Source organism: Erigeron canadensis, chromosome 7 (assembly GCF_010389155.1).
Source record: "Erigeron canadensis isolate Cc75 chromosome 7, C_canadensis_v1, whole genome shotgun sequence".
NCBI lineage: Eukaryota > Viridiplantae > Streptophyta > Magnoliopsida > Asterales > Asteraceae > Erigeron > Erigeron canadensis.
The window spans coordinates 687,853-759,941 of NC_057767.1; the positions used below are offsets into that span (position 1 = coordinate 687,853).

At 33.3% G+C, this 72,089-nt stretch overlaps 4 protein-coding genes across 4 annotated transcripts; 2 read left to right on the forward strand and 2 right to left on the reverse strand.

The window, feature by feature from the left end:
• Positions 1-17,007: 17,007 nt before the first annotated feature.
• Positions 17,008-20,419, reverse strand: LOC122608662 (CASP-like protein 3A1). Its single transcript, XM_043781751.1, has 3 exons — positions 20,007-20,419; positions 18,640-18,775; positions 17,008-17,346 (listed from the first exon to the last, which is right to left on the reverse strand). The coding sequence occupies exons 1-3, from the start codon at positions 20,321-20,323 to the stop codon at positions 17,134-17,136; spliced, it is 666 nt and encodes a 221-aa protein (XP_043637686.1). The 5' UTR covers positions 20,324-20,419; the 3' UTR covers positions 17,008-17,133.
• Positions 20,420-32,421: 12,002 nt separating this feature from the next.
• LOC122608293 (GATA transcription factor 9-like) lies at positions 32,422-33,956 on the reverse strand. The gene is made up of 2 exons (XM_043781383.1): positions 33,604-33,956; positions 32,422-33,292 (listed from the first exon to the last, which is right to left on the reverse strand). The coding sequence occupies exons 1-2, from the start codon at positions 33,868-33,870 to the stop codon at positions 32,627-32,629; spliced, it is 933 nt and encodes a 310-aa protein (XP_043637318.1). The 5' UTR covers positions 33,871-33,956; the 3' UTR covers positions 32,422-32,626.
• A 13,191-nt stretch (positions 33,957-47,147) lies between these two features.
• LOC122606763 (homeobox-leucine zipper protein ATHB-15-like) lies at positions 47,148-57,569 on the forward strand. The gene is made up of 17 exons (XM_043779618.1): positions 47,148-47,707; positions 48,835-48,994; positions 49,640-49,740; positions 49,835-49,925; positions 51,495-51,590; positions 51,677-51,790; positions 52,284-52,367; positions 52,459-52,614; positions 53,431-53,505; positions 53,580-53,882; positions 54,458-54,643; positions 54,805-54,885; positions 54,994-55,128; positions 55,737-56,059; positions 56,243-56,348; positions 56,427-56,576; positions 57,096-57,569. Exons 1-17 carry the CDS (start codon positions 47,499-47,501, stop codon positions 57,240-57,242), a joined length of 2,517 nt encoding a protein of 838 aa, XP_043635553.1. The 5' UTR covers positions 47,148-47,498; the 3' UTR covers positions 57,243-57,569.
• An 8,794-nt stretch (positions 57,570-66,363) lies between these two features.
• On the forward strand, positions 66,364-69,818 carry LOC122607081 (F-box protein At5g03100-like). Its single transcript, XM_043780000.1, has 4 exons — positions 66,364-66,616; positions 66,702-68,626; positions 68,768-69,068; positions 69,530-69,818. Exons 1-2 carry the CDS (start codon positions 66,364-66,366, stop codon positions 67,973-67,975), a joined length of 1,527 nt encoding a protein of 508 aa, XP_043635935.1. The 3' UTR covers positions 67,976-68,626; positions 68,768-69,068; positions 69,530-69,818.
• The last annotated feature ends 2,271 nt before the right edge of the window (positions 69,819-72,089 follow it).

Genomic DNA, 72,089 nt, shown 5'->3' on the forward strand with positions numbered 1-72,089 from the left:
AATAATTACGACTATAAATGATATGATAGAATACTCTTTGTTCCCTGTCCTGGATTAGATTGTATGTTTCTTTGTATTAACAAGTTTTTGTTAATCATTCTTTTTTTAATAATAATTTGTTTAAAAAAAACATTTTCAATTAAACTTTTCAGAAATCAGAATCTTACATCGACACCCCAAATTAATATCCATGAATATCGAAACAAATTTGTCATGTGTATTTGGAAACTCATGTTTATTGTTACACTTTTTTTTTGTTCGTCCTTGTTTCATACATATGCTTGTTTTGTAGTCCATGATGCAACACATGTTTCACACTTTCAGAATCTATTGTTGCATCATGTGCGTGTGTTTATTCAGGAGATCAATATAAGGTACAAATAATTAAACTTTAGGATATCATTGAAAGAACATAATTTTGTGGTTCAGTTATAAATTAAAATTAATATAAACAAGTTAACTACATAGTTGCTTACTTATAAGACAATAATTGTTTTTTGCTGGGATAGAAAAAAGAATTAATAGCCGGAGTCCATATATAATGTTTCGAGGATTTTAAGGTTTGTCTAAGATGAAATAGTTTTTTTTTTTTTTTTTTTACAAGTACAAATCAAATATCACAATGGGGTCTAGACTATGTTATCTTTATTAGGTACGCGCTAAAGCTTATTCTCACCCAATACCTGATGGAAAACCTATTATTAATTCGTTAACTAATAAAACAGTTATGTTTATATTTTCCAAAATAGAATACTACTCGTAATTATTACTTATGTTTCGTGGGATAAGGAAGTACAAAAGTTGTGACTATAAGATTTCACCCATAAAAATGATGCGACAAAAGGGTCATAAGCTGGGGGCATATAAGCTAATTTATATTTGTATTCTAATCAGTGCTGTTAGTGTTATTTCATAAATGTGAATTAAATAAAAAGGTGCAATTTTGAATCGTTTATGTATATGACACTTTAGCTTATATTATACGAGTATTCTACTATTACTTCACCAAATTAATACAGCTAAAAAACTTAATTAGAAAAAGAAGAAGAATGACATAATATATAGTCGTAATGAGTATCAAGTGTTTATGATGTCTGTTTAATTTTGAGCTTTGTCTCAATGGTTAAAAAGTCATCTCCTTGTATACGGTTTTGTGTTCAAGCTTAATTTGTGTATTACATAAGAATTAAGTCTTCTTATGAGGGCTTAACTTTGGTATAATCAGGTTCAAGTCTGTGAGTGCAGGGTTTATCTCAATTAATCAGCGTGCCTTCGGGCGTATTAGTAAGGGTCCCTCCTATCGGGACAAAATAGCTATTGCTCATAACCATCATGTTTAATGATATCATTACAATTGTGAATTGTATAAATTGTATAACTCTAGCCTTGTATTTGTGCAAATTAATCATAAAGACTACTTTTTTTTATGATCTTTAGCAAGAAGTGTTTGCTATTTTTAGCGGTTTTAAGTGTTTATGATACTTTTCCACTTTTTATATTTTCTTCAGTCGCACAATATGATTTTTTGAGTTTTTTTTTTAAGAAAATCTTTCAAAAGTTTATAATAATAACCTTAATCGTTATTCTATAATTTTTTGATCTGTAGCATGATGTGTGTTTTTATTTTGTCTTTAAATTGATAAATGTTGTACAAGTAACTATCTTAAACCACACACTTTTACGAGCAGAGAACCCGGTCAATGTAGTATAGTCTAGTGATAAGCTACAAGATAATTCGCAGGGACACGTTGCTTTACCTAATCTAGTAATTAGTGTAATTCTAGCCGTTGTGGGGTTGTCATGATTTCATATTATACTAATGCAATAAAAGTAAATAAAAGCCGCAACCGCTTATCCAGCGAAAGACTCAGTCTGAAAATAGTTTGAAAAAACAAATAACAGTAATTAAATTAAAATACTTGTTTGTATCTCCGATCTCATGGTACGACCAACTATTATCTTACTGGTTTGCTAAATTGTTGGAAACTTAATCACGGCTTAGATTCTCGTTAGATTCACTTCGCCTAATTATATAGTTTTGTCGTTAAACTCACACTACCCTATAAACAAATTCTCACTAGATTCATTGTTTAAGCATTAATGACTTAAAGTTTGTGTTACTAATTCACCTTTTAATTACCCGGCTCTTAAGCCATGACCAAATATAATTATCTCCGGTGACCACAGTGCTCGTTTCCAAGTCAAAGGATCGCGTCTAACATTGTTAAGCATCATGTTCAATTCATCCTAATAATTATGGTTCTGGATCCCTCGGTTACAAGTTAATCACTTTTTACTTCTAGTTATAGACTGGCTAGTCGTTTTTCTGTCCTAGCATATTAGTCCTAGTGTATGATCATAGATGACCATCAAAATTAAACTAATATGTTCAGATATAGAACCGATAACAATATGAATTACTAATAAACATGGATCTACGATAAACAGTAAAACACATTCCAACAGATTCTAACAAACAGAGTAAAACAATAAACGTCTACATGATCACATTGATCCAAACAAGTATTCAGCCTACTAGGCTAGCATTATTAAAGGAATAATAAAGTCTGAGAAGATAAAAGACATTGTTCAACAAAGAAAGATAAATAAAAGATAAAGATCTAGATCATGGATGAAGATCGGAAGGCGTTAGAAGCTCCAAAACCTTCTGGAAAACTGCAAAGTCGATCGAGGGTTGATAATGGGCGGCTAGGGCTGCTGAATCGGCTCTCTCTTAGGGTTTTGAGGGCTAGTTCGACTTAAATAGGTGTTTAAGTCGGTTTCTGATCTGGGCCGACCAGCGGCGCTAGTTCTGGGCTTTATAGGGCCAGCGGCGCTAGTTCTGGCATGATTGTCAGCGACGCTGGTGGTTGCTATTTGATCTTGTACTTCTTTGTTCGGCTCCCGAATCACTTTCTTATGTCTTGTAACTTCATAGGCTTCCTTATTGAGTTTCTTGATGTCATTTACCCTCTCTTGCATCTGCCGTGAACCTGCATAAACATACAATTCCATTAAGTACCAATAGTTTTGGAATAAAAACTCATTTAGACATAGAAATGAAGCGTTTCGATAAGGGTTTTTATCCTCATCATATCATCAATTAAAAACACAAACTTTTTTTAAAAATATTACACTGCATGTATGCGGTTGTAGCGCGCATTACTTTTACCTTCAATGTAATTATATCATGTTTAAAATTTTGATTTATCGTTGTCTCTCAATTCATTGTGGTTGACATGGTAAAACGTATGTGAGAGTTAATAACTCGTGTATGTGTTTCATTTTTATTGATTACGTACCCCTCAAGTGGAACGAAGACTTACCATGAAGACACGAAACCTATGTCACGAATAATCATTGGACCTCCCTTACAAAGCGCAATTATTCAAGGCTTGGATTTACCCCTAATAAAACGGGTTTCAACACTTTTTGGAATGAGAATGGCTAAAATGAGGCCATATCTTTTCAGCATCAACCTACTCAAGATAATCATGGAAAGGAGTAAAACAAAAACTCTTCAAGACTAATGGAAGCTTGGGGGGGGGGGGGGGGGGGGGGGGGTAATTTGGCCTCATGTTAATAACCTCTATAAAAGAAGGATCCCGCGGTTTCAAGAACACGTTCAGGTGACACCCCAATATTTTAAGGTAAATGAAAATTAACCCTTTTCATAGTTTTGATATTAAATTAATTTTCTTGTATTTTGTTTTGAGTTAAGAAGTTAATTTAGTTGGAACTCTAGTGGTTAGCGGATATTATACCCACGAAATTAGATATGGGAGGTGGCAGGGGGAGAAATGTCCAGCCAAACTTCAAGTGATGATTCATAACATCACTAAGTCTTATTCTCAAAAACTTCCTTTTCTCTCAAATCCATCAAAGAACCTCATGCAAATTCACCCTCCTAGAACAAATTAAATCAAATTCAATCTTGTAATTTATCAAAGAATTCTTCTAGCAGGTAATAATAATAACAATATTCTATAAGCAAAATCCAAAAGTTAGGGTTTGTGTGTGTGGTAGGTGGTGGCCAAAAATTAAGAAAGAAAAAGGGGGAAGAGGAATTTTTTATTCTAGTATAGTTTCTTGAACTCTTGAGGTATTAACTTTCTTAACCTAGTTTAATCTCTTTATATAATTTGGGTTCTTAACCTTAGAAATTTGGGGATTTTGTTACTAGAGATTTTTAAGCAAAGACCCTAATTGATTTGATTGAGAAATTTATAGTTGTTTGACAAAAAGTACTTTGTTAATGAAGAACCCCATATTTTTGTGGTGTTTGGCTAGAAAATATGTTATGAAGTATTATTATGAGAATTTGATTATTGGAAAAGCTTTGGGTATCCAAACAACATAATGTTAGAATTGATGAATGCAAGTAGATATTTGTAAAGGATTTGAGTCATAGAACTCATAGATGTTTTGTGTTGGATTATGTATAGGTGGTGAAGAATAATTTGTATAGCCTATTAGCCTTATAGTGTCAAGTAGCCAAGTTTGAGGTGAGTATATATGCATATAATCATGTTCTTGTTAAGAGGTCATAGGTGGGTAAATTCCTATGACCCATTTGTTTGATTGATTGTGAGAACTAGTAGGTGGGTAAATTCCTACTAGTCAAATTGTTGGTAAGAGCTAGTAGGTGGGTAAATCCCTACTAGCCAAATTGTCCATGGCCATCTTGAAAATGAAATTGTGATGAATGTTATGCTTGTGTTTGTTATGAATGAAATGACTATCTTGGATAGGCTATATATGGTGCTTAATGCACATTGTTGCGTAACATGATTATGATTATATGAGTATGTATTCACTAAGCGTTGCTTATGTTTTAGTTGATTAACCCTTTTATAGGAGTTGGTAGCAGCAAGAGCAAGGAAGTGATCGAGTGAAGTTCAAGTTGGAGGTTTTAGCCATCTCAAAGGTTGACATTTTGGGTAATTTGGGTAGATAATCCCTTTTGTACATCTTGGCTCTTGATACTAGTCCTATTGGTTAACTTATTTTTGGTAAACTTCTGGAAAATTGGTGGTTGTGGTGGAAATGTAAGTTTTTGAAAGAAGTTGTGAATATCTTGATAATTATCCAAGTTGGGTAATTGACCCACTTGTTAGACAATGAAGTTGTAAATTATGTATAGATGGTAAATCTTAATGTAATGGTGTTTTTATATGTCTTAAAAGTCTTGGTTTAGTTTTTTTGAAAGGTTTAGAAATGAAATGATGTTTTGATGTATGTAAGTGAAGTCTAAAGTGAAGGAAATTGGTTGTTGAATAAGAGGTCTTGTGCAGTAAGTACTCACTGCGCCGCAGTGGGAGTTTTTCAGGCTCACTGCGCCGCAGTGGGCTTTTGATCACTTTGGTTCGAGAATTCCCACTGCGCCACAGTGGGTGTGTTTTGCCTCACTGCGCCGCAGTGGGGTCCTGTAAAAAAAATAAAAAAATTTGGTTTTCAAGTAAAGGGTTTGGGTCCTTACATCAGGCAACCAAAAAACATAAACAACCATAATACCAAGGCATAAAACGCTTAACCTTAAAAATTGTAAATCGTTAGTGAAGTATCCCACAACCATTCATTCCACATTGAAATAAGCCCTAGTAGAGTCTTTACCCTAGTCGGGATTTAGTGCGCAATCAATTATCAAAATCCATATTATAGAAACATATAATATATAATAACTCTTGTGTCTATAATTACCTGCAAAATCAAATAAATATAATTCTTTATGTCTAAACTAGTATAAATAGTCGTATGTAAACCACTTATATAACAATCCATTTTAAATTATAAAATTTAATAACACCGAGTATTTTATCTATAGTGAAATGGGGCCAAATTTTGGATGTATGAAATGTATACATATGTTATAAACTTCGCGAGTTTTGTTCATTTGAGGCTTAATATTTCCTTGGAAACTAGGGGACAAATCTTGGCCATTGGATTATCCCTTCAAAAATAAATCCCTACCCTTGATTTCCCTCCCTTCCCCTTCCTCTCGTCTCTTTCCCCCCACCAAGCACACACACACACATACAATCTGATCCCCCGTTTTTCCGACGACATTTTTCCGGCGACGGGATCTTGAACCACCGCGATCTCCACCTTTATCTCTGACCGGCGACGGCGACCAACTCCTCCTCCTTCTTCTCCGGCGATACAACCGCCGGAAAACGCAACAACTTCGCCGGAAACCTTCAAACACCGATAAAACCTTCGTTCCTTCGAATTAGAACATCACACTTACACCAAAACACTCACAATCACACCGCGAACAAACCCTGACCAGAAATTAATCCGATCTATACTCGCCGGAAAACTTGAAAAACTCACCGGAAAAATTAAAAAAACACTATAGCTTTGTTGTTTTTTCGAATTAATACATGAAACTTGTACCAAGTCACTCAGAAACACATTCTGCACAAACCCTAGCCAATAAACACTGTTTTTGAGCTCGCCGGAAAAATCACAGGTCGCCGGAAAAATCACAATCCACCATCTCTTGGATCACCGCCCATCAAATCCATTCCATTCCCATATGCGTCCCTTTACGGTCAGTTTAGAACGGATAAGCGCCTCTGGCCCGTTCCGTATCCGCCCGAAAACGAAATTGATTAGCCGGAGAAGTCGCCAGAGAAGATTCGACGGCGTCAGTGTCTTAGTGATTACCAATCAAGCGTGATTTGGCTTGACCAATCAAAGATGATTAGAAAATGTCGCCGGAGTAACCAATCAAGCTTGATTGGCTTGACCAATCAAAGATGATTAGAAAATGTCGCCGGAGTAACCAATTAAGCTTGATTGGCTTGACCAATCAAATATGATTGCACAGTCGTCGGAGTAACTCACCGGAGTAACCAATCATGTTTGATTGGATTTTGATGATGGTTGATCCAAGGGATTAGATTAGTCCCTTGGTTTCCACCATTGTTTAAAGATCCATATGAATACAACCCTAAACTTCGTATGTATTGTTAACTTTGGAATTAATAGCTAGTTTTGGATGTATGAAATGTATACAAATTGAGCCATATTTTGGATGTATGAAATGTATAAGTAGTTGTATATAAACGATCTTGTGTCTATAATTACTTGCAAAATCATATGAATATAACTCTTATGTCTAAACTAGTATAAATATTGTATATAAACCACTTATATAATAAATAATTCTAAATTATAAAATTTAATAAAAACCGAGTAGTAGTGAAATGGGGCCAAATTTTGGATGTATGAATGTATACAAATGTGATAAACTTCGTATGTATTACAAGTATTAACTTATCAAGGAATTATATGTGAAGGGGTGGGTTATTTTGAGAACCATAAAAAAAAAAGAACGCGAGAACCAATCTGGGTCACACATCTCATCTTCTTTTTTCTCTCTCATCACTTTCATCCAAATTTTTCAAAACGTTTTATCTCACAAACCGTGCATCGTTAGACGAAAAAAAAACCATGGGTAGTCTTAAAATTTCGTCCTCTTTCATTAGAGATGCAACTTGATATACTTTTGACAAACTTTTAAATTTCGAAATTTTTTTTTTTTTTTGATTTTTTTTTTTACCTGCACATGTGTAGGACATACCTACACATGTGTAGGATGTATAACCTACACATGTGTAGGATGTGTATGATGTATACCCTACACATGTCCTGCACATGTGTAGGATTATCGCTAAAAAAAAAATCGAAATTTAAAAGTTTGTCAAAAGTATATCAAGTCGCATCTCTAATGAAAGAGCACGAAATTTTAAGACTACCCATGCTTTTTTTTTCGTTTAACGATGTACGGTTTGTGAGATAAAACCATTTGAATGAATTGGGTGAAAATGAGAAGAGAGAAAATTAAATATCATCAAGATCAAAATCAATGGTCAGGATTGGTTCTCGCGTTCTTTTTTTTAAGGGTTCTCAAACTAACTTTCCCCTATATGTGAAACTAGAAGTCACCTACTTAATACTTATCAGATAAGATTCATATGAGAAACGATTATTATAAAGATTACAAATTAAAAGGATATTAATTAAATATAGAGATTAATTATTGGATGACTAACGTACTTTTTCTTTTATACATGGTTGTCCATTAAACTAAAATATTGATTAATTGATATGTATTACCAACAAACTTTTTAAATTTGTACATGGTTGATCAAATATTCATGTATTCTTCAAATCTGCTTCTCTCACATGCTTATATATTCATATTTACTCATCTCTCCTCATAGAAAATCCAGTTCTTCAAAAAAAAAAACTCAGTTCTTTGAAAAAAATCCATTCACTTTTCTAACAAATCACAAAATTTAATCTTCTTCCTAAAAACAGATCATAAAAACCCATTTTTTTTCATAAAATGGGCAATATCTATTACAGCTTAAAACCAAAGGATATGAATTTGTTTGTCATATAATTTTTAGAAAAATATAGCAGGTAAATAAACTTCTTTATTTCTTATACACAACAAAAACACGTGCACATTACAAACTAGTTTATACTATGTTTATTAGAAAAAAAAGAAAAAAAAACCCAAAGGAAGGGGTTGTTGTCAAAGCTAACGAAAGAACAAGAGCAGAAGCAGGAGCAACATAGATGGTAAATTGTATTCGTGGAGGAGGTCAAGAGGACTTGTTACATAGCGTCCCAATGGTCGAGGTGACACTCTTACAAAACTAATTGGGTCTTGTGATTTATTAGAAAACTATTTAGGATTTTTCTTTGAAGATCTGGGTTTTCCATGATGAGAGAAAAACAAATATGAATATATAATAAGTATGTAGGGCCTCTCCCTAAGGAGCCCGTCGATGGCTCTTCGACCAAGACTCCATAGGGAGTGAGCTCGTCGACAGCTTGTTCATTCAAAGTTGTTCGATCCATCGATGCATGAAGACGAGGAGCGTTGTGGGCCTCGTTAACCCATATTCTCAAGCGTATTACAATCAAATTGGTTACAATCCAATTATGGGTCAAAATTGGACCGAGTCTCAACGTTTGGCGTTAGTCCAAGCTCAAATGCAACTCAAATGGCGTTTGACTTTCACCAACAACAACAAAGACCAAGAATGTCACAACCGCCATTAAGGCTGGCATAACAGATCACATGAAACCTGTTAAGACACGAACCTGTTAAGGGTATACACGAACACGACCTGTTTAGAAATCGTGTCATTTTTTCTGGACACGAACACGACACAAAACTTAACAGGTGCACCTGTTAAGGACATGTTAACACTAATCCTGCATAATTCACTAAAAAAAAGGGGTAAACTTGCAGCATCAAAGTCCTTACGGTTATGATTTTCATGTGAAGATAGCCAAAAACACCACAATACTTTTAACATAATGAAATACAAAAAGTTCATGTGAATCTTAATTAATGCATTACATAATCATCCAAAAGCATAAGCCCAATTCCGGCAACCTTGTTTGCTTGCTCATATATCTTCAGATTTAAACAAATCAATCAAACCTGAAAAGTCAAAGAGTAAATCTTAGAAAAAGGATGATTGATGAGTTGATGATTCGAGATGAAGATCGATTAATGATTCGAGTTGATGATCGATGATTCGAGTTAATGGTTGAAAATCGGTTGATAGTTGAAGATCGATTAGAAAAAGTGCAGCCACGTGAAGGGAGCAGGGTGGGTAGGGTCTGGAAGTGTGAAGTGGAGGCGAATTTAGTAAAGAATTTTTAGGGTTTCATTTTTTTAGTAGGTATATATATATATATATATATATATAATTTATATATCTATAATATCTTATAAAGCAAACTGGATTCCTCCCTTAACTTAATTAAGAACCTGATAAGACAAAAATGCCCTTAAATAATCTTCCATGCTAAGCACCCTCTCACGTGATATACCAACTATGCCCTTCAACCGTTTCGTCTCTAGCAAAGTAAAACCCTATCAATGCCACCACCAGATTGTCTTCCCCACCACCGCCGCATTGCGCGGGTACGATGCTCGTATATATATATATATATATATATATAAATTAACAAGTCTTTAACAGCTCTAACAGGTCCGGACCTGTTAAGACACAAAAATATTTCGTGTCTTAACAGGTCCGGATCTGTTAAGACACGAAACCTGTTAAGCCCAGACACGAAACCTGTTAAGAACAGGTCGTGTCGTGTTGTGTTAACAAGTTTCGTGTCAAAATTGTCATCCTTAACCGCCATTGATTATCAATGAAAATGTCCCCGACAAAGATAGTGTCGCATCTGCCGATGATGAAGATAAAGATGAAGTTGTGGAAGTGGGTCGTGGGAAGAGACGCGTCACAAAATCGAGAGAGAAAAGGAACTGGGAGAATGATGATACACTTTTGCTGGCACGGTGTTGGGTGCATTGGTCGCAGGACCCGATGGTGGGTAATAGTCAGACGGAGGGTGTTTTTTGGAAAAAAAGTGGTGGAGATATTCAACAGCAAAACGGCATACGGACCACGTACCAAGAGCCAAATACATGGCAAATGGAACAAGATTAAAAAGTGTGTTAAGGAATTTGGTGCGGCGTTGAAGAAGGTTAGCGAGCAAGGCTGACAAAGTGGGGCGGATGAGCGACAGGTGACTAACGCGGCTGTGAAACTATACAAGAAACAAACAGGGGAGAAATATTGGCATTACCAGAATTGTTATGACCTTCTTAAAACCTTGTCCAACTTTTGGAATGAAAACGAGGCCACGAGTAGTCGACAAGCTCCGACAGTAGATTTGACCGCCGATGATGTTCCATTAGGCAGGACCCCCATTCCGACTCCCATTCCCACCCCCACCTCGACCCCATTTGAGGCCTTATTTGGGTCAGACCCCATTAGGCCACCACCGGGTCGTAACGTTAGCCGTAAGTTGTCTAGTTCATCCGATGCCACATCAGGTCGATCTTCAGGTTCTGAAACGGCTCAACAGATTAGTTCTTATCTTCAAGAACAAAAAGATGCTTTGCGACAGGCCGAGATTAGAGATGCCATGAAGTTTTTGGCGAGACCAATTCCGACGGGCTTGTCGCAAAATGACTTTGAAGCGCATATGAGATATCGTCAATACTTGCAAGAGAACTTCAGTAGCTCGTTTTATGCACCAGTGGCACCGGCGCCACCGCCGGCTCCTAGCCATGACTTGGAGGAGGACGAGGACGAGGACAACCAGACCGCCGCCGACAAGTAGTTTATTTTTTAATAATCGTAATGTTTTATTTTTCCTTGTAAGGTTTTATTTTTAAGTGTGTTATGTGTTTTATTTTTAGTGGTAATGTTTTTTTAATGTAGTTGTAATGTTTTATTATTAATAAAATTAAGTTTAGTTTTAAAATTGTGTAAATATAAAATAAAAAAAATAAAAAGTGTGGAAGAGGTGTGGAAGAAGGGTTATAGGGAGTGATTGTGGAAGAGGTTGATGAAGAGAGAGAAAAGCTGACGTGGTAGTGTGGAAGAGGGTGTTCATCCTTAGGGGGAGGCCTAAGGGTGATAGCAACACCCACGTGGAACAAGCGTTGAAGCCCCGACTACCCGTGGAACACCGCCGCCGACGTTTTTCCACCCACGAGTGGTGGATTTTGGGTGGAAGGTGAGTGCTTGTGACCGTTGGAGGGGGTAACGTCTAGATTCCTTGGTTTTTGTTTTTTTTTCTATTTTCCTTTTAACATTCTGTAAGTATAGATATAAGATATATGTATGTGACGGCTGTGCAGGGTTAAAGGAAGAAAATGACCATTATTGACTATTTTCATTTTCAACCCTCAAGTTTGAGATATATTTCCAAACTACCCCAAAATAAATAAGTTATAGTTACTAGGATTATTATTACTTTTATTATTTATTATTTATTTTCATTATTTATTATTATTATTATTGTTATTATTATTAATTATTCAGATTATTATTTGTAGTTTCTAGTTAATGTAATTTAAAATAAAATTTTATTTTTAATGAAACTTAGTTTTAAAATAAAAAATAAAATTGTAGTGAGTGGTGAGTGAGTAGTTCCAATGCCAACAAAATTGGGTGAGTGGTAAATTTGAGATGGCATAATATGATTGGTTGGAATTGAGTGGTGAGTGGTGGTGATGTCATCACCCTAAGAGAAGCATATTTGATGAACATATATATGAATATTTGGTTAACAATGTACAAATTTAAAAAGTTTGTTGATGATATATATCAATATTTTAGTTTAATGGGTAATCATATACAAAAGAGAAAGTACATTAGTTATCTAGTGATTAATATAGTACATGATATACATAAAGGACAAGGACGTAGTTGTGTTCAATTCATTTGGGCCCTTTTGCCTACCATTGATGAGAGCTTGTCCCATTTACTAATTTAAATATGTACTATTCATTTTTTTTTCTTTTCTTCTTTATTTAATAAATTTATTTATTTAGAAACAAGAAAATCATACATTATTTAAATGACCTTCAACTAGTAATGAAGTTCCAATTTATAACAATGAAGCTAAAAGATCTTGTTAATACATAATTAACATTTTTTGTATAATGTATAAAACGATACATGATCATGCGTTTGACAAAATAGTTGAATCATACACCTTACTACAATGCGACAACAACGGCACTCTAATATGAGAGGTTAATGACGATGGTTGATTGTGATGGTATAGTTGCAGGATTCAATATTTTAGGTGATAAATGTGGGTATTTTAAGGAATTGGGTGATAGAATAGTTATAGATGAGAAGAGTAAAATAAGTACATTTAAAAAGGAATTTTTTAAAAAATAAAAGAAACGTGAATGCTTTATAATGTATAATAGACACTATAAAATAACATAAGTGAGCAAACATACCATTCTTAGGGGTTTAAATATAGGTGAGTTGGAATAATATAGAGTATTTTAGTTAAACAAAGTGTCCTCCAAACAATGATTTTAGCTTAAACTTTTTTGAAAAGTTAACTCAAGCTAAAATAAGTTCTTATAAGCTCTCGTCTAATTGTCCAAACATACCTAAAGATATATGTGTAGATATAATTTGTTTTCTAGTAGTATAGATATATATTTTTATATACGTTATGATGAACTTTTGGGAGATAAATCAAGGTATTAGAAAATATTACTTGTAATACATAGAAATATAGAAGATAATGAAGATATAGTATATGGAGAGACATCAGAGATTGATCGATTACACGATTACTATACAATAGAGAGTACATGCAGAGGAGGCCCAGAAAATGGACAAACCCAATTCCCGAATGGGGCACATTATCGAAAAAGGCATAAAATTTGAGTTGTTTTTAAGATATATTTTAATTATAATGTATAATATGTCATATATTTATAACTCTTATAAAAAAAAAAGTAGTTAATCAAGCTTTTTAAAGTCCTCTTGCAATCTAAAACTATCGTTTCTTTATATATAAAGTGTATTATATAGTTTTTTATACAGCTCGCGCATCGCGCGGGTCAAGAACCTAGTGTATAAATAAATATGTATCCGATTCTATTTAACTAATAAATACTATGATTTTGTTATATATATAAATTATTGTCACAACTTCGATTATTATTTATGAAAAAGATTTGTTTATATATTTAAATTTGCTGGGAGTTAGAGGCATTTTTTCTTAACTCGGTTTGGGCACTTCAATTTTTAGGGTCGCCACTGATTGAGTACATGTTATTATATACTATACAAATAGTGGGCATTTATAAACTCGGGTTCAAATCTCATTGTAATTAATCAGTAATTAACTTGAGTTACCAAAAGATTTTTGGTAAGTTTGATAATTAGTTGGTTGGGTCACATGTTGGAATAAACATGATTCGATTCAAGTGATAAAACATCCCCAATCGTACTGTGGAATCTATAAGAGCATAAAACATAATTGCTATTGATTTCGGGTTTTCATAACAAGGTAATTGAGTAATAATGTGATGAGTAATTCGGCTGTAACTTGATGCACTAATTTAGAGAGGAGAGACACACGAAAATTAGGGTATTATATGTGTAGGGATTAACCTTAACTTAGGGTCAATGACTCTTTATATATAAGGAGAATATTTACACTTTGAACCCCTTTGGTGTTTAATATGTGCACCATTAGTCCTCTCAGTTACAATCACCCAATGGGAAACCCTATACTACGTCTCTAAGAGTAAATAAACATATTATATATTTTCTAGGCATAGAGATTTCAGTTATCGTCAATTATCATATCAGGAATGATAGATGATCAATGACGGTCACACTAACGTTGTTCCAACATCACAATCTAACGAGTCATGCTATATGTGAGCTTTATTTATCTGACGTAACCCGGACGAGCATGAACCCGCTGGTTGATATATAAGCAAAGTTATATATGCTCTTTCAAAGCATGTTGTGGTCATTAATTTACTATCTAGCTAGTCAATGTACTCTTGCTTATATAAGTTAACGGGACATGAAGTAGACTATAAGCAAAGTTTTTCTAAGGGTGGTCAAACTAATCTGTCACTAAAACAGTCCAATACAAATCGTTTTCTATAACTATATATATCGTGGTCATTTCAGGCCAACCTGATAGCCCATGAAGTACAAGAGTCGTCGATGGTGGTTTTCACAAACTTATGACACTCTCTAATCATAGGTTCGTAAGTAAGCCAAATGAAGCAATGAAGTTAATTTTGTCGGAATGTTTTTGACCCGTACATGCAACCTATAAGAATAAGAAATTAAGATATGAAAGCTAACCTAATGATTTGATTATCAAATCACTAATTAAGTTGTTAATGTTTCAAGTCAAGTAGTATACATATAATACGCCATATACTTTTGAGAATCCAATGGCTATTAATCATCTTTCACTAGTGTTTTAAACGCTTAATTAAAAGTTGATGTAAGAAATCGACTAAATGCTGGATATATTCTTTGTTTTTACCTTATATATAAAAGCAAATTAGTAAATTTTTTATTTTAAGAAAAAAAAAATTTCGCTTTAAATGATTATCTAAAAAGTGTCTCAAAAAATGTCGTATCAAAAGGCTTTTTTAACTTTTCTTTTTGCTGTTTTGAATGGCAAAATTAGCTTTTAACATATTAACTTTTCTCTAACAAGAGAGAGACACACTTTGGGTTGAAAATGTTAAAAGTCTACATTTTTAATCATTCCTTTGTTTTTGGCTGATTGACATCTGGCTTATTTTGATTTTTCAAAAGTTTTTAGTATCGAGTAACTAGAGCTGGCCTATGCCATATCGCATCAATTACATGAGGGATAAATCAAGCTTACATAACAGTATCTACCTTAACTCTTATAATGATTAATTATTTCCATAATACTTGTCAAATGATTATATCTCCACCAACCTGTTTTCATATTAAAAGGGACGATGGGGTTTGTTTTCTTCGAGTGACGTCTTGAGTTTAAACCTTATTTTAAAAAGGGAAATTTTTAATATTTTTTAAAACTAAAAATATATATGCCTAATAGGAAAACAGTGATGCATAGCAAAATTAATGGGATAGATTGGGAAAGAGAAAAGGGATTATGACATCGAAATGTAACCAAATATGACTCAATAGTTATGTAATGTAGTGACTTTTCAAATTGGTTATATGATGTAAGTGCCTTCCATTTTTGTTCTTTTAATGTATCCTACCGGGTAACATCCTATTTGTAACCGGTAATGCCACGTTGGATGTAAAAATGAATAGGGATTAAGGCACCAGAGTGTAACCAACTATGAGTGAATGGTTATATAATGTAATAACCTACGAAAATGTTAAAATTGATGTAAGAACCTCTCTGTTTTGTTCACTCGATATATCCTACCGGGTTACTCCGACGACTTTATACTCTAGTCATCTTCTCCGGCTAATTTCTGGCACTATCTTCAGGAACAACAATTTTTTCCGGAGAGCAAATGTGAAACTGTAACTAAATGTCTAACTGCAATCCCGAACACAAATCAACACTAGATATAGATAGATGCATATATACATTTATTGATTTCAGAACACGATTCAATAATAATCATACTCAAACCCTAATCCCCAAATCGGATTGTGTGATGATCACCCCACCATCGTTAAGTATAAAGATCCGGTCATCTCATACCCACCACAATCAAGATCCAGCAACTTTGGTTTACAATGGGGTAAAAGGGGAGATTTTAACAGAGAATGAAGACGGTGGTTGTCTGGTTGGCGGCTGACATTTGTTTATTTTATTGGTGGCAATCAGCGGTGGCACGTGTCCGGATGTGGAGACAGTGGAGAGATGGCCGCACCTCTTAAATGGAAGGAAAAAATGAGACCGAGACCACCCACTATAACCTCGTCAGAGTCTAAGACCATCCACCATCCATTTCGCCGGAGTTCATAACCCACAACCGTAACCATGACCGTACAACAGGTCAACCGGTACATGAAAAGTACAAAAATGAGAGGTTCTTACATCAGATAGCTGGTTTTAAAGATAACTACATAACATAACCATTCAGTCATAGTTGGTTACACTCTAGTGCCATAATCCCAAAGTAAAACTAACATTGTTACAGGCTACCGATACAACAGGTCAACCGATACATTAAAAGAACAAAATTGAAAGGTACTTACATCAGATAGCCAATTGTAAGGTCACTACATTATATAACCATTGAGTCATAGTTGGTTACACTCCAATGCCATAATCCCTAAAGAAAATATAGAATCTATGTGTCAAAAATTGAATGAATTAGATATATCTTTAAGCTCATTTGTTAGGCATATTTATTATTATTCTTTTAAAAAATGTCCTCCTCATGGTAACTTTGAGGGTTTCCGTAAAGGTGGTAACGAGTACAATATGTGAAGTGTGGGTTAATTAGTTCAAGGTCCGGATACTGTCTGTTTGTATTTCACTATGGATTCTCGAGTCATCTTAAAACTAACTTGCCGTTAAAAAACGATCATATCTCTAGAACACATTTAAGGCTCTATAATTTTTGCAAATTTATTTTGGTCTATTATGAACCATGTTATAGTAAAGGCATAGTTAAAAACTACATATATTAATATGTATTTTAATTTAACTAGATAGATCTCCATTAATTTCATCATATCCGCAATAGATAAGAAAACTAGCCAAACATAACACCCGTTTTGAGAACCCGATACAAAGCAGCCTCTAATTGCTGTTTAGTAGTTAATTAGATAGCCAAATTATATCAAGAACGGCACAAATGGCAAGCAAGAAGCAGTTGAAGAATGCAAAAGCGATTGAAACCCCAACACGATCACAAAAGCTACGCAACGGCTTACAAAAGTTGGGTAGAGCTGCGTGTTTGATCCCGGTATGGTTCAGGTTTGTCACACCTGTTGCAGCTGATCCGGCACTCATCATAACATACGCAAACACCTTCATGTATTTAAAATACAATAGTGTTACATTCATTAAAAAAAAAAAAAACTAAGAAATTTTCCAGTGAATAGATAATGGGTAAAACAGGAATAAAGATTAAATTGTGAATTTAATCTTCTAAATGCATACAACCTACTAAATCGTTCTATTCACTCCAACAACAAAAAAAATTGTGAATTTTGTTCTCATATTCATATAGTGTTAAAATTTAGATATATAAACGATGGACTATCGGGTCTTCACAATTTAGCTATCCTATTTCGTTGATCTAGTACAAAAACTTTCTTTACCCCTTTCGAAATGTTATCTTAGTTACCCATTTTGCTATATGTATATCTAGAAACCACCATGGAACATGTCTATGATCATTAATCATGCCCAATTGGCTTTCTTGGCCAACTTTATGTCACTAACAATGTTGGATTTAAAAATACAACATTTCATGTTAAAAAGATCAAGTAGACTTTTAAAGTAAAAAAAACTGGTGAAAATAATAGTACATTACTACTTTGATTTTATTATCAATGATAAATTGGTGGAGTGGTTTGGAGTTCTCCTGGTGACCTATAGGTCTTAGGTTTGAATCTCCATTCCACCAACTTTGAGATATATGTGGTATTTTGTGAGGGTTTGACTTGGATATACACAGGTCGTCGTGCCTTCAAGCGGATGAGTAGAGGGTTTTCCCCCATTGGGTATTTGAAATAGGCATTTCTAATTCGAGATAACTCTCTAACATGGACCCGGTTAATACAACGTATGCTAGACCACACGAAGTTTTCAAGCGAAATTCACCTTTAAAAATTAAAAAAAAAAAGTACTTTGATTTTATTTTAATTTTTGAACATAATCGACTTGATTAACCTCCAACCAAACTTGAAAGCCATGATAATTTGATGATAGGCTATTGGGCCTTAACTTTGGGTCACTATCTCGGCTGATAAAAACTATATCCCTTCTATCAAACAGACAACAGTGGATGTTTAGCCCATTGGTTACTAATGGGCTTTTAGAGAAAACATTTAGCTGCTAATTAACATACAGTATGTGGGATTGTGGGGTGCGGAAGACTGTCATTTGTAGCCCAAAGTTAACATGATATTTTTACTAGCCCACATAAACCAACTAAAAATTCATAAACCAACTAAAAATTCATACTTAACGTTAGCCAGTTAGGACTTGCATACTCGTAATTCTCAAGTGTTGCGGGATGGGATATATGTTACAAAATAATATTAGTATAGAGCATATAACCAAAATATAAGTATGATTGCGAAAAAATAAATATACCTGGTCCGCGGCAAAAATCAGCCACGCATGGTTCCTAGATGAAAAGATCGACGACTTCCTCAGCATTCTTGGCGCGGTCATCACAAGTTGAAGAAGAGAGTGGACTCCTACGACTACCGATACTCCAACCAAATACCTAAGAATCAATTCGAGTTCTTTGGTCAACACCAACACACTAAAATGCATGATCACCCGATAAAACATGAATTTAAGCAAGTTAATCCCACACGCATTTGCCCTCTTATCATCCCAAAACTTTCATTCCAATTGTATGTTTCACATTTTTGGTTCACAATAATCGTATATATTCTAACCAATTCTAAGTAGGTCACTACATATAATGCAAATTAAACGAGTGACAGAGCCAGAAAATGCATGATTTTGTACAAAATAATCAAATTGCTTATAACATATGTTGTGGTACATCTAAAACAATGAAAGTTGGATTATATACTTGTATGAATAATTATTATAAGGAATGTATTCATGTGATTTCTATCTAGAGAGGCATAACCGGACAAATGTGTCATTGTCCATTGAGATACCAAAACACAAGAATATAGGAATCACGGGCAGGTATAATAAAGCTCATGTACCGCTAATTCAAAACTTTGTCTCTTACCATGAAATTGGAAAATAAATAAATTAAGTTACATAAAGATACATCATTGACCAAAACGAGACTTTATTAAACTTCTAAAACAATATAAATATAATCATATGTGTGTAATTTCTTTTTCACAAATAATAAGTCCTCTTGAGTTATTTTCAAAACTTTTCAAAAAATTAAGATTTCTTTGTGGAGGGAAATGATATTCCTACAACAAAAATTAGACATCTACAACAATACCTGTATTATTCAATTGTATTATGTGCTTTATAATTTATACGTTTATTGTAGATGGCTAAATTATGTTGTATGAATATTAATTCATGTAGTATTATCTTATGGGTAGTAGGATGATGGTGTATATATGGATTACAATACATAGAGTGTTTTTGAGGCGATTATAATATAAGTTAAGATTATGTAAAAATTAATTATGTACTTCTTTAAGAAAAAAAAAAAAAACATTATTGCACATTGTAACCTAAAAAGAAACAACCTATCATGAACCTCTTTAAAAGAAGTTACATATTCGAATTTTGTCACATATAATTTTGGGATAGCACGAGAAAGTTAATTAAACTGCATATATACATCTAAATAAGAACACTTCACATAAAGGAAGTGATATTCATACTACATACATTTCTTTTAAAAAAAATCATTTAGATCATAATTCGTATTTACAAATTTTGAAACCTTTGTACGATCGATCGCATATATATATATATATAAATAAACTTGAAGAAACATGACTTACTGAAATGATCCAGAAAAGGACCACTTAGAGTAAAGAGGAAGATCAAATCCATAAATTGATATACTCGACTTCTCTTTAGCAGTAGTCATTACAATAACCGAAACCAAAGAAGCCAATAAGCAAGCAACCCGTAAAACGATATGCATTACTACGTAGTTTCGTGGAAGCTTTTTAGTAGAGTTATTTGAGATCACCAAAGTCCCATTTTCAGCCTCATCTGCCACTTTTGTAGTAGTAGTATTAGTAGTAGTAGTTGTTGTGTTGAGTTCAGGCAGCTGTATCGCGGTTTCGGGCTGTGTTTTGTGGTCATTTGACATTTTTTTTTTTTTTTTTTTTGTATGTGACTTGAAAAAGTTGATCAAGAAGGGGATGTAGAAGTGTATAAAAATTGTGGAATTAAGGAAGAAATGGAGGTATATAAAAATAGTGTGGAAGGCAAGGAAAAAGGTGACAAGTGTAGGAAATGAATAAGACCCGTGAATGAATAGAGAATTGAAATGTGTGTTTTGTTTTGTTTGTATTTTATGCTTCTTACTACATGATTTGATATTTTTTGTATATATCTTGTAGGAATATGATTATTGTTGGTATTGGGTTGGGTTGGGTTACACCAGACCAAACCGGCCCGTAACAAAAATATATTGAACTTAGTATGTTACCAAAAGTATAAGTGTTGTAAATTATAATTAGCAAATCTGTACGTTTTCTTTCAACTAGCTTAATTGTATCATAATATGTCTTAATTTGTATCACAAGTGATCTTAAAAGAGAGCATAAACTCCTACGTATAAAGGATAAAAGTAATGTCGAAACATAAAACAAACTAAATCGATTTAAACTTGGGTGAATAACAATTCATGAGTTATAATACATCATACTAGAAAGCCAGGGGAATGCTCACGAGAGAAAATTTTCTGTTTTATAAGAACAATTAATAAGCTAAAACTTTTAAATTATGTATTGCTTGCATGTAAATTCATTCACATGTAAAATATAATTAATTAAATTTCACCTGAGAAACTTCTTTTAAAACAAAAAAATATATAAAATTACATAGTCGGGTTTTATAGTTTTTTTATCATTAGTTTTCTTAATTATATATAAAATTACACTTTACATCTTACATATAAAATTCTAGGGTGTCTCAAGGAGGACAAGAGGGGTTAATGTAATTTTGGAAATTCATATATTGTTATGAAATTAAATTTTTTTTTATTCTTTAGTACGAGTATATCAAAATTATTCATCCTCCATTTTTAGAAAATTTAAGAAAAAAATTAACTACGAATTAACCAAATTACCCTTAATAAATATTCCCTTTGGAAAGAGTTATACGTATTACCCAATCTACTTTTAATGAAGTAATTTATATCATAAACCCTTATTTTACTAATTTACACTTTAAACTCTTATACTCTAAGATATTTTCACTGTCACCTTTACAACAATTACATTTTTTACGTCAATTTATACCACTCGACACGTACAGCCATCAGCCTATCGCCGTCAGCGTCAACGCCGCACCATTGCGTGAGTATCGTGCAAATAGATTCTTAAGTTTTCCTTTTAATTTGTAATTTTAAATTTGGTTTTTTTATAATTAAAAAAAAAATTCTCTTTAATTTGTAATGTTGTCTTGATGTATTTTGTGGTAACTGAACAACTATTCATATCAGTATCAAAACAACAAGTTAAATGACTACACTAGTGTTTTTGTTACTGGCTTGCTACGTATCGAATATAAATTAAAATCACTAGTAATTGAAAGAGAAATAAACCCATTTGCACCTCATTTGTACAAACAAATTCCATTTATTCGAAAAGCTGTTGAACATTGCAACTTCACTTTGACTGTAGTTTTCAAGTTCAATTTGCCTTTATAAAAGTTGTTTTGGTTCGATAGTTACTCTCAGCAAAATGAATGGAAGTCTTTTAGATATTCCTTTTTTTTTTCATTTTAGTTATATGGAGGTAAAACGCCTTTCTCGTATATACGTGTGGAAGACGAAAATGAATACTTTTTGATTTTTCTAAACCAACATTGTATATGAAAATTGAAATGTATATACCAGTTTTCAGGCTCGTCCGATGGACGGTTGGTTTCAAAACATATGTTTTATAAACTTTGTTTCAATATTTCGAGATTTTATGATTTTTTTAGGGCTAAATGCATAAAAAGTAACTTGTTTTCTTAAAATTTCTAAAAAGGGTAACATATTTATGTTTTGATTATTAAAGGGACTACGTTTTCAATTTTTAAGCAATAAAGGTAACATCGTTAGTTTTTTAACGTTAGCTAAATGATATCTGATGGATGGAAATGACGATTTTGTTGTGTTAACTGTTTAGATCGACCATTTTCTTTGATGACATTGCCATATATTTTTATTAATGTGGCATGTTACATTGACACTTAATGAATGATTAACGTTAAAAACTAACGACGTTACATTTATTGCATATAATTTGAAAATAGAGTCCCTTTAATAATCAAAACATAAATACATTACCTTTTTTAGAAATTTTAAGAAATTAGGTTACATTTTTATGTATTTAACCCATTTTTTATGATAAGTTACAGAACTTCGTTTAACTATAAAAATTTGTGTTGAAAAGTTATATATAATTAGAGTATTTAAAAAGGAAAAAAAAACAGTATAATCATATTGGAACTTAAATGTTTATACATCTCGATCCACTACCATTCGAAGTCCTCATTTGTATTTGTGTATGTAATATATTGCTAAGGGTTGGGTTTTTTAGTCATTAAGTGCTGAATGTATTAAGTAATTGAATGTATAAGTAATGTCTGAATGTAAAAAATAAAAATAGGTAATTGACGGGTTTTTTTTGTTTATTAAGTCAAAAATAGAACATGAAATTTGACTGAATGTATTAAGTTCTTAATAATTAAGTCTATTAAGTAAAAAAAGAACGAGAGAGTTGTGTTATGTATGTATGTCACTTTTTTTTTTCTAAGTTGAGTCTCTCAAACATTGAAATTTAAACAGAAAATAAACGCCGATTTAATTGGTTCCCGAGAGTGTATATAAAGGGTGTTGTGGCTAGAAAATTTGGTTGAGATTAGAATAAGACATGCAACAAGGTAAACTAGCAATAAGGTAAGACACGTTCTGCCCTTTCTTTGGACTATGAAGCTTTCTAACTTCTTTTACCATTGATGCCCAAAAGTTAAGTTTAGGTAGGAAATATTCTAGGTATGTAATGAAGCGTTAAAGACTAAATTTCCACTGTTGTTTAAACTTGAAAAAAATAAAAAGGTCATAGTGGTTGAAAGATTCAATCTGGAATCGGGCAGTTTTAATGGGGCATGGCAGTGGGCTAGACCACTTTCTGGGCCAGAGGAGTTGAGTGAACTAGACGCTATAATAAGCATTCTTAATGGGGTCACGATTGAAGAGAAACAAGACAGGTGGACGTGGCTCGGAGGGGCAGACAGTAGCATGACGGTTAGTAATGTGAAAGAGTTCTTAATTAGTGACAGGGATTTCAGTGACAGATATATATTTGAATGGGTCAATTAGGTACCCAAGAAATGTAATATTTTTATGTGGAGAGTGGCAATGGACCGGATACCTACGATGATGGCACTAAGGTCTCGAAACTGCTTTGTTGCGGATCCTATTTGCGTGTTGTGTGGGGAAGAGGAGGAAACCGTGGAACATCTTTTTTGTTGTTGTAGGATGGCTGCTCGTGTTTGGCATTTTATTAGCAGGTGGTGCAGGACTGCGCTATTCTTCATTTTTGACATAAAAGACCTTCTGGAGCTGTACAAATTTTCGAAGAAGACCAAGGAAGAGAATGTTGCTTTGAAGGGCATTATTTTGATCGGCTGCTGGTGCATATGGAAGGCGAGAAACGAGATAAAATTCGAGAATGCTAGAGTAGTTTTGACGGGGATCATTCAAAATATTCGATCTCTTAGTTTTTTGTGGTTTAAGAATAGAACAAAGCATAAGAGTATTTCATGGGCTAATTGGTGTAACTTTATTCTCTTGTAAATATTTGTATTCTTATACCGCCGGTGCCTTACCGGGGTAAATATATTTATAAAAGTTAACTTTCAAAAAAAAAAGGTAGGAAATATTCTTTACTTCGAAACAAATAAGTGATGAAAAGATTTATAATTATTACGAGTATAACCATATTTTATCTTAATCTTATCTTAATATATACTAAAAGGCAACTGACCTAACCTCAATTGACCAATCACAGTTTTCAAATTTTCAAATTTAATTAAATTTACGCATATCCAAATCACAACTATCAATTTCTCAAATTTATTTATCAACACATGTTTAAATTAATTTACATTTCTTGATCTTAATATATACTAAAAGGCAACTGACCTAACCTCAATTGACCAATCACAGCTTTTAATTTTTGAAATTTAATTAAATCAACACATGTCCCAATCACAGCTATCGATTTTTCAAATTTATTTAAATCTAACACATGTCTAAATTAATTTATACTTTTTTGTTTCCATCATTAATCTACAGTTTTAACCCAATTTAAAAATACTTAATACTTTATTGGATAATGTCTATCTAATAATAAAATATAGCAAAAAGTTTAGAAGGTTACATATTTATATTAATATTATATTCTATATTATTAACTGTAATCAAATTAATTATAATTTTGTTGTTATTAGTAATTGTAATCAGAATATAATTTAGATAATCATTGTTGTTATTAGTAATTAAAATCAGATTATATTTAGGATATATATTTTTTTTTATATCAACTAAAACTTACAAATAAAATCACAACACACAAAATTATTGAAAACTCAATAAACTAGCGCTGCTATTTTTATTCTTCTTAATAATCATGACTAACGAGAATAAAATTAATCTTTTGCAAGACATCAACGAGAACTTGGTCAATTTTATTTAATCAAAGTAAAGATATATTGCTTCTTTCTTTTTTTTGAACAACAAGTTAGTAGTTAGTAATTATAAGTTAGCATTCGAGACACAAAAGTGACATCCAATTGGGTAATATGCGAAGCTCGAATAAAAGAAACCATGATATAACATCCAAACTTGATATGATTTATCATTCAGTATTTACATTTGAATATCTTAATTCCTTTATATTTTTAAATTTAACGTATAAGTAAACCCGTGTATATGACACGGTCTAAAATCTAGTTAACTAAATTATATCCCACGTAATACGCGGATAGACATATATAACTAATAAAATACTTATTTTTATGATATCGTAAATTCTAAATAAAAAGTGTTGAAAAACAATAACATTATATTTGCTTACATATAATTAACTGAATTTAATATAGAAAAAGAATTGGCACACTATAAATAAATATAAAAAAAAAAGATTTTGCTGATCAATTTTCCATATATGTAGTTCATATGCCACCGGATCTACGAGATTAAGTATCTAATGTATAAGTGCAGAAACTCTTATACAATAACAATCAACAATATGTAAGATAATGAAACGAATAACACAGATATGAATATAAACCGAAACTGTATATTACTTCAGTAAATGCAATTACAAGTAACACACTACGTTCGAATACGAAAATATGAGAAACAATACGAATGAGAGGTTAACCCTTAAACATAAGGTTTAACTTATATTCATACTAAACTAAAGGATCAATCGACTTTCAAGGTCCATGGGTCGAACCCAACTCGTCTAGCCTTCCCAGCTCGGACCATGCGAGGTCATATGGAGCATGCTAGCTCAGATCATCAGAGCTCGTATGGGTCAATACGAGGTTGACCAATATGAGGTTGACCAATCCTAGCTTGACTTATTGCATGCAAGAACTTAATGTTTGACTTTATTACATAATTAAAAGACTCAAAACTATATTTCTCGACCGTTGTTGTAATTAGGAAATGCATCAACAAACTCCCCTTCACATCAGCATCTTGAAATCTTCAATAGTCTTCAGAATCTTTAGCAGTGCCCATAATCTTCAGCAATCTTCAGTATCTAGCATAAATCTTATGTTTCAACAAATGTTTCACCATATATTTATATTGTCAAACTACTCTTGAATAACAACCAGTGGATATCATCTCAGTACTGTTTAACTTTACAAGGTCTTTTTTTGCACAAATTAGCCAAATGAAGAGGTTCATATACTCTGGGAAGCTCTTTCAAATTACCATCTTGAATCACATCTTCAAATGATTTGACATCCATCCTCCAATACTTCATATTCAACAACATATTCGGCTTCAAGTTTTTCATTGGAACTTCTTTCAAACATTGAATTTCATTACAAACCATCCGTCCTTTAGGCTTTTTAGTAAGCGGGTCAACTTCATTTGGTTTAATCAATAATTGACCCCTCTGGGGACCAAAATGTTTATAAAATCCATCATTTGCCTCCATTTTCATCAATTCAACAAGATGATTAGCATATGGACTATTACCATAATTGTTATAGTATCTACAAAATCTTTTTTTGGCAAAATACTCAATGCTATCTTACTTGATGGAAAAAACATAACACCAGAAGTTCTCTTTTTGGCAAACACATGTAGTTCATTATACCAAAACAAGTTCAAAATTTGTCCATCTACACTTGGTAATGTTAAATCTTTCACTTTGCTTAAATAGACAATCTTAGAAGATTTTTTAATCTTGCTTCCAAGACAGTCTTTTGCCTCTTCATCTGTAATTCTTTTTCGAAAAGCTCGCTTTCGTATCTTTCTAATATTAGAATCTTGAGAGACGCTCTTCTTTAAAGGAACCTCAACAAGTACAACCTTCTGATAGACAACATCCACAACTTCAGCCTTAACATCTTTACCAACAATGAACACATCATTAGAAATGATTTGATCTAAGTCATCTTCTTGATCAATTAGAAGGTTTTCAGCATTTAAAGTCTTAGTCAGAGCATCCATAGAAGTAGATACATTCTCAATTTCTTTCGCTTCAGCACTCTGCACTTTCTCAGAATCTCGAGCACTTTTAGAAGCATGAGACTCCTCGTGAATTGTTACTACACCTTGAGCTTGATATGTCATAGGAAATGGCATCTCACGACTCCCAGGTGCATTGGGATCATTGTCTCCGTCTCAATGATGAACATTTTTTAGAAGATTACCTTTGCATGTCTTAGCTGAAATGTTATCCCCCATAGATGTCAATTTCGAAGACAACTCAGCAATAATCTTATCTTGATCATCAACCCTCTTCAACAAAGTGTCAACCAAGCTCTCTAAGCGAAGAATCCGTTGAGAATCAATCATCTTAGTCACAATAGGCAAAGAGGAAGATCTCGGAGGCAAAGAACCAGTTATAGGCTCAGTAAAAGGCACAAAAGAAACAACAGTGGATTCCACAGCAACAGGAGAAACAACTGCATGAATAGAAACAGAAGTAGAAACGACAGTAGTAGTAGTAATCACAGAAGAAATAACAGCAGTAGGAGTCACAGAAGAAACAACTGGTTCGCGAATAACCACCGCACTAGGCTCACGCAACACATCTTGCTTCTGACGCTTTCGAAGAACCAACTTTGCTTTTCCTTTCTCAGAAGGCTTATTAGCCAAAGCATGTTCATCCCACCTTAGATCATAGTCTGCATCTTCATTTTCGGAATTCTTGCGCTTGCATTTCCCTACTGGTGACACAGAATAAAATCTTCCACATACATACCCCGGAGGAGTATCATCATCACTCAAAAGAGAAGTCGAAGGGGAATACGGAACTAGACAAGGACGGGAAGCAGAAGGTCCAATAACAGATGGTCTAATACGATCAAAAGGTGCAATAGAAGCAGAAGCCCCAACACTCGTACCACCAAGACCATCAGAAGGTGTACTAATGTTAAAGAGATCACCGTAAGGTATTGATAACTGTGACAAATCAGGAAGCGATCTATCATCATCCATCATACCATTAAGCACTTCTTCTAAGGTAGGCTCTTGGTGCAATGGTTGTTGAATATTCGCTACAACTTCAGGAAGAACAACATCAAGATCCGGTATATTAATCTGAGGATTAACAACATCAGGACCCGGTACATTATCCTGAGGAATAACAAAAGCATCATCCTCCCAGCCATCATCAAAAGGCGCGACATAATGCTCATTTATCAAGTGACCAAACAAAGGCACCCGCAGTTCGGCATCAGTTTTATTAGACTTATTCTCACTCATGGTACGAAAAATACGTCGCCTAATGATATTAACCTGTAACAACGTGCCAATAGGCTCCAATCCCGGCAATCGATCATTAATGATGGCAGTGACAAATCTTGGATACATCAAAAATCTACTCGAAAGTTCGGTAGAAATATACGATCTAAGATTCTCCCACAAAAATTTACCAAAACTGAACGGCTTGTTATAAGTAAGAGCTACCATCATGGAAACCTCTCGTCCATTCAGAGCATCAAAAGTAGCCTTTTTCTGACCAAAACATGCAACAACAATATGAGCCAAAAATCGCCATTGTTCAAAGAAACCTCCCTTTTTGATATTCTTAGTAGCGTCAAAAAGATATCCCATCCTCTCACAAGCCCTAGCCTTCAAATCAATAGGAAAATCTATGCGTTCATTTATCTGGGCAACATCTCCAAGCTTTAATGCATCACACATCTGTCTCATAGTAAAAGTCATATCTCGACCATTTACAATCGCTTGAATGTGTGCTGGATTACCATCTCGAGAAACATGATACGAAACACTAGTCCAGAAATCCGTAACATAACGCTCACAGACAACTGGATTCATAGTCATCAAATAATGTATACGAGAACGAAGAAGAAACCGCATCAATGGATGATAAGCAACAGTAGCTTGATCTTCCAGATTAGGAATATACACACTATTATGAAGATTTGCAAACCAAAAGAGTCACTGCAAAATAACACAAGACAAACAAAAATGCAACAAGACAAAAATATAAGAATTAAAATTACTAAATAGTTCTTTAAAAACACAAAGTGTCACAAAAGAATTAAAAACCAAGTAAACCGAAAATGAACAACCGAGAAGCAAATATACGATTAATGACTATCACAGTCTAGTCTTTAACTCATTGAACATATCCAAATCATATACTTGATTAACCAACAATAGCATACTAATAACATCAAATAATAACATATCACTGCAAAAACCTAGTTTAGATAAAGTGAACCGAAAGTAGCAAGTCAGGACCAAAAACTATTTAAGTCTACAAATCTGAAACTTGATTGACCTAATTCAAACCAAAACTCAAATGAGTTTTCAAGTTCAAAGTCAGTACAAGTTCAAACCCAAACTTAAATAATTTTACAAGTTCCTTACTAATAACTAAAACTTGATTGACATAATTCGAACCAAAACTCCAATGAGTTTTCAAGTTCAAAATTAATACAAGTATAGACCTAGACTTAAACCATTTTAGAAGTTCTATAAGATTCAGATCAAAAACAAAACTTTTATGCAAACCACAAACTAGTATTTTTAGGACAAAACAATGTCAACATTAAGCACCTTCAAATACAATTAAACATAGTAACTATCTAGAAAATACTTAATCAGTTGAAACACATGCTAGTCACTAATTTAAATTCACATACCATAAGTGCAACTGACACAATTTATAAGTATGAAAAAGTATAATTACGAGACTCAAATAAGATCAAATTCCAAAATGGAGTTTATTATTCCACAACCAACTTCCACATATAACATAACGATAGATGTAATCAGAGGACAAACTATAAACAAAGTCAGCAGCATTGTAGCTCGAGTGAGGTCGAGTTCAAAACTCATCAGACCTCGAATTAAACAACTCGTATAGGTCAACTCGAATGAGTCAAACTTGGTCAAAATCGAACACATACCACAAGACATTCCAGCTTGTATGGACTCAAACTCGTGACGAATTCAACAAAAACATGGAACATACATTCAAGACAAATTCGACATTCAAAAACCCAAGTCATTCGAACTCGTACGGAGTTGACCTGGAATTGGGTAAAACATGAATGGTTTCATAAAAAACACGATTTTTCAACAAGAAACATGAATTTAAGAGTACTTACTTGTTGGAGAATCGAAAAGAAGACAAAAACAAAGCAATTCCAAATCGTGTAAATCAAACCCGCTCCAAGCAAGTTCAAACCCCAAAACCCTTTCCTTCTATCTCAGATGTATGTGTCGAATGTGTGTGTGTGTGTGTGTGTGTGTACGAGGTAGAGAGACAGTGAGTGTAAAAAGTGAAAAGTGATTAAGGGAGGTAAAATCTTAAGTTTTTCTTCATGATATGGTCAAAGTAGGTGGACTTAGACTAAACCGGTCCATTCGAGCCCAACCGAGCTCGTATGATGGAGTCATGAAGTAGGCTTTTCAATTGAGGCCCATATAACCTGGGCCACATAGGCTGAAACTATTTTTTTTGTTGTTAGGAAGTTCTAAAAAAGTCAAAAGAATAAATAATTTATGCTGCTAGTCAAAAATAATAATAATTCGTTATCCACTTACAACTACAAACTTAAAAATACAGTATAGATTAATACGCAAATCAGACAAAACCATGTTGTTTTGTAACCCAAATCAATATTCCATTAACAAATAGATTGGTATATATTCAATACTAGTTGATTTCTTTTATAACCTTACAACCGTTTGTCATTTCATAAATTAATAAATGACTGAAAATCGAAAAAAATACCACGAAGATAAGGATTATTTTAAGGCAAGAATATATGTGTCTCCACGCCCATATTGTATTTATTTCAAAAGACAGAGAAAGAATGGAGTCAAAGTGATGGAGACGGAGTGAAATCAAGAATATTATTAGTAACATGCCAAGATCCAAAAACATACACACCAAAGCATGGTCATACATGTAGGGCTTCACTTCTTAATTTGGACATCTATTGTTTCTTAATATGTATCTCCCAATATATGAACCAAGTCACACAATGACACGAGTCTATCATAATACCACATGCTACACAAGTAACATGCTAATCAAAGCATGTGTGTTACTTTTTATTAAGAAAAATGTGAAGTGTAGCCCTTACGATTATACTTAACATGCATAAATTAATTATATTTTTTATATTAAAAGTTCATCCCTTGAATTTTATGATAAGTATGCAATTATTGAATACATCTTAATTACAAATCCAGAAGTTACGTTTAACAAAACCCATTTATTAATCTTAATTTTTATGAAAGTTTTCAAACTACTTGAGTTCTACTATATTGGAGCTAGCTTACATTACATTATTATTGACCAGGCATGTACTGATTATAGAAAGAAACAATTTGTAGGTTATATAAAATTTATAATCTACATTAAATTTTTTATTTTGTTTTTAGAACGACAATATATTAAAATAAAGGTCACTAACAAAATACTAGATTCTCATAAAGTACAAAGACGGAATCAAATACATCAATTAAAACTTCATCATCTCGATCAAAACAAATCAACACGATCAAAACTTTTTGAGGCTTGAACTGTGACGATTCACTCCACAGTGTTTTTGATATAATCCCATATAAGCCTCAAGGAAATCATGAAACAAAACTAGGGAACAGAGGACATTTGAGCCAATGATCCAACCATGAGATAATCTACATTTAATTGGCGTTCAAAAATGGTTATCGTCCACAATTAATCAAAGCTAGCAGCCATCACACAAACGAATACTATTTGAATTTAAAATATTTATGAACATACCGAAGGAAAACGCGATTAATGCTTTCTAACTTCATTCTTAGGCGAAATGTTTAATAAAAACATGTCTATTACTTTGAATAATAAAATGCACTTACATAAGTGTATTCATCTACTTGTAATTACATGATTTGGGATCTTTTAATAATCGTGTAAGCAATAATCATTGAGATTTGATCTTGAACAGAATGATTATAAGCCATGAGTCTATGGGGCATGCCGGGTCCTTAAGTTCGCACACCATCTTTATTATATGTAAGGTGTACCATTTGCTTGATGATCATAATTCCCACTTTACTTTGTTCATAAGTCTTACTATATTTCTTTTCTCTTTTTGTTTGTTTTTTTTTTTAATCAAGAAAAATTTCTTTGTTATCAAAAACAGGAAATAGTAATAAGAAAGATAAATACATCATTTTACTTCATTTTCTACGTGTTTGTATGTAAATATAGAGTTTCCCAAATGGTAACTAAGTATACGTGTACATTGTTACAATTGTCACTGCAATATGCTCAATAAGCGGATGTGTAATGCTAGACAAAGTTTTCAAATTAAAACTTTACCACTATGTCTATTTTCTGTTATTGGCGCAATTCACTTATTGTGCATCGATTAGGAAATAGACAACGTGGATCACACATCGGTTTAGTCTCACATATTATAACTCTCATCGATCCATTCTAACAAACTAAGAAATTGGAAAAGATAGAGAAAAAAAAGTTAGAAAAATTATAATCTGATTACATAAAATGAAAAAATTACTTAATTCGTACCAATCTATCAAAGGCTAAAACTGAATTTTATCCCTCATTCAAAAACTAATTTAAAATTTTAATGCTAATTTGGTAAATTGCTTCTTAATAATAAAATAAGAATAAAAGGACTCCATACTATTTTCCTGCTCCTTCTTTTACTAAATCATTTGAACAAAACCGGGTCCACTTTGACAATCCATCAAGCAACCATCACCCAAAATGGAGCCCCGATAAACCAACCCACGGTCTGCATTTCGGGCCTCTTTTTGTCTTCGGATTTCCATTACTTTCCTATGAGAATTCGAATGTTTTGCCGACACAAATGTTGGACTAGCAGCGGGTCGGTATTCAGGTACTAACCGACCCGACTTATACCGAACCCCACATGCATTACATAATGTTTTGGGTCCCATGGGACCTGTTCTCCATTGTGGTGTCTTATCAGACCCACAATGCAAACATCTTATAACTGAATTTTCAAAAACTTCACGTCTCTTTATTATAATGATTTTGTTTTGTTTGATCTTTGAGACGGATTCCTTAACATGTAACACGCGTGAGGTCCAATCGTATGGGGCGGTTCTTGGTCGTTTGCTACGAGGTTTGCTCGGGACAAAAGTGTTTGCTTCGAAAATATGAAAGTTTGTTCTGTTTGCCAATGCCGGCTTTGACCGGAAATTCGGTGTCGTGTCCGACCATGACGTGTCTGTTGCCGGAGTACTCTTGTTAGTCGTTGAATTGGTATGCAAACTTTGAAGATCAACAGTTGTGAATGATTCTTCTTTGAAACTTGACAACCATTCGAGTTCCGCCACATTGTCATACTGTATATTTTAGTATAGATAAATTAATTTATTACTGTATAACACTTGATCCAACGTAAAACTAAATACTCGTATAATATAAGTTATAAAATAATAAAAATTACTTGTAAGTTTGATTCATAATTTTATATATCCAACCATTACCAGAAAATCAAAATTAGGCACATTTTCACTTATTTTAGCTAGTGAAAATTACAACAATCCCGTCAAAATGTACGTATTAGAAGATAGAATGATGACAGTAATTAATAAATCTACATGTTACATATTAAGGAATTGTGACAATATATATACATATATAGATAAATTACCGGTAGACAAAATTCAACGCCTGAAAATTGTGAATCCGAGAAGCTACCAGAGCTAAAGTTGCTAGAAAACGGGGCTTCGCTACTAGAAATAGATGAATTGCAACTATCAAGAGGGTTCATATTCGACGAATCAACTGAATTACCAATCACATTGTCAAAAAATGCATCATTCAATACAACGTCGTCATGGTTGGGAAAATCGACAAGTAAATCGTCAATTATGAACGGATTGTTGTTGTTCATGATGAAGAAATTTGGTTCCTCCATTTTTGGCAATGTGGAAAGGCAGAGAGATCAAGAGGGAGAGATTGTGTTTGAAGAAGACAGGTTGACAAAAAAAAAAGTGAATGAAATGAGGGGTTTTAAGAGGAGATGAGAATGAATGGGATGTAAATGTAAACTTATAAAAGAAAGTGTCAAATTGAAAGAATCTACTAACCTGCTTAAAATTATTTTTTAAAAAGGTAGAAAATGATAATTTAATCACACATCACTTGCTACTTCTGTAAAGTTGTTCCCTCTTTTTACATTTAAATTTTCCTTTACTTTGAACAAAATCTATGGTTGAATAATGTGACTAATCATCACATAAATTTAACTACTCGTATTTAGTTTTGTTTTTGTTTTTTTTAATAATATGAGAAATGCTGTAGTTTTTTGAATTTTGATGTACGTACCCCAAAGTTTTGAGTTCTTTTAACTTGTAAACAAGCATCATATGCAATTGTTTTATTCTCCTTTGATCATGTATAATTGTATATGTCATGGCGTAGCAAACAAATAGAATTGTAATGAGTTCGGTAATTGTCAAGCAAAACTATCTTTGGAACTACTTTGGGCCCAAGTCGGGGTTTCAATCGTACTTAATCTTTCAGGTAGCCTAATTTTCACGTAAATAACATTTTTTGTATCAAAAACAAAACCAGTGTAAATCGTAGTTGATCACTTGATCATGTCAAACAACTTTTTATATCACTTATGTAATTGTTTACATTTTTGGTTAGATGCTAGTATGTTAATACCACACGATCCTAAAATTCACTATGTTATATGACTTTCAAATTTTCAATGACTCTACTAAATGATGTCCTTTGTCAATGTCAATACATTTTCAATTCCACAAATAAAACTTCAAAAGTTAAATGTACTTTTGTTGTAAAGTCTTGTTGTAATTTAAAAAAAAAGAAAGAAAGAAAGAAAGAAGGTAATAATTGAAATAGATGGATAGTCAATTAAAGGTTAGCATAAGAAAAGGGCAAAGCATCCACCAAAAGACCCACCCAACCCAACACCCATAGCTTTAGGTGTAAATGTAATGCCCGCCATTCTTCAAAAACCAGCAATTTTATATCCTTTAAACTTTACCATTTTACACCCTTCATTAATACTCGTATAAACCTTTCATATTAGTTTGTAAAATGAGTAAGTGGTTGCTAAACAGAATTATATTTCACTTTACCGTGCATTAACTTAATAATATAACTAGAATAAATGATTGGACTTAAAAATAATAATTATGACGGATATGGAAAAGTGGTAAGTTAAAAATAACCAACTTTTTGCATTATGTGCCTAGTTGAATACTCGTACGATGTATTGTAGTTACATATATTGTATTATAAAGAAATTCAAATATGCATCATACATGATTTGTAAGTATGAAATAAATTGTAGTTTAAGTAAACCGATGATCGAAGCTAATTAATAATAAACAGTAACAATATATATTATATATGTTTAGTTAGAGATTTGAATTTACCTTAAATTTTTACAATCAAATCAAAGTTAAAACTTGTAAACATAGTGGATGACAGCAAATAGCCTTGTGATATCGAATCGTAAACTCAAATAACTTATTATAAGTAATATAAGTAATAGGGTTAAAGAGTTATTTTCTTAACGAGATCACGATCAATCAAATAAGGTCATAATGTGTTTTGTATCTATAACCAAGAGTTGGTGTTTAATTCTAAGTCTAATAAGGAATTTGAATCTATATACAATTAAAAAAGATGAATTAATCAAATAAATAAATTAAAATGACACGTGTCGATCAAGGATTACGTCATGTGTCGTTTCAAGAATATATCAATCCTGTTTTAGTTTATCGGTAGATTTCGTAATTTTTATAAATCTGTTTAATATAGTACAATAGATAATAGGGATAAGTATCTGAGAATGTAATGAACTATGCACGAATGTTTATGTTGTGTAATTAACTACTTGGATATTTATTGTATGTAATGAACTTTCAAATCCAGGTTATTGAATGTATCTGACCAATCAAAAACTTATAAGTGGCAGCTTGTATGGTTGCCACATATACCCGGCTGTATCCAATAAATAGGATTTAAAAGTTCATTACATATAATAAACATCTAAGTAGTTCATTACATAACATAAACATTCCTGCATAACATTCCCAGATACTTATCCCTAGATAATAAACGGGTAAATAAATAAAGTTTTAATATTCATTCATTTAGAAAAGATGACTTTTTTTAACTCAGATGTATAAACACTGAAAAAATTTGTTGCCGACTGTAGTTGCCATTTTCGACCGGTCCTTATTGCATATCGTCCTCTTCCAGAAATAACCACTACAAATCACGTCAATCATTAGTTTGTCGTGATCATTCATTGTCATTGTTCCCGACAACGAAAATAAGATTTTAGTTATGGCACAGGGTATCTCAGGCCCCTACCTCTTCCCATTGCTTGTTGCATATCACGATTTCCCTACTTGTGAGCCATTATATGTTAAAATAGGCACTTGTATATGTCAGTTATTATAAAAAAAAAAGAGACATACATGTGTCCACTAAATAAAATGACACTCTTATTTTAGCTATGTTACGATCATTTTTATTTTTTATTTATTTTCTTGAAAGTACATATCGATCTAAATATTATGACTTTAAACAATTTTTTAATAAGTTTAAAAGAAGGATTTCGGTAATTAATTATATGAACTAAACATTTATGTATGCAAAGATCTTTACGTAAGAAGTAATTATGCATAGAATAAGAATTTCATGATAAAGTTACTATTAAGGTAGATTAGATTAGAATAGATTGATCTATTAATTAAATAATTAAGTAACGGATAGAGATGTACTATGTGTATGTGGGGAATAAACAATCGATCAATGACAGGTTTGTCCCCGTGACGACTCCATCACCCACCAATCCACCATGTTTCCTGTCTAAGATAAATAAATTATTTATTCTAGTTAGAGAAATATGAACTCAAATTTTCACAAAATGTTTGAAAAAAAAAACTTTTTTTTTTGTATATCTATTGGTTACCAATTAATCTTTTCTCAAGAAAATGTTCACCTGTCTTTGATTACCATCTCTTTGAATGAGAACTTGAGAAGTCTGGATTTGAACTCCAATCTTTGATTATCATCCCGCTAAATATTGAGTCTGGATTTGAACCCCTGATTTATTCTAACTTAAAGTTAGTGAACATCATGTTAAGATTTTTGTAAAAATGATGATATATAGTTTGATACTTTTGTTAACTTCTCTTAGCTTAACATTTTAATTATTGAAAATCAGAATACATTTAAGTACGTATTTAACTACTACGAACCTAGCTAATGACTAAGTACTTTGGTATACTCACAAGAGGTATCAGGTTCAAACTTTTTATGTAAAAACTTTGAATGGTTAAGAAAATGGTGTGAAAACAAATACAAAGATATATTTCCATCAAGCTACATACATTCATGTTAATTAAAGACATGGATATGAAACTAAAATATCTTTCTGTCTAGCTACCCATTTGTAAAAGTGAAGATATAAGGGCGATTGAACTAATGTTTTCTTTTGATGAACACAAGAACTTACATATTGCCAATAAAATGATCCAAGAAGTTAAATATACATTGATCTACTTCTAATCCTTTAGTTATCCTAGTTAACTTTTAAACATGATGACATTGTCATATAAACTTGATAAGATTCTGACTTTGGATCAATCAAATATTACAAAAAGAAATGTTTGAAACATTTCCCTTGGAAAGTGTGTTAAGGATGAATCTTAAAGTAGAAAAATAAGCAATGTACTTACTTACCACCACTATTAAGCATGTTATTACAATTGGGTTAGCCACGTTGGAGCACGATGCTTCCAGCTCCCACATCGTTGGCATTTTAGTCTTCACCACCAAATCCATTCAAACCAATAATAATTTAGTTACCATTCATATCATTTATTTAGTACCAAATCAAATCAGATTTCTTATAGCCTTATAGGGCTTATATATTAACCAAAATAATGTACCTGTAGTCGAATGGTTAACCGTTTATGTTTTTTTAGAAGATGTGTCCGGTTTTAAACCTCACTAAGCAAATAAAAGGATTTTTGCTAAACGCAGCCCTAGTTAAGGTGCATTAAATAGTTGTACACTTACCATAAAATTTAGAGGTTGGACTTTTGATATGGAATGTACAAATTTTTTATGCACGTTAAATATAGCCCTTAGGACTGTATTTAGCATTTTACATTAAGTAAAAATATTTATCATATCCGGTTTACTCGAACAAGGAATTGAAAGTCATTTATGTTTACCCATTTAAATTTAAACCACCCCCAACTCCCACGGTGACTTCATGGTTTGGCTTCCGTTTCCTCATAAGCGGTCTCGAGTTAGAAACATTCTTACGTAAACATCTTAGGGGCCTGGGAAATGGTCGGATACAAACACGGGGATAACTCGATTAGTTGGACAACTTACATCTAAGTTAAAAAGACTCGTCATGTTTAAGTAACCCGAACAAGAAAACCTAGCTTCTTCATTTTGTGTACGTGTGATTGTTACAAAGATTTAAGATTCTTACGTTAGTGTTAAATCAAGTGTGGTTTATCGAGTATATCATATGACTTCGTTAGGTGAAAAAGAAAATAATGTTAGAAATGAGTGTACTTTGTTTGATTGTTTCATTTAAGGAAGAATCATTTTTTAAGAAATTTGAATTTTTATAGATTTGATGCAAGTATAATTTACCAAATGTCAGTAATATGTCAAATACAAGAAATAAAAAATAAAATGTTAAACGATAATTTAGCGGAAAATTGGACAAATAGTAGGACAATATATTGTATGTTGTGAAAGGCCAATGACAATTCTATAGCTGCTATGATACGCCTTAGTCCACTTAAGTTAGATTATAACTAGTAAAAATACCACATGTTGTTGCAGATTCTTGTATTGAAACTTTGTTTAGCCATAAATAGTTGTATACGCCGTTTAAGAATATGTAAAGAAAGGGGCTAAATGTAAAGAAAATACTTTGGTGGCAATATGTTTAGCAATTTTTTACATCATGTTTAGGATGAAAGAAAGGGAAAGGGGGGCAAATCTAAAGAGAAAAAAAGTTTAATAGTAAAATCCGAAAACCCGAAAAATCAATGTAGATAAGTCCGACTTTAATTGTTAAATAATAATAGTATAGCTTAGAAAATGTTATAAAACATATAAAATAAAGGGACCATCATGTATTTAATCCAAAATATTAATTTTTCCATCTTTATTTAAATTTCATAAAACTTAAAATTTTTTATTTGTGTTATATAAGATTTATGTAATTTTTGTTTATGTTATAAAAGACTTGATGCAAATCATATAGGTGGATTGGACTTTAAATGTATTTTTATTGATATGAATTTCATCAAGTATGGTATAAAATAAGCAAATATATTTACGACCAATTTTTAGAAAAAAATGACTTATAAAGTCAAACTAAGACATTTAAATCGAGACGGGTACCAATGGGTTCACAGCCCAACGGTATCCCAAGTCCTTCTATGAAGGCTTTGTATCCAGAGGTCTTGGGTTCGAAACTGGAGGGGGCAAAGTTTACCCCAATTTAAGTGTCGTGCCTTCGGATGGCTTAGTTGGGGGTCCCCTGTGGTTCCCTGAATACCTGTAACAGCCCATGGTCAATCATCTCGTTGTCTAGGGTATGTGCAAGGTTTCACCATTTACGGTGAAGTTTCCCCGATGTCGTGTTCCGACTGAATGTTAAAAAAAAAAAAAATCGAGACGGGTTGTGTATAATTATAAACATAAAAAGAGCAAAATGCCCCTCACATGTAAGTTATGTTGGCACTAACAGACCTCTTTTGACGATGTTAAAGATTGGACTATCGATGAAGTCATTTGGTAACGGTAAAACCAAAAGGGTAATTTATAAAGTTATAAATTATTAATATAACTTTCGTAACCAAAAAGACAATCCGAGTGTAATTTACTCTTACTTCTGTTTCATCGTTGTTTTTTTAAAAAAAAAAAAAAAACTTTTTTACTTCTATTTTATCTTAACTTTGAAAACTTCATATTATGAAATTGTATTAATAGAGTTGTTTTTGGTTTGGTTTGAGTGTTAGTGGGGTGGGACTATAAGCACGTGAGATAGGTGAAGAGTGATTGTCAGCCTTCATGTGAGATCGCCCACTCTATGATTGCCATTGTTTTTATTTATGATAATACACATTATTATTATTATTATTATTATTATTATTATTATTATTATTATTATTATTATTATTATTATTATTATTATTATTATTATTATTATTATTATTATTATTATTATTATTGCTAATGTGATTTTCGATCCCCACGAAATAAAATTATTTTAAAAACTAACGAGCTAGAATTAAATACACGTATTGCTATTTTGTTTATTTGAGTCCAAGTGTTAAAGTTGATATGTAAACCATATACTCGATCCGTATATATAACTTATCAATATTCAAGACTCAATTCAATGATTTAAACTCAATTCTTAATAATTTAAACACAGAGCGGTAGCTAGTTTGGTCTTTTCACATTCTTTTCAACATTTTAATCGATATATCTTTTAAAAGTTTCGAAAATATCTCACCACATCCAATATATTGTTACTCGCATAATTATTAAACTTATGTAGCCGGGTTTGTTTCTTTGATGCTTCCCACACGTGCATGGTGCATCAACCAACCGCTATTCTACACCGTCACTCTCATGGCATGACCAATATGCACGTGCCATTATTCATGGCTCTTTAACATTTTCCCAACCACGTTGTATGCTTTTAACATAAACTAATTATTTCATTGAATTGAATTCACAAGAACATATATTAGGTTAAATATCAATTATGCTTGGAAAGTGTACGTCTCGTTCTGATTATTTGTTGCAATAAAGCTGACAATATTAATTGTAAAAAAGCTAATTTAATCGTGTGTGTAGAAAGAACATACTCACATAGCATGGTTGACAAGGAAATGAAATAATTAGTACAAATGACCAATTATTAAGTATATGAAATATAGAACAAAAGGACATTGAGAAACTAATGCATAAATACCACCCTATCAAATGATGATCTGATCAAGTGTGATTTATAACTTTAGCATATCATTAATCTCAGTTTACTATGATACTAGTTAATTAACCTAGGTTGAACCCGGGTTTATTAAAAAAAAAAGCTTTTTAAAAGCGTATCATCACTACTAAAATTGCGACGAAATGAATTGAGTCTATTCCAAAATATCTGTGTGATAATTTACTACAACATTTTTTAGTTTTGATAAACAAATTGCATATAGTTGACCTTCAAACTTTTTCGTATCAAATATACTTGGTGTACTTAAACAACAAACATTATTTGATAATAATCTTTTTAATTTAACCTTCTTAAATCAAGTTATTTTCTTTTCTTTCTATATAAGATACTTAGCATATAAAAAAAATATGTAGTTATATATTTTAATCTTCACAATATTCTTTTTATTTGAAGATAGATAAAAAAAAATGTCTATATTTATTAAAGTTTCATCAAGACTTAAATGTAAATTATAAACTATATATGAAAAATTAATAAAGTAATTAAGATAGTGTTAAGATTGATTAATTTTTTTAAAAATTAAAATGTTGCTAAAATTTAATTTTAAATATGATGTCATAATTTCTAAAAACATTTGTAGGAAAGATTGTGAGTTTGCCACATAGGAATTTTTTTAAAAAAATCTTCTGGAAACAATTCTCTTTTATTTATATATAAGAGAAGATTAGTATTTTTTTTTGTTAATAGTATATTAAGATACGGATTACTGGTGTTAATTAGAACCCATTTAGATAGTTTTTGTGTTTTTGAAATATTGTCAAAAGTTGTCTAAACCCAATTTAAGAAAGGTTGGACTAATGTGAGGTTTGGGTTCTAGAACTCAAACTCTAAAAGCAGGGTCAGGCCCATAAAACAATTTATAATGGGCTTGGGCAAGAACTGTATCCAATTATATTTATTTTATTTGCAGGTGTTATTTGGGCTACGCAAGTTCTGTAATTAAACATTTAAACAATTTTGTGGAAAGAAATCAAAAGGTCATCCTCTTTACTTTCTTTTGTCAGATACGGTCGAATATTATAATGAATGGTCTAAATTTGTTTGTTTTAATGGATTCATGATAAAAATTCCTCTCACCCAATATCTAATAAAAGGAAAAACCCTAATAGTCCTCCCAAAGGTACAATAACATATTAAACTATTTCCAACGGGGAAGCCCTTTGGTGTCTTTAATTATTCATGGATATCCTTTGCCATTAAATCTTGTCCAAAACAAAAGATTTTTTTTATGTATATGATTTTTGGTGTTTATAAGGATATGTAAAAATGTTTGTATGGTTAGAGGTAATATTAAAAAATTTGAAAATTTTATAAGGATTTTAAATCATTTTTAAGGATGACGTTTTTAAAAGCCGAGTTTATTAACTAGCATGAGTATTAAAATATTTTTTTATTTGTCATCCTCCCCTTAATATTTTTTTAACTTTTTCACTAGATTTAGATCTCGTGAAAACACGGGTTTGTTAAATAATTTTATTAATTTATATTTAATAAGGTGAATTAATTCATATTTGAGTAAATTGTTTCATGTTTTGGAACCAGATTATAAATAATATGTTTTATAATCATAAATTCCCATCATTTTAAGCAATAGTAGTATGTTTATACTAATTAATGAAATTTTTTGTTAATGGATCATGATATCATGATGAGATAAAAAAAAACATTGCTGACCAGTTTAGATGGTTGACGCATAAACTTTTTTCTTATGTTATCAATTAGGGATGTGCAAATGGTCCGACCCGGCTTGACCCGCGAAAACCCGGCCCTGCCCGCGACCCGCGAATGCATGAAAATCAAAACCGTGACCCGGCCCGTGAAGGTCTGAGCCGGGTCGGGTCGGGTCGGGTATGGACGGGTTACGGGTTTCCTTCACTTTTTTTCGGTTGTTGCCTTCACCCGACCCGCGTGACCCGTGACCCGTGAAAACCACAAATGCGACCTGTGACCCGGCCCGTTTGGGCTTTGGGCGGGTCGGTTCAGGCCGGTTCCTGGTCGGGCGCGGGTCAACAGTTTTTTTGCTATATATTTCTTTTAGTAGTGTAATAAGATAAGTTAAGATTTTTCATTGTATCGTACTATCATATTTTTAACGTCAGATTCAAATATATTGTTGAATTTTGTCGCAACTCGCAAGTTTAAACGTGTATGCTTTTGATCTTTTGTATTATGATCAGTCAGTCAAAGTGTTATGTATATTTTCCTCTGAATATCTATCACCAGTCAAAGTTAGTCGAGCTAAATGAATAAATACACACCGTGAGGTTGCAGATGGAAGTCATTTATATGCTAATTGTCACATGTCAAGTCATTTTCAAAATTTTGGCCAAAAGGCATAGGAGTATGGTTATGGTGGCAGACTGACCTCATAGAGTCTTTTTTTTTTTTTTTCTTTAACGGGGTGAATTTACTTCCGGATTATACATGTTTTTTAACAGTAAATTATAGATTACTACTATTCTATTTACTTCCGGATAAAAAAAACATGTGAATTTGTTTGAAACTGGCCTGTTTATAGAAAAAGTCAAAAAGTCTTTGTACCTGTAAAAAACAAACAATTACATTTTTATACTATATTATTATTAGTTATTAATATTAATATTAATATTTTAGGCCCATGTTAAAAGGTAAAAAATAAAAGACATGAATTTACTTAATTGTTTTTGATGAGTATGTTTACACCATCAGTATTTTATTTTTGAAAATATCTTAATTATCACATTTACATTAATAGCATTTAGATCAACCTATATCACTCGACGTTATTACCATCAACAATAGTCACCGTCATAATTACCAATCATCATTGTTGTCACCGTCATCGCATTACGCATGTATGTAGCTTCAAATAGTTACGAATTACTCTTATTTATTTCGGAATATAAGTTAATGAATTATAGGGTGGTAGATTGAGATCATGCGTTCATTGAAGATAAAATATCAAAAGTATTTGACAATTTAAACTGAAATTTAATTTAATTCGAAAAAGGTTCTAAAAATGTGTATAGAAAAGAAAAACAAAAGAGAGAGAAGAGAGTAGGTAGTAATGTATCGAGGGCGCATGCAAAATCATCATCATGATGTCTTCTTTGTCTCACGAAATCCCTGCCCCTCCTATTTCCTATCCTTTTCCCATTTTTGTTCCCGCTTTAAATTCTCAACTTTATACCCTATGTTGTCAATATATTTACATAATTACCATCCAACTAATCCACTCTTTGTTTTACACCAATGGCAAGTTTAGCTTAACAAAAACTCTAGTATCTTGTATATAACTCTAGTTGAATCTTATATCTTCGTAATTATATAGTGGAAGTGTTTTTGTTATCATAACGAGCATGGTACCCGCGCAATGCGGCGACAGTGGTGGAAAAGACGGTCTAGTGGTGTCGGTGATTGTACCATTGGTGGTGGTGGTAGTGTCAAGTGGTGTAGGTGGAAATTTTTAGAAGATAAGGGTTTAAAGTGTTAAGTATTAAAATAAGGGTTTATGGTGTAAATTAATTTATTAAGGCCAAAGTTGGTAATTTATAAAACTCTTTCCATAGTGGGTTTTTATTAAGGGGCAATTTAGTAATTTCCCCTGTGACATTTGAGTAACTATTTCTAAAAATGAAAGGGCTGATAATCTTTATATAGAGTATAGATGTGTTTAATAAAATAGCTACGAACGTAAAACAAAATAATAAGAATTGATGTTCTAATGCGAAATTGGTGTCTTTCAAGATTGCAAATTAATTATGCAAAATGCCGGAAAGGCCTAGAATGAATACAAAACTCAATAAGATTTATGTACGTGTGCATCATATTTCATCATGAAGAAAACGACGATTCATGATATGTCTCGTTGATAAGTGAATCTTGAAAGAAATGAAAAAAAAGACGTTGTTGAGAAACACATCATAATCTTGTACAAAACTTTAGCGGAATGTTTATTAGTTATATTTTTTAATAGAAATTTTATGGAATCTATATTTAGTTATTGTAATTTTAATATTAATAAGTTTTTATCTTAAACATTGAATGTTGTATATTTTAATTTGAAAAAATATAAATATAAATATTGTCGGGTGCAATTTTTAGTATGATTTTGCTAGTGTGATTATCGAATGAGCGATGATGCGGGACGTTTTTTCTATTGTGACGTTGTGATGGTAATTGGTAAGTCTTTTAGTTAGGTATAATATTGCAAGATCTTTGAGGTTTGCTAATGTGACATTAATAATCAAGTTACAACAAATTTATAAATAGATTTTTTTTTTAGTGTGTCCCCATAATTTATTTTTTTTACCATACATAAAAAGAATTTTAGGGTCTCGGTATGTAATTAACTATACACGAATGTTTATGTTGTGTATCCGGTCGTTCATTGTATGTAATCAGATTTAAATCTTATTTAATGGATATATCTGACCAATAAAAATAAACTTGCAAACTGACAACATGAAATTGAACGTGATAGCTTATATGATTGTTACATATACCCGCGTACATCCAATTAGGGTTGAGAATTGAACCGAGTTGTTCTTGAGCTACTCGAGCTCGAGCTTGTTGAAACCAAGTCTGGGATGAATTGTTTTAAGCTCGAGCTGAGTTATTAAACTATTTGCAGGTCTTCAATTCCAATCTGTTTATTAGCATAATACACAATGAGTATTTTTGACCATGTAATGGAAGAATCGAGTAGCTCATGGAGCTCATTTGGCTCGCTCACAGAACAGTAAAACGATATTACGAACAAGTTGAGCCAATTAAAAAAGAGTTTACTAAGCTCATTAGTTAGTTTTTTTTTTTTTGTTAAATACACGATTAATTTATACATGATCATAAATGAGATTATTAAAGCTTGCGTTCAAGTAATTAGATGACGTTATCGAATTCAAGGCCTCTCTACATATAAATAAAAATTTTAACGATTATGGAGCTCGAATAATAATGGATCAAGCTCGAACACCTTTTTGAATATTTATGCAAGCCCAACATTGATCCGAGTAATAAAAAACACATAAAATTCTTGCAACTCGACTCGGCTTGTTCTCACGTCTACATCCAATAACCGGGATTGAAAGTTTATTACATATAATGAACATCTGAGTATCTTTTTACACAACATAATTATTCGTGTATATTTTATTACATTACAATATCTAGATAAATCCTATATAACTATTGAGATGGTAAACCAACCATTAACAAATAGATCAGTATTTGAAGATCCTCAAAGGTTTAATATTCAAATTCCAACGTAAGCAAGGTTTTCTTATGAATAGATTAGTACTTGAAAGTACTTAAATTTAGAGGTTTTAAATTCAAATCTCATAATAAACAAAGTTTTCTTATAACGGGTTTGATAGGTTTTACGCATTACAACCCAAAAGGACTATCGAGTATGCTGCTATTAATTATAGTTATGACTTAGATACTTAAACTAACAGGGTTTTCAATGGAATTCGAGTTTAGTACATGAAGAGAAAATAGCATGAGTCGGTTTAAAATGTTTGTATATGTATGGATCATTACCCGAAATACTTACTCCGTACAAAACATTAAAGAAATGGATACAGTAACAGTATTGAAAGCAAACAGCAAATGAGGTAACAACAAATCCAAACTGTCTATCAAATTATCCACTGACGGAAGGAAAAAGACTATTTTACCCTACTCACTCACTTTCCTCTTTTCTTAAATACACCTGAAGTTCTTTTTCATAGAATCTTTATACCAAGATCTTCCATTTAGCCCCATACCCTCATCATGTTTTGTTATAAAGTCACAATCCTTAGCAATAAATAAAAAAGATTCAACAAGTCAATGGTTTTTCATCATGTTTTGTTGTAAAAAAAAAATACCATCTTTTTTATATCTTAGCTAGACTAGAAAAAGTTTTCAAGATTGCAACATGTTTCAAAGATTAGGAACAATTACAAGCTAGCTAAATTTGGGTGATGTAGATTGCTTTGTGTTTTTAGTTTTTATTTTCATTTGGGTTTCAAAGTATCAAGATTTCAAAAGTTCAAAAAAGGTGACATTTTTGGTAAAGTGAAGTATTGTTTTCTTGATCTTGTGCACAAACCAACAAAAGGGGTTGCTAAACTTACTATTTTAATAAGTTGGTATATGTTATAATTTGTGGTTTCTTATTAGATTAGTCTCTTTTGAAGGTTTAGTGAAAAAATATTTTCTGATCATTTTAGTATACCAACAGAAGGGGTTGCTAAATTTAGTATTTTATGAAGTGGGCATGTGTTAGAATATGTTGTTATTGATTAAAAATAAGTTATTCTCGAAAACTTAGTGAAATAGTGTATCTTTTTTTCTTGATCATTTGAGCATATCAACAAAAGGGGTTGCTAAATTTAGTATTTTGTGTAGTGGGTATGTGTTAAAAGTTGTGGGTTTTGGTTACATAATTTATTTATTTTTTTGAGAGTTTTTAGAAAAAAAAATATTGTGGCTTTTTTGTTTCTTGGAAGGTGGTTCTATAGTGAGATAACATGGCAATGTCCTGCAAAGATTCTAAAGGGGTGATGATGGAGAATGGGAAATATGTTAGATATACACCTGAGCAGGTTGAAGCACTTGAAAGAGTCTATCATGAATGTCCAAAACCGAGTTCGGTTCGTCGTCAACAGCTTATTCGTGAATGCCCTATTTTGTCCAACATTGAGCCTAAACAAATCAAAGTTTGGTTTCAAAATAGAAGGTATGGTTTTACAAAAACTTATACTTGTTTCTTGATTGTGATTTTAATGTTATAGTTTGTGATATGTGATGTGTGTTTTGCATGTAGTTTCTTGTGTTTAATGTGACATCTGTTGATTGTGTTACGGAAGGCAGTCTACCTTGGGTAGTGGTACGCCCCGGCCGCTTTGCGGGATTGAGTATTGTTGTTAGTTTTGAGAGTTGTTACTTGTTCCCTCAAATCTTTGGCTCTTTTTAATGTTAAGTTAGAATAAAATGTCATCATTTATGATATTTTTTGGTTATGAGTTTTGAATTTTTAATAAAATTAGTGTTTTTTTTTTATGTATGTAATTTTTATTTATTTATTTTGGTTATGTAATGATTATTGTGATTGTTGTTTTCCGGTGTTGTTAAATGTTTACTGGGAACTGTGAAATTGTGATGTGTGGATGTGTGGTTTGATTGTAGTTTTGTTGCTTGTTAGTTCAGTCTTTGGCTCTTTTCATTGTTTGGCAATCCAAAAGTTTTTTTTTTTTACATTGTGTGCGGAATGTTTGTTGTGATTCGTGTTATGTGATTGTAGCTTATTGCCTTATCGTGACAATAGTATGTATGCATTGTAAATTGGGAAAGTAGATATATTTGTTTCTTAGTGTGATTTTTAATGCAATAGTTTGTTTCTTTTATTGTTCAGTAATCGAAAAGATCGTCTTTTTGAATACATGTTGCTGGTTTCCGTACAATCGAAGGTTAGAAAGGCTAGTAATATTTTGTGAAATGTTTGTTTTATGTCATGAGTCTAGTCACTCCTTAGTCCAATCTTTCTTCTTTTCAATGTTTGTATATGTAATACAGTAATTAATAAAGAAGATTAAAACATACTTTCTCTGATATGTTTTTGTTTGTTTTCATCGTTCTAATAGTAAGGATTTGAAATTATTGTTGTTTTTGGTAACTCTTTCTTGTAAATAGTAGGTGTGGTAGTGTTTTAATATAGCTGCTTGTTAGTTATAGTTTTGGTTTTTTAGTTTTTTAGGTATATACAAATATTCAATGATATTAAAAGCTAGTGTTTTTGGTAATGTGTTTGTTTTGATTTGTAAAGTGTGATGTGGGGCTTCAATTTTTGTGTTTTACTATGTTTAGATGTAGAGAAAAACAGAGGAAAGAAGCTTCACGTCTTCAAACTGTGAATCGAAAGCTGACAGCTATGAACAAACTTTTAATGGAAGAAAATGATAGATTGCAGAAGCAAGTGTCACACCTTGTGTATGAGAATGGTTGTTTTCGGCAACATACTCAAAACGTTAGACCTTTCCCCCTTTTCTTGTTTATTCTGTTTTATGTTTGCATTTACGGTTTGAAATGATTATCTAATTATAGAAGTAAGTTTTAATGTTTGGGCAAAGTAAAGTCTACATCTGATTACGTTAAATCATTTAGATATGATCGTAATCGTATGAGTCACAACAAAGCCGAATTTCCAAGATTAACATAAACTTACCTATCCCCTTTTGAACAAAAGTAACTGTATGTTTTATTTTTTATAGTCCAATATTACATAATTACTTCGAAATGACATCCAGTTGCCCTAAAGTATGATCATTGAGACTCTATTCTACTTTTACAAATGATTATCTAAATGTTCAGAAAATAACTATGTATACGCCTTTATATTTTGCCTTGTGTCTCTTACTTATGTTTAACTAGTTTTGATTATTCATCGTCACATAATCTCTCTGAGAATGCAAATCCAAATACCTGGGCATTTGGTATGCCTTGAGATATATGCAAACTTTAATCTACATTGTATAATAAATTAATTATCTTATTGTAATATTTAAAAGCAGCAATTATAAATTTCAAAACTTGCATCATATTAGTTATTAGCACCTTAATTACTTGTCTGATCTTATTTGTGAATAATGTGTTGGGGGTTTCTATATTTCAGACTGCACTTGCTACTAAAGACACTAGTTGTGAGTCGGTTGTGACGAATGGTCAACATCGATTGACTTCTCAGAACCCCCCACGGGATGCTAGTCCTGCAGGGTTAGTGTTCATCGACTCGTACTTTAATGTTTGTTTATTTTATGGATTAGTAAGTTAACTTTTTTTTAATTCTTTTTACTTTATGTTTATGCAGACTTTTGTCCATCGCAGAAGAAACTTTAACAGAGTTTCTTTCGAAGGCTACTGGAACTGCTATTGAGTGGGTCCAGATGCCCGGAATGAAGGTAATCCTAGATCATAAACATTTACTTATATATTGGTTGATTTTTGTCGTGTTTGATATCAAACGGGCCAAATCAAAATATTTAGCTAAAAGGGGAGCAACTGAACATGTCAAATGGGTGAAGGGGTTGAAGTTTTCCCATACTCTGTTTTTAATGCATAAAATCTCCTAACTCATTATATTCCATGGTTAAGATTATTAGGCTATCTCCAACCATCTCCATTTCTTCATCGCTAAATTTGCAGTAAAAAAGCATCTTTTGGGAATATTCTCTCTTCAAAAGTTTTCATCTACAACCATATACTCCAAATAACTATCTCCTAATACAATAGTTCTTCTATAATGTTTAATCTAATTAAATTGCAAATTGAAGTAAATAACCAATAAACAAACTAATTATTGCTTATAGTATCTGGTTTTATTAAAACGAAATATCAAAATGAGAAATTATATTTGGAGGAATGAATAGTGGTATACCATATTCGGAGTAATTATTGGCTCCAAAAATTTCTCCAAATATGGAGCAAAGGTTGGAGACGATATTTGATCCTCCAATCTCTAATTTGGATATTTGTAGGAATTTGGAGCATGTAGTGGATAGTTATTATAACAATATATTTATCGAAATCATAATTGAAGTTTAATTGGATTTGGCCCTCTAAAAGTAAAAAAATGAATGAATGTAGCAAGTTAGCCCAACACAGACTGCTTCCAACTCTATAAGATGCAACCTGTTTCAACATGTATATGTTTTGAGCTGTTGTGCAACCTGGTAACACCCTTGTTGTGACCTCTACTTGTGTATGCCGTGGATAACCGAGTTAAAAAACAGAAAATCACGCATATAGAGAACAAAGAGATTTATAGGTTTATACAATAGCATGGTTTTTCATGTGACCCATGAGATGGAAATTAGAAAGTGACATGATATGCCGTAATAAATGACATGTAATGTTTTGAAAGAATAGTACAATTATTACTGAATACTGGAATAGTCTTTCAGATATACATTTTATCTAAAGGACGTTTCAGGCAAGTTGAAAAACCATTACAATCAAGCAAAAAAAAAAAGGAGGAAATAAAAGAAAAAGAAATTGGTGGCCAAAAACAATGCTTTATTAGAGACTACCATGGATGTCATGTTTACTTTACTTGTCGAACTAGAGTTGCTTATCATGGTAAAAGAAATTTCCACTCACTTCACTTCTCGTAAACAATTTTCGGAGGATGCAAATGTGGCTTCAATATGGCTTTCATTAATAACATGGCACCACGAATTTAATGCAAAAGCTGTGTATTTGGTTGCTATATTATTTTGATTTGAACAGTACGGTAATTGTTGCTTTATTAATTATATATTTACTAATTCATTTAGCTTTCCTTCTTACTCAAACTTTCAGCAGCGTAGTGTGGTACAACTAGAGTTCTTGAAACTATTAATGGAAATGATAATGGTTTCCAACATGGCACATGTGTGGCCATTGATGATGTGACAATCCTTCGGGTCCCTCTCTTCTAATTATATTTGTGCCCTATGTAATTTGAAAATTTTGTTGTCTTTGACCTACAGCCTGGTCCGGATTCCATTGGAATCGTTGCTATTTCTCATGGTTGCACTGGCGTGGCAGCACGAGCATGCGGTTTGGTTGCTCTCGACCCTTCAAGGGTTAGTACTAATACTGATTTATTTTTTTTACATATGGTTCTGAGGTCAAAGACATGGCAATGCTGATTTTAATTTTCATGTCTTAGGTTGTGGAAATCCTTAAGGATCGCACCTCGTGGTTTCGTGACTGCCGAGCTGTTGAGATCCTCAATGTGCTACCTACTGCCAATGGTGGAACCATCGAGATTCTATACATGCAGGTAATACCTTTCTTACATAGGTGGCAATATCTGTGGGTTGGGCAATCTGTTAAAATAGATTGCGGTAGATACTAGCTGTTTTTAATTGGGTCAAAATGGGCTGGGTCGTTTTCAGTTGACAAGCAAACACTATTTGTCTAAATTATGTTCTTTATAAATAACTAGTGCCTTAATAGTGATTAGAAAAAATTTCAAAAAAATTTATCTACATTTTTAGATTAAAAAAACTTGGAAGGTTGTAAGTAAAAACATGCCCATTTGACCTGGTCTTGTTTAATCAGTTTCATTTAGGCTCGATTGGATTTAACTGAAATTTTGTGATTTTTGGCGATAGACTGAATATATATAAAAGTTCGTAATTTCGGAAAAGTTTGGAGTCAACCATATCCAACGCGTTTTGACCATACAGTTGATGGTCTTGACTCTTGACACATTTCCTGACTACCTTTCTGCTTTGCTTTGATCTGATTATTTTTTATTATTGATGTTGTAGCTGTATGCTCCTACAACTTTGGCTACGGCTCGTGACTTTTTGTTGTTACGCTATACTTCTGTTACGGAAGACGGCAGTTTAGTGGTGCATTATTCTTGACTCTTTGCCTACCATTTTTATATTTTTTCTTCATAAATATATTCTGAGTAAACATGGTCTTGGTATGTGCATTTAGGTTTGTGAAAGATCACTAACCAATATACAAAATGGTCCGAGCATACCGTCAGTTCCAAACTTTGTGCGAGCTGAAATGCTGCCTAGTGGGTACCTGATTCGACCCTGTGAAGGAGGTGGTTCGATTATTCATATTGTGGATCACATGAATTTAGAGGTAAAGTTTGTACACATTTGTTAATTCAACTATTTTTGTTTTAGAATTTCAAATGTCATCCAAAGTAGGTTCATGTGTTCACAACCTCATAAATTACATATAATGGTCAATTTTTATAATTATAGTTAATATTTTAGCTAATAACTTACAAGACATTATAGCTGACATAAAAGTATTGGTTTGTGAATCCGACCTGGCCCTTTTTGACTCGTTCTCATATTTACCTGTTTGAACATGCTTCTACTTTTTATGTGAACTGCCCATCTTGCTAGTTATGTCACCCAAATCATGAATTACACGAGTTTTGAGGTAAAAAGCATAGCTCTATATATTAGAAGAGGGATTTTGACCCACTGATGTCAACTGGATTAATCTGGGTAAGGATATAGTAGTGTGAATGAAGCAGGTTTTATATTTTTGAAAGTAAAAAATATATAGTCTAAATGTGTAAAAAAGCCGACCAGAAGTATACATTAAGCGGGACATTTTGACCTGTTACATTTTCAAAAAGTATCCATTTCAAAAAACGAGTTAGTAGGTTGTAGGCATTGAAAATACATCAAAGGGGACATTTTGACCTGTTACATTTTCAACTAACTTTCTAACTTCACCTATTTGATTTGCTGATAAATATAGAGCCTAAATTGATCTGTTTCTAAGTGAAGTGGTAACATTTGCTCCCTTAATCAATCTATAATTTACCTATTTGACCATAACCTTTTTTCTTACCACCCAAGCTGCCTGCCTGCCGTTTTGTCACATATCCAGTTTACATGTGACTTTCCGTATTCTAAATTATGCCCATTTTCTATGTAGGCGTGGAGTGTACCTGAAGTCTTGCGCCCATTGTATGAATCATCAACCGTGCTTGCTCAAAAAACGACAATGATGGTAATCAATACATTGAACCTCCTCTAATGCCTTATCTATAAAGTGATTATTAATTAAAAGTTTTGTATGAATAGGCATTACGCCAGCTGAGACAAATAGCTCTTGAGGTATCACAGTCAGGTGCCCCTAATAATTGGGGCCGAAGACCCGCAGCATTGAGGGCACTTAGTCAGAGGTTGAGCCGGGGATTTAATGAGGCCCTTAACGGTTTTACTGATGAGGGTTGGTCTTTAATGGCAAATGATGGGGTGGATGATGTCACCATTCTTGTGAATTCTTCTCCTGAAAAGATTATGGGATTGAATTTACCTTTTGCGAGCGGATACCCATCAGTTAACAATGTTGTCTTGTGTGCAAAAGCATCGATGCTCTTACAGGTTAGACAATGATAAGTTTGATTTCCCTCAACACTAAATTGTTCAGATGATAGATTCGAGGGTCACCTTTGCTAGTTAACGGGCCATAACCTCTTGACTGGATTTGATGACCAATGATAAGTTTGATTTGCCTGAGCACTTTATTGTTCAGGTGATAAAATGGAGGGTCACTTTTGCCGGGTAACGGGCCAAAACCTTTTGGCTGGATTTGGTTGACCCAGAACATTTTTTCTATAAATTTTTACTGCGTATTTATAATATTTTGTTTTGACTAGAACTTATTTTCTAAGATAAGTCGTTTTTAGTAAGTTACTATCGTGTCAATCATTATAAGGAAATTTATATTATTTTAAAGATAATAAAGTTTTTTAAATAAGCTGATACAGTAGGCTTATGCATTAACAATGCATCTGGACTACTTTGGGTGTTCGACTCGTATAATGCTAAGTTGACCTCTATTTTATCCGTTTTGCGATAAAAGATAACTTGAATTGAACATTAATATTTAAGGAATGGGGTTGTACTATTTTATTTTATTTTGTTGATGCTGTATTTTCTAAATGTTCTATTCCCAGAATGTTCCTCCTGCTCTCCTACTTAGGTTTTTGAGAGAGCACCGCTCAGAATGGGCAGACGACAATATCAATGCATATTCAGCATCAGCGGTTAAACTGGGTCCCTGTAGCTTACCAGGGGCCCGGGTTGGTAATTTTGGGGGTCAAGTCATTCTTCCCCTTGCTCATACGATCGAGCATGAAGAGGCAAGTTGAGCGACAGTTTCTCTTTGGATATAGAATGATGTTTGTTGTTGCTATTAATAGTTTATCACTTTGTATTCCCCAGTTTTGTTTTATTTTTTAATTTTAGTTCATTTACCTTTTATTCTATACATTTTGATTATGATCTTGTTTGTGGTCTGTAGTTGTTGGAGGTTATTAAGATGGAGGGCATTGGGAACTGTCCTGAAGATGCGTTAATTCCAAGAGACATGTTTCTCTTGCAAGTTCGTGATTTTCACTTAGTCGTGTTTATTGTTTTACCTTTATATATAAATTTTATGCAAGCGGATAATGTGATCTGAGACTCTTTCTGTAATTACAATTGCCAATAGCTATGCAATGGAATGGACGAGAACGCGGCTGGCATGAGTGCAGAACTCATATTTGCTCCCATTGATGCCTCTTTTGTTGATGATGCACCTCTTTTACCTTCCGGTTTCCGTATAATTCCTTTGGACCCAACAAAGGTTAGGATTCATGTTAGCTAATTAGATGGAGGGGACTACGGGTTGAGTAACAGATCATAGGGTTCGGGTTGTTTTGTGTAGGGTGAGACATGCTGGGTCAAATTGGGTTATTGTATAAACATTATTACTACAATAGTAGTCTACTATATCTTTGAATAAAATGATTTAGGATAACTGCATGATGACATAATCATTGACTCATACCGACCCATTCCCCTTGTATCTATTTTTTACTTCACCTATTTATCATGTGCACACACACTCGCTCGTTTTTCTAAGCTTTTCCACATAATTAATGTGCCAAGTATGATTACGGTAGCTATAATGTTACTATAGAAGTCTAAATATTCTTAATAAAGTTATTTTGGATGTTTGCTTATTTAATGTACACTGTACACTCTGAATGACTTTCAATCCATTTTAAATTCCCTTTATAGCTATAAAATTAACTTGGCCTGTTTGATATAAAATATTACCCAAATTCACCCATTTACAAGTAACTAAGCACATCGAAATTTTCAGTTCATATCACCGAGTGTTATCCTTTCAGTGTTCTTACCGTCACTTTCTGCTATCACAATAATGAAAGCCGGATTCATAATTTGCAGGATGGTTCAAGTCCCAATCGCACCCTTGATCTAGCCTCCGCGCTTGAAATTGGAGGGTCAGGGAATAAAGTTTCAAGTGACCGTAATGTTGCTAGTAGCACTGCAAGATCCCTGATGACATTAGCATTTGAATTTGCATGCGAAAGTCACATGCAAGATACCGTTGCTGTAATTGCCCGCCAATATGTTCGCACCATTATCTCATCAGTTCAGAGGGTGGCATCAGCACTATCTCCTAATATGAATCTAAGTGGAGGTCTTCTGGCACCATTAGGGACCCCAGAAGCACATATTCTAGCTCGATGGATTTCCCACAGCTACAGGTAAAATGCTTGGCTTCTCCCCATTTTCCTTGCATCATTTCAACATGAAAACTATATTAATTCATAAAAAGTTGCACTCGTAGTTGTACAAGAAGTTGTTAACATAAGAAAAAAAGTATACAAACTGTGATTTGTTTTCGTGTGTTAATGTCAGGCTTTCATACTTTTTGTATCTTGTTGCAGTTGTTACTTGGGTGCGGAGCTGTTTAAGTCGGGAGGTGAACGAAGTGAAAACGTTCTAAAATCGCTATGGAGTCACTCGGATGCCATCATGTGCTGCTCTATTAAGGTCGGTTACTCGGTTTGTATATTAGTCATTTTAAAAATGACTCGAGCCAGTTGTACTGAAAACAAATTTTGTGTTCAGGCATTGCCTGTATTCACTTTTGCCAACCAAGCTGGGCTAGATATGCTCGAGACGACGCTAGTTGCACTTCAAGACATTAGTTTTGAAAAAATTCTTGATGAGCATGGACGGAAAGGTCTTCTTACAGAATTTGCACAAATAATGCAACAGGTTTTCCAAGTGTTTTCTTGATTTATTTTCATTCATCAAGTCACCTCTGATACCCAGAACTTGATATGGCAAATTGCGTAAAATGATTTGGTTGGTTAAAGCGTCAATAGTTGTGAACTTTATTGATTTAAAATACAATTTGTTGGATTTTCATCTTGTATGACCCATTTGACGTGTATCCTTTCTAGTAAATTTCTAAAACTTTTCTACCCTTTAAACTTGTTAGTGATACAACGTAACCATTTAGAAGCGAACAAGTCAAATATCTTTATACTTTTATCAATAACTAGCTCTTGCTGTGATTATGGGAAGGGTAACAATAACTAGTTGGTTGCAAGGGGCAAAAATACATTATGAGAGTTCTTCAATACATTTGACCTCCTTCCTTTTTGCAATAATTTGCTTTTACAGATAACCCACTAGAGATATAAAAGAAAAACTAATTTGACATGTTCATAAGCAAATGGATTGTTATTGTTGCATCTACAATGTGGTAACATCTATTACGCTTTATGACAGGGGTTTGCGTGCCTTGAAGGCGGAGTGTGTTCATCGAGTATGGGGAGACCAGTTTCTTATGAGAGAGCAGTGGCGTGGAAAGTATTGAACGAGGAAGAAAACGCTCACTGCGTCTGCTTTATGTTTATCAACTGGTCGTTTGTTTAACGGATAGTAAGTATTTTGATTAAAGACTCTTGTAGCGTGCTATGTTGATCGACGATGTTTCTGGATGTATTCTTGTGGTTTCCTACTGTTTTGAACATAGCAACCGCTATTTTGTTCGTACTTTTAACTTATTACTTAATTATGTATGACATTGTATTGTATTATGACATTTTGTGTTTTTATGTCTTTTAGCTATATGTCTCAGTTTAAAACATGCCGTTAGTTGTTTATTATATTGATCAAGCTTATATCCTGTCATAAACACGACCTGTTATTTACTTGTATTATCAACAAAAACTTTATATTAAATGAGAATATTAAAGGAAACGACGTCTTATTTTATTTCCTTAGTTGTAGGACATAATATTTTCCTAGTTTATCTGTTACCTATTTTGTATCCGTGACTTTAGCTGCAAGTTGAATGTGGCTATATAAACTTATTATGCATGATCGATCATATATATGAAAAACATAGATTTCTGCCTTCAATCAAAATTTTCATGGTATCAAAGCAGTCGATCTAGAACCACTATTCATAAGCCAACATGACAGGAGAAAAGGGCAGCGGCAGTGGCAAGAACAATGTCATTGACACAAATTCTCCTTACTATATACACCCATCCGATTTACCAAAACAAATACATGTTAACGATATCTTGACTGATTGAAACTATAATGATTGGGCCAAGGAGATGGCCAATTTTTTATTTGCAAAGAACAAGATGGGATTCGTTGATGGTACGATCCCGAAACCAGAAAAAACATCTGATGATTATATGCACTGGATGCGATGCTATGATCATTGGATGGTTCACGACAGCAATGGATAAGGATATTAGAGCAAGCGTTCGATATGCCAATTCATCTTCAGAGATATGGAAAGATTTGAAAGAACGATTTGGTAAAGAAAGTGCACCCCGTGCTTATGAATTGAAGCAGTTGATTTCCTGTTCGAATCAAGAAGGAGCCTCTGTTTCGTCTTATTACACAAAGCTGCGAAGCATATGGGATGAAATACGATCTGTTTTACCAATTCCACAGTGCACATGTGGAAATTGTACTTGTGATATTGGAAAAAGATTGAATGATTTTCAAGAAAAGGAGCGTTTATACGAGTTTTTGATGGGCCTGGATGCTGATTTTTCGACTATACGGACCCATGTTCTCTCAATGAAAACGACACCCACTCTTGGAGAGGCTTATCGTCTTGCCTCCGAAGAGGAACAACAAAGATTGATTACTTCAACTAAAAGAACAACCGTTGAACCAGTCGCGTTTAAGACACAGGGGTGGCGAGATGGATCTTCAAACTCACAGAGGAACTATAAAGGTAACCTCAGAAATTTTAAGCGAAACGGCGACGATAAGGTTGACCATTGTAGCAAGTGCGGAAAGGATGGTCATAAACGTGAAAGTTGTTTCGAGATCATCGGATATCCCGAATGGTGGCCAGATAAAAGAAAAATTGATAAGTCGAAATCGAAGGTGGCGCATGTAGAGAAGGAATCTGGTGTTGCTGGACTTACTGATGTACAATACCAAATGCTTATGAAGCATTTTAACGAGCAAAAAGAAGAAGGCGACATCACGCGTAAGGCAAATATGGCTGGTAAGATTGATAAAACCTCTGATTGGATCGTAGATTCGGGGTCTACCGACTATGTAGTCAACAAACTTGAGTTTCTTGAAAGTAGTTTGCCTGTTGCACGAGAGATACCCATTATGATTCCTGATGGGAATAGTGTACCCATTCATGCTAAAGGAGTTTGTGCCTTGGATGCTGAACACAAAATTAACGAAGTGTTATATGCTCCTGAATTTAATTGCAATTTGCTTTCTGTTAGTAAACTTTCGAAGGATTTGCAATGTGTAGTAAATTTTTTTCCTGATTTTTTTGTCATGCAGGACTTACACTCGAAGAAGTTGATTGGCACGGGCAAATGCAAAAATGGTCTTTATCGGATGAAGATGGTAGCACAAGCAAGGAAGGCTATGGCGATCAAGGTTGACGCAAAAGTTTGGCATTCAAGATTAGGTCATGCATCTCATTCTAAATTGTCGCATATAGATTTTTTAAGGGATGTTTCTTTTAATTTTGGAGATTATGTTTGTGATTCTTGTGTTAAAGCGAAACATACTCGAACCCCTTTTCCTAAAAGTTGCATTAAGACCAATGATTGTTTCGAGTTAATCCATTGTGACATTTGGGGAAAATATAGAAAGGCGTCAACAACGCATGCCAATTTTTTCTAACCATTGTTGACGATTTTAGTAGAGCTCTTTGGGTGTTCCTTATTAAACATAAAAGTGATGCTGGTGATTGTTTAATTAATTTTCACAAAATGGTGAAGACTCAATTTTCGAAATCCATAAAAAGGATTAGGAGTGATAATGGGGGGGAATTTACTTCTAATAGGATGAAGGAGTTTTATGCCAACGAGGGAATTTTACTTGAGACTAGTTGCCCTCACACACCCAACAAAACGGGGTTGTAGAAAGGAAACATAGACATTTACTTGAGACTGCCCGGGCCCTCATGTTCCAAGCAAATATTCCAAAACGTTTTTGGGGTGAGTGCATAGAAACCGCCACTTACATCATAAATCGCCTTCCTTCTAAGGTCATTAAAAATAGGACTCCATATGAGATGATTTTTGGAGAAAAACCAAGCTATGACCACATGAAAACTTTAGGATGCCTGGTTTATTATAGTAGCATAGAAACGGGGGGTGATAAGTTCGAATTCAGGGGGAGACCGGGGGTATTTATGGGTTATCCCCAAGGAACTAATAGGTATAAGATTTTTGATATTGAACATGGAAAAATGGCAATCTCCCGGGATGTTAAATTTGTTGAAACCAATCTTCCTTTTTTGCATCCTAAATTCAATGACACAATAAAAGAAAATTTTGATATGAGTTGGTGTGATTATGAACCTATTACAAAAATTGGTGTTGAAATACCACAAAAAACCCCTATTGCACCGTCATCTATTTTTGAAACCACAAATGATCAACTTCTCAGTGGTGACACAAATGAAACAAATGAAGTAGTTCTAGACGAAAATCCCATGCAAAGAACTTCAAGGACTAAATTTCCATCAACAAGGTTACAAAATTTTGAAGTTGAGCTACCACCATCCATCGACCATGCAAGGCCCGTGCGTGATCATACTTCTTCTACGGTACATCCTCTTGCCAATTATGTTTCTTATGAAAAATTTTCGGATTCTCATAAAGTTTTTTTAGCGGCCATTACTTCAATAAATGAGCCGACTTCTTTCAAGGAAGCTATGCAGGATAAAAATTGGCAAGATGCAATGCAGCGTGAGATTCAAGCTTTAGAGGACAATGAAACATGGGTTTTGGAAACGCTACCAGAGGGAAAACATGCAATAGATTCGAAATGGGTATACAAAGTTAAGTACAAACCCACTGGAGAAGTTGAAAGATACAAGGCTCGCCTTGTTGCCAGAGGTTTTACCCAGATCGAAGGAGTTGATTATCATGACACGTTTGCCCCCGTGGCTAAGTTGGTCACGGTTCAAGCCTTAATTACTGTGGTTGCAAAAAGAAATTGGACGTTACATCAATTGGATGTAAATAATGCCTTTCTTCATGGTGATTTACAAGAAGAAGTATATATGAAGATTCCACAAGGTTTTTCCAACAAAGAAGAGACTAGAGTGTGTCGTTTGAAAAAGTCGTTATATGGTTTGAAGCAGGCATCACGTGCTTGGTATCAAAAATTCACGGAGTCTTTGTTACAAGTCGGTTTTACGCAGTCAAAGGCGGATCATTCTCTTTTCATTCATCGCGAAGATGATAAGCTTGTTATGCTTCTGATATATGTCGATGATGTGATTGTGACAGGGAACGATGTGAAAAAAATTGACGAAATCAAGGCATATCTTCATGATATTTTTAGCATAAAAGATTTGGGATGCTTGAAATATTTTTTGGGGATTGAGGTTGCTCATACAGCCGATGGGATAGTACTCAGCCAACATAAGTATTCTTTGGATATTTTTTCTGATTGTGGACAACTTGGATGTCGGCCTAGTGCTTTTCCTATGGAACAAAATTTGAAACTTGATCAGTGCAATGACAGTCATAAGGTTGATGCAACACTTTATCGTCGTCTCATTGGTCGGCTACTTTATCTTCAAGCAACACGACCAGACATCGCTTATGCGGTGAATATTTTGAGCCAATTTGTTTCTGATCCTCGAGAAGATCATATGAATGCTGTGATTCGTGTTCTTCGATACATCAAGTCAACTATTGGCCAAGGCATTTTTATTCCCAAAACTGGTGTTTTTGATCTAGTTGCCTTTTGTGATGCGGATTGGTTGGGATGTCCATATTCTAGACGTTCTCGGACAGGTTATTTATTGTTGTTAGGAGGTGCTCCAATCTCTTGGAAAACAAAGAAACAATCCGTGGTTTCTCGTTCGTCAGCAGAGGCAGAATATCGAGCTATGGCTACTACAGTTAGCGAGGTTCTTTGGGTTAGATGGTTGCTGAAAGATTTTGCAATCGATATCGTTGAAGCTACACCTCTTTATTGTGACAATGAAGCTGCTCGTCACATAGCCAATCATCCAAATTTTCATGAACGTACTAAACATGTTGAAATGGATTGTTATTTTGTTCGTGAACGAGTCGAATCTCAAGAAATTTTTCCGAAGTGTGTGTCTAGTAAACAACAAGTGGCCGATCTTCTCACTAAACCTTTGGGCTCACAAGCACTTCAGAATTTACTTGGCAAGCTGGGTGTTCGGAATCTTCACACTCCAGCTTGAGGGGGAGTAAAGGAAAACGACGTCTTATTTTATTTCCTTAGTTGTAGGACATAATATTTTCCTAGTTTATCTGTTACCTATTTTGTATCCGTGACTTTAGCTGCAAGTTGAATGTGGCTATATAAACTTATTATGCATGATCGATCATATATATATGAAAAACATAGATTTCTGCCTTCAATCAAAATTTTCAAATATATATAATCAGGATAATTATGATGCAAAAATGACAATGATCTTATTTGTAAGCAAGTTTATTATCCAAAAGTTACAATGATCTTATTTGTAAGCTAGTTTATTATGCAAATTATGATTTTATGCTCGACTTTGTATAAGAAATCGCTGGTGGCTCGTAGGGTACAGATTGTACATGACTATATTCTAAATATACAACAAATAACACAATCTAAACCCACTAACAATCTAGACCCATTAAGCGTCAGTAACTAGGATTATTTGATGACTCGTTGGTACGGTTTTTAACTTGAGAAGATCTAACTGGATTTGAGTCTAACTTCCCATATATGCAGGGTTAGATTAATAGGTGGTTTTTCCGAGAGTCTTGAATGAGTAGAAGTAGCAAATGTTGTAAAAGAAAAATTAAAAAAACCCACCTATTACATTACCAGATGAGAGAAAAACCCTATCTATGAGAAAAAAAAACCATTCATGTAATTTTGTTTTTAATATAGTCCCATACAGATCCCGTGGCAAATGAAACTGCCAAAGGATTAATGTGAATAATAACATCTGCTCACAGGTGAAATTTGGACGAAAAAGGTTCCTTTAGTTGCCCCATGAGGCACACAAACGACTTCCCACTAGATCCATATTTGTACACGATTAAATGCATAAATCCTTAAATAGTGTATATTGATAGAAAAAAGAAGGAAAAAAAACTTTGTTCAGGAACTAGGATAGAAACAACTACATGATTAATGGGGCATGCTAACCATATCAATTCCTTAAAATTAAATTTTGAGAATTTTATTCACTATAATGAAAATTTTCGTAATTTTGGGGCATTAAGCCATCTTATCTTATCTTTTATTATACTAAAGCACAATTGCTCTAATAACTTATTGACCAATCACAACTCTCGATTTCTTAATGTTAACTTTTGTTTACAATTTTGACCTTAATTTACACTTTTTGGTTTTCCATCACAAATTTACACTTTTTACCCACTAATTTTAATATAATAAATAAATAATAAAAACTAATATATATCCGATAGAATAATAGCTAATATTTATCCTTTTAGCCCTGAATACTTAATTTATATTTATTTTTGGCCATCAACTTGCAAAGATTTTTTTTAATTTTTTAAAAAAAGTTACAAAAAGTATTTATACTTAAGTTTTAAAGTAACAATTGTCAATCAAAATTAAAAATAAATTTATTTATATTAATATATATAATATAAACACAATTTGAACTCTAGATACATATGTCAAACATAATAACAGATGACGATATACAATATCATTATTCTAAACACAATAGGATTCACAGAACATGAGACGATCACAAACAAAACACGATTTACAACAGAGGATTACTTGAAACCTAAATTCAAATCAATATGAACTCCATTCAAGATTCATTCTATCTTTCGGTCAAAAAGGTACATAGTTTTCTCCTTTTTTTATATATTAACTTTGCGTATTAATGTTTAAAGTTACAGTTGTCACTCAAATCAAGAGTCTTAATTGTTATCAAATAATATAAAAACAATCCTAATTATTATCTAATTATTATAAGACAGGTGATTGAAAATAAATCTATGCGTGGTATGGACGGAATGACTACGACAAACAATTCCATCAATATGTATCGGCAAACAATAAATCTAGTTTATATTTATTTGAAAGCTAAAATTAATATACCTAAAATTTGAAACAGATTGATCTTATTCGTATTATGAGATTCATTACCGTTAGTAGCCTTCCCCTAAGGCGAAAGTTTTACAGATAAAGTTTTGTCATTTTTGTGTGTGTGAGATGATAATTAATGGTTTATATCGGTATAGTTCTGTATAAATGTACCAATAGTATATATACGGAGTATATTTTTTAAATGACAGTTCAATTATTGTTTGTCATATCAGATAAAGGTTGTTTAACTTTAGGGGGAAGGAAATATGAAGCTGTTAGACACCTAAGTTGGGTAGTTGGGTTGGATCAGTAGTTGGAGCCCTTGCCTCTGGAGACAGAGGTCAAGGGTTCGATCCTAATGCCCAGCAAAGCTGGAGGGCCTTTTCTACCTATAGTAGAACATGAAAGCAGTCTCTCTACCTTTTGTTAACTTGTTATGTTTGTAATAATTACTAAGACTATCTCCAATGGGGGTGCTCTTAGGCGCCTTTAGGTGCCCTTGGATATCCTTTGCGGTTGAAGCTTGTCCAAAATTAAGGATTTTTTGAAGGATGCCGTTACCTAAGGACATGCCTTTACTTGTCCTTACTTAATATATTTTTGTTTTTAGTTGGTGGTAAAAGGATATGTACGGATATGCAAGGATATCTAAGGATGTTTGTATGGTTGGAGATAAAATTATAATATTTGAAGGATTTATAAGGACGTATCTATCTATATTTATATACATAATAAAACAGTAAGAATCCAAGCTTGATAAAGCTATCCACCTCAACTCAAAATTACCTTTAGAACTTGCCACATAAGATTTTTCATACATGGCATCTTCATATTTATTTTTATATCGCTATAAATAATACTCCATATTATGGAAAGAATATACTCGAAATAAATATTAAAATAGAGACTATATATATATACACAAAATTGTAAAAGTTTAACTACGGACATAGATAGGATTCCTATTTGATTAAGTTATACTTAATCTATACTACTATATAAAGCAAATTGCCTTTTCTCTTTAAGTAATTAAGAACTTGAAATGACTATATTACCCTTCTTATTTATTCACTAATTTAAACATCTTTACCTATATACCTATAATACCCTTAATAAAATAAACTACAACATAGATTCTCCAATCCTTAAATAACCATATTAACCCTTACCGCCGCACATCATCGCCACAATTGCCGCAGCCACACCTTTGTCGTTACCACCATCACCGCTGCATCGCGCGGGCACCCCGTCTCGTTATGAATAATATATTAACTTACAAAATATCTTTAACTTCATTTACTTTACATAAGGACTTATTTTGCATACGGACGGATTACATATCACGTATACTTTTCTATTATTATTTATTTAAACCCCAACATCATAAGAATGCAATTTATAATCTTAGGGGGGAATATATTATTTTGCTTTATCTCAAATAAAACCAACCCTATATAAACATTGTAGTTTTATAAGAACTTTGTTTTTATTTTAGTTTGTTAAAAAAATCTTCATATTTGTTTCACATATGCTCAAGTTTTAATCATATTCAATAATAGGTTCTTCATGCATTTTAAAATAAATTTTTTTGCTCAATTGATTTAGAGAAGACACTAAATATATACCAAGTGTTATACCTTTCAACCATATGCTAAGCATTTGAATATATATTCGTATTATCAACTTTACTTTAAAAAATGTTTGAAAACAACTAGCACATCGTGAGGGAGTAAAAATCTAGTAAGGATATGATGTGGCAGCTCAAGGAGAGCGTCCTTAGCATAGGAGATAAGACTAATAACAACTCATTGTTATTTTTTGGGTGTTAATTAGAAATACAAGGCGTATGAAGACGAGCCCTTGTACATTCATGTTTATCGCATAAATCTAAACCCCAAACAATCACAATATTATTAGCAGCGGAGAAGGAGTCTGTATTGTTTTAAGTAAGGTAATATATAATATATACTTTTTGATTATCTCGTTGCTAGCTTTAGTTTTACATATAATAATTTCGTTTGGTTATATATATATATATATATTAGCAGCAGAGATGGAATCTGTTTATCGCAAAAACAAAAACCTAAACTTATTTGACATAAAGCGCCTAAAAATACGACCCCTGGTACATTGATACATGTTTATTTCAAAACCCTAAGCCAGCAGAGAAGGAATCTGTAATGCTTTTTTTTAATCAAGGCATATATAGATATAGATTTCTGATTATCATTTTGCCAGCTTTGGTTATATATATATAATTTAGTTTGGTTTTCTATATAGAGTAAAACCTCTATAATTAGAGGTTATTAATTCATAGAGTGTTTATTTTATAATATTTCTTTCAAATTGGGACCGAACAAATTATTAATTTTAATTTATCGAGATTATTGATTATTTGAGTATTATTTTATAGAGGTTTTACTGCATATACTTAACAAGAATGGGGAAAGGGAGTACTAGCAGAACAGAAACGATACAGCAAAAATATACTTTAGAAAAAAAAGATGATGATGTTGTTCTTCCTACGGAGTTGATGCACCGCATACAATCGTTATTATCGGCGAAAGAAGCTGGCCGCACGTGTGTCTTGTCCAAGTCATGGCTACACGCCTGGTCTACCATCCCAAGCCTCAGGTTTCCTGATGATCATCCTGTAACCACTGACGTAATCTACAATACTATCCAAAGGCGGGGCAAAATACCAATTGAAGCTTTAAACTTTTGCGTGAAAGCCGAAAAACAGAAGTTGGATGAAATTCAGATGAGGCGTATACTAAGGCACAAAACAAGAAGGTGTCTTAAGGAGCTTTCCTATAGTATATGGTGATTATAGTAGATATTCCACGTTCACATTCTCATCAGAATCAGATAATTTATTATTCTCTTGCAAGAAGTTGCAAACAATTAAGTTGAAAGCAACCGGCGGTCTCTCCCAGATCAATCTCGGTGTCAATCTTGTGATCAAATGTGTATCCTTGCGTGTTCTCGAGTTAACAAAGGTGAATATAAGTGAAGACATATTTAACAACCTATTGTCTACTTGTAGCTTGCTTGAGAAGCTTATCCTTTGTTTCTCCGATGATGGGTTGAAGAAAATCAAGGTTAAAAATCTTGGTTGTCTTCGCCAACTTGAAATAACTTCATCCCGTGAAGAGGAAGATGGTCTTTTGGATATCGATAATGTCCCAAGTCTTGGCTTCTTATATTACAAACGGGGCTGTATTCATCGTTTACCATTTACTCTTACAGACGCCACGGCGTCTTCATTAGGAAGAAGCTTGACTCAGCTACATTTAGAAACGGTCATTGACAAAGCTTTTTTTGATATGATCAGTTCCATGTTTCCTTTTCTTGAAAGCTTGGAACTTCGTATTGAGGACTGGGCCCCAAAAAGATTGGTTATCACCAGTCTTTCTCTCAAGAGGCTCACCCTAAAATGGTTGTGTGGAGACAGGCTAGTCGAAGTTTATGCTCCAAATTTACTTTCTTTCAATTATAATGGCTTTACAAGACTACCTACCCTCAAGTTTCCAATCATTACTCCCAAGGAGATTAAACTTTCACTCAGTCTATGGGATAGTATTCCTTTTGATACTTCATTCTTCCTTAAGTTGAGGGAGGTACTTAGTAATTTTTCAGAAAGCAAGTTTGACATTCATATAGCAATATTTTATCTCGGCTTTGATGGATTATTACCCGTCTCAATGAAAGATGATGTCGTCGACGATCTTAGAAGGCAGGTCTCTGTTTCGGATGCTAATGTGCAACATTTAAACCTGAGAACATTTTTTTATGATTGCCCGTGGGAGGGCACTCGATTCTTTGATGCCTTATTTTCCATTTGCCACCCCGTTTATGTTAAGGTATTCAATACATTGATCTCTCACCGAACAGTAAACGGGATGATGGAAAATAACATGGCTGATCTAAAACAAGTCTTAACCAAAAACCCTGCTAGCGGAAGATGGGAAGCTCTAACAAGTTCTCGAAAAACTTCAACAAGTTTGGGATATGATGTTGAGTTTAAACTTGACTGGTATTCTCATGATTAGATACTGAGGTTCATAAAACTTTTTTTTTTTTGAAGCATTGTATTCACATACAGTGATTTTAATTCATGTACTTGTTTTATTCATGTTATCTTATGTCGTGTTTATTTCAGCCTAATTAATCTAATTCTTGTAAAGGGGTCTTTTTCTTATTTTAACTGCGGGCTTGTTTTTTTCTATGTATTGTTGAAGCCTTTTGTTTCCATTAGGAAGTCGATGTATTACTTAAGATTTCTGTCTTAGAGGCGTATGCTAATGCTTTAAATCATTGGCACTGAAAAAGGCTCTAAATTTTTTTTACCAACAAAAGACTGTTCAGGGGTTCATAATTTGCAGGATGGTTCAAGTCCCAATCACACCTCCTTGATCTTGCCTCCACTCTTGAGATAGGAGGGTCAGGGACTAAAGTTTCAAGCTAGTGACCGTAATGTTGCTATTGGCACTTCAAGATCCCTGATGACATAAGCATTTGAATTTGTATGCGAGAGTCGCATGCAAGAAACCCAACCCACCAATATGTTCACACAATTATATCATCAGTTCAGAGGGTGGCATCAGCACCATCTCCTAATATGAACCTGGGTGGCGGTCTCTGGCACCATTAGGGACCCCAGAAGCGCATATTCTAGCTTGTTGTATTTCATGCAGCTACAGGTAAAAAGCTTGGCTTCTCTCCATTTTAGTTGTTTTTTTTACTTGCATCACTTTAACATGAAAACTATATGAATTCATAAAAAAATTTTACTCCTAAATGTACAAAAAGTGTATATTATTGCACTTGCTACTTGGGTGCAGCGCTGTTTAAGTCGGGAGGTGAATGGAGAGAAAGTATTCTAAAAATTAATTTGGAGCGACTCGGATGCCATCATGTGCTCTGCTCTATTAGGGTCAGTTTTGTACATCAGCCATTTGGACAATGACTCGAGCCAGTTGTACTCAAAATAATATTTTTAAAAAGGCATTGCCAGTTTTCCCTTTCTCGAACCAAGTTGGGTTAGATATGCTCGAGACGACGCCAGTTGCACTTCAAGACATTAGTTTGGAAACATTTCTTGATGATCATGGATGGAAAGGTCTTCTTACAGAATTTGCACAGGTAATGCAACAGGTTTTCCGAATGTTTTCTTGATTTATTTTCATACATCAAGTCACTTGTAATACCCAGAACTTGAGATGGCAAAGTGGGTAAAATGATTGGGTTGGTTGTCAACAATTGTGAACTTCTGCTTCAGTCAAAACAGGGCGGATTGTGCATGCTGACCCGCCATATCTTTTGAGTTTTGTTTTTCTGAGAAAAGCAATTTAGTAGGCTGTGTGGTTTTCTGAGAATAGCAATTAAGCGGCATAGTTGGTTGTAAAGTAAAAAAAACATGATGGGAGTTTTTCATCCCGTTTGACCTTCTTTTTCGCTACTCTTTGCTTTCACAGATAACCTTTGATTATAGAGAGATAAAACAAAACTAATTTGACGTGTTTAAAAGCAAGTAAATCATTATAATTACATTTGTCATATCTACATACCTAGCTTGTGGTAACTTATGTTATGCTTGATGACAGGGGTTTGAGTGCCTTGAAGGTGGAGTGTGTTGATCAAGCATTGGCAGACCGGTTGCTCTTGAGAGAGCAGTGGCATGGAAGGTATTGAACGAAGAAGAAAAACGCCCACTGTGTCTGCTTTGTGTTCATCAACTGGTCGTTTGTTTAACGGATAGTAAGTACTTTGGTTAAAGACCCTCTTAGCGCGCTGCTATGTTGATCATCGATGTTTTTCGATGGATTGTTGTGGTTTCTAGCTGTTTTGAACGTTGCAACTGCTATTTTATTCTTTTTACTTAAATTTTGTGTTTCTTATGTGTTGTAGCTATTTGGGCTTAAAACACTTAGCAGTTGCTCTTTATTATTAGGAATGGCACTAGGCCGGGTTCGGGGCTGGTAGTGTCAAACTCGAACCCGATAAGAGAGATGGTACCTAAACCCGACTCGAGGAACCCTCCACCGCTACCATAATAACCACACTTTTACATAAATTAATAACCACCCCGCTACCGCGCTTCCACCTCCACCATCGCCACCCCTACCGCCACCTCTTCCACCACCGCTGCATCTATATATATATATATATATATATATATCATGTATGTTAATATATGGGCCCTGGTCGGGTTAGACATGCCCTAGTCCCTGACTCCCTGCCTTGAATTGGTTTGGGTACCGGGTTTCTCCATTGGGTCAGGGTTTTTTTTGTCACTCATCCAATAATATGTACCAATTATAACTGATTAGACCGGTAACATAAAACATTACATTGTATGAGTCAACATCATAACAATCTTTACTAGAGGAACAAGAATCGCCTGTGGAACACTAAAAATATAGTCGTAAAACAAAAGAAAAACAAAGCAGATCATAGCGTGGACCCCTGCCATCTTGCTCATTGCTAGTTGGCGTTCATATGCCAACAAATCAGTAGCATATCATAGCAGGTTCGGGTAACGAATTAAGTAATTAACTAGATTTTAGACCCGTGTACAATACTGGACACAGGGTTTACGATATTATCAATATTAAGTTCTTCATACATTTAATTTATAAAATCTTATAATTTTGAAGATATATGGTATGAATTTTGTTATAAAATAAAATCTGTGGTAAATTTTAAAAGCTAAAAAGACAAATTATGAATTATGTAAATAAGGGATTTACTTGTAAAAATAAACTTGACATAGATTAATAGAATAGAATGAATATATGGGAAGGGCTTGAGTGTAAGATCATGCGTAGAATTTTGGGTATAAATGGAAATAGAACTTGTATAAATACGACTCCCTTTTACATGTTTAACGCAGCAAAAAAACCTAAAACTTATTTCCCAGACGATAATACTCGTATTAATTAGCAGCATCAGAGAATTAAGGACTCTGTAACTCTTGGTACGTGTAACTATATATATATATAGTTAGATGGATTTCTGATTATCTTGTTGCTAGCTTTAAATACAACAATTTAGTTTGGTTTTATATATTATACAAAAATTATACTATATACTTAGAAAGAATGGAGAAAGGGAGTAGTATAACGAAACAGCAAGAATATTCATTAGAAAAAAAAGATGATGATGATGATGATGATGATGTTGTTCATGTTCTTCCTACGGAATTGATGCACCGTATACAATTGTTGTTATCGGAAGAAGAAGCTGCCCGTACGTACGTGTGTCTTGTCCAAGTCATGGCTACACGCCTGGTCTACCATCCCAAATCTCAGGTTTCCTGATGATCATCCTGCAGTAACCACTGACGTAATCTACAATACTATCCAAAGGTATCACGACGACAATATACCAATCGAAGCTTTAAAATTTTGCATAGAAGTCCATAACCTGGAGTTGGATGAAATTCAGAGTACTAGGGCCCGAAACAAAAAGTTGTCTCATGGAGCTTTCCCTTACTACATGGGGTGGTTCATGGAGTCCTATGTTTGTATTTACAGATGATTTATTATTCTCTATCTGGCGAGAACTTACAAACAATTAATTTTAAATCAAACAATTTCATCGTATCCAGCATCAAATCCGGTATCAATCCTGTGATCAAATGTGTCTCCTTGCGCGTTCTGAATTTAGATGGTGTACGTGATTATAAGTGTAGACGTATTTAATCACTTATTGTCTACTTGTAGCTTGCTTGAGAAGGTTCGCCTTATTCATTGCCTAGGCTTGAACACAATCAAGGTTAAAAATCTTGGTTGTCTTCGCCAACTTGAAATAACTTCCTTTGAAGAAGATGGTCTTTTGGAGATCGAAAATGTCCCAAGTCTTGACTTCTTGTATTACAATCGTCCCGCTATTCACCGTTTATTTAAACTTACAGACGCCACCGCCTCTTCATTAGGAAGAAGCGTGACTCGGCTACATTTGAAAGGTATGATCATTAACCATACCTTTTTTTTTGATATGATCGAATCCAAGTTTCAATTTCTCGAAAGCTTGGAACTTGAAATTGGGGGAAGGTTGGTTATCACTAGTCGTTCTCTCAAGAGGCTCACCGGTGCATGGACACAGGCTAATCGAGGTTTATGCTCCAAATTTACTTTCTTTTGATTATGATAGCAAGACATC

Excerpts from the sequence above, each read along its gene's own strand:
- LOC122606763 (XM_043779618.1), top strand. The coding sequence starts at position 47,499 with ATGGCAATGTCCTGCAAAGATTCTAAAGGGGTGATGATGGAGAATGGG. Across the intron at positions 47,708-48,834 it reads GTTTGGTTTCAAAATAGAAG|ATGTAGAGAAAAACAGAGGA; the intron begins GTATGGTTTTAC and ends TACTATGTTTAG. Across the intron at positions 52,615-53,430 it reads TGGATCACATGAATTTAGAG|GCGTGGAGTGTACCTGAAGT; the intron begins GTAAAGTTTGTA and ends TTTTCTATGTAG.
- LOC122607081 (XM_043780000.1), top strand. The coding sequence starts at position 66,364 with ATGGGGAAAGGGAGTACTAGCAGAACAGAAACGATACAGCAAAAATAT. Across the intron at positions 66,617-66,701 it reads CAATACTATCCAAAGGCGGG|GCACAAAACAAGAAGGTGTC; the intron begins GCAAAATACCAA and ends GCGTATACTAAG.
- LOC122608293 (XM_043781383.1), bottom strand. The coding sequence starts at position 33,870 with ATGGAGGAACCAAATTTCTTCATCATGAACAACAACAATCCGTTCATA. Across the intron at positions 33,293-33,603 it reads GCGTTGAATTTTGTCTACCG|TATGACAATGTGGCGGAACT; the intron begins GTAATTTATCTA and ends TAAAATATACAG.
- LOC122608662 (XM_043781751.1), bottom strand. The coding sequence starts at position 20,323 with ATGTCAAATGACCACAAAACACAGCCCGAAACCGCGATACAGCTGCCT. Across the intron at positions 18,776-20,006 it reads TCCTTTTCTGGATCATTTCA|GTATTTGGTTGGAGTATCGG; the intron begins GTAAGTCATGTT and ends ATTGATTCTTAG. Across the intron at positions 17,347-18,639 it reads TGATTTTTGCCGCGGACCAG|GTGTTTGCGTATGTTATGAT; the intron begins GTATATTTATTT and ends AAATACATGAAG.